General features: G+C 40.5%; 1 protein-coding gene across 1 annotated transcript; it reads left to right on the plus strand.

Annotated features, from left to right (window-relative positions):
• Positions 1-1,154: 1,154 nt before the first annotated feature.
• Positions 1,155-35,584, plus strand: LOC131939245 (T-box transcription factor TBX20-like). Its single transcript, XM_059297445.1, has 7 exons — positions 1,155-1,217; positions 24,597-24,713; positions 25,449-25,605; positions 25,812-25,973; positions 31,358-31,434; positions 34,531-34,637; positions 35,268-35,584. The coding sequence occupies exons 1-7, from the start codon at positions 1,195-1,197 to the stop codon at positions 35,582-35,584; spliced, it is 960 nt and encodes a 319-aa protein (XP_059153428.1). The 5' UTR covers positions 1,155-1,194.
• The last annotated feature ends 36,505 nt before the right edge of the window (positions 35,585-72,089 follow it).

A 72,089-nucleotide genomic window follows, 5' to 3' on the forward strand; every position in this document is an offset into this window, starting at 1 on the left:
TCATCACCAAGACTGGCCGGTAAGTGACCACAGAGCTCAACTCCCCCCCCTTCCACACACACACACACACACACACACACACACACACACACACACACACACACACTCGGAGACCAAAGACCTCTGGGATAAGTTCCATGAGCTGGGCACGGAGATGATCATCACCAAGACTGGCCGGTAAGTGACCACAGAGCTCAACTCCCCCCCCCCCCTTCCACACACACACACACACACACACACACACACACACACACACACACACTCGGAGACCAAAGACCTCTGGGATAAGTTCCATGAGCTGGGCACGGAGATGATCATCACCAAGACTGGCCGGTAAGTGACCACAGAGCTCAACTCCCCCCCCTTCCACACACACACACACACACACACACACACACACACACACACACACACTCGGAGACCAAAGACCTCTGGGATAAGTTTCATGAGCTGGGCACGGAGATGATCATCACCAAGACTGGCCGGTAAGTGACCACAGAGCTCAACTCCCCCCCCTTCCACACACACACACACACACACACACACACACACACACACACACACTCGGAGACCAAAGACCTCTGGGATAAGTTCCATGAGCTGGGCACCGAGATGATCATCACCAAGACTGGCCGGTAAGTGACCACAGAGCTCAACTCCCCCCCCTTCCACACACACACACACACACACACACACACTCGGAGACCAAAGACCTCTGGGATAAGTTCCATGAGCTGGGCACGGAGATGATCATCACCAAGACTGGCCGGTAAGTGATCACAGAGCTCAACTCCCCCCCCCCTTCCACACACACACACACACACACACACACACACACACTCGGAGACCAAAGACCTCTGGGATAAGTTCCATGAGCTGGGCACGGAGATGATCATCACCAAGACTGGCCGGTAAGTGATCACAGAGCTCAACTCCCCCCCCCCCCCTTCCACACACACACACACACACACACACACACACTCGGAGACCAAAGACCTCTGGGATAAGTTCCATGAGCTGGGCACGGAGATGATCATCACCAAGACTGGCCGGTAAGTGACCACAGAGCTCAACTCCCCCCCCCTTCCGCACACACACACACACACACACACACACACACACACACACACACACACACACACACACTCGGAGACCAAAGACCTCTGGGATAAGTTCCATGAGCTTGGCACGGAGATGATCATCACCAAGACTGGCCGGTAAGTGACCACACAACTCAACCCCCCCCCCCCCCCCCCCACACACACACACTTCCAACTCCCGGAGACAAATGACCCGAGGGTTTAGTTGAGTTGGGGAGTGGTGTGATTATCACCATAACTGGCCGTAAGTGACCACGGGTCAGACCCAGCACACACACAATCGCGTGGGTTAGTGATTGTAGAATAGTCACTGCTGTAAGAGCCCTATTTGTTTTTGTATTATTTTTTTTTACAAAAAAAACAAAAAACAAAACAACAAAACATGAACTGCAAAGAAAAAAAAAGTATACTGGAATGATAATTATCATTGTTAACAGTTGGAATATGCCCCCCCCCTCCTGAACGGTTTGCCATATCTCCCTATCCCCCTTCCACGGGGTCTGGCGGCGCAGTAGCTCCGCCCCTGACACATGCTTTTTAGCAGGTTGATAGAAATTGTTGCGTAAACTGGACAGTTAGTCGCACAGGTTAATAGAATTACATTAGTGGGCGTATAATTAAGGGGGCGGTGCTTCTGTCATCAAGACTCCACCCCCTATTTTCTTCTTAGTAAAAAAAAAAAGTTACAATACTCGTGTTAATTATATAAACGTCACTAACTGACGTCACGGAATGACGTCACCTGACTGAAAAGTGCCAAGACGCCCGTCTTTATTGATTTCCGCCAACGTCTTGTGTGTCATGTTGACCCAAGAATTCAAACGGTCGACTCGCCTGCTATACACTCCGACGTCATTAATCTTAAGTGCCACGGGCTGGCGCGATAGGTACGCAATTTCAGATGAACACGACAATTGGGCTCAAATTCAAGTGTTGGGGAGGCGAGACTAGTAGGGTTACACCAGGCAAGAACACCGTGCCATGTTTGGCCTGTAATGTAAAAAAATCTGGCTTTGTGAATATTGATTGAAAATCTTTCCGTATAAGGCAAAGTGTTAGCTATTGGCTAAGTTTGGTTAATTAGTTGTTACGGAAGTTAAGGAATTCACTTAATTAAATGGTATCATAACATGCAATAGGATCTAATTAAATCTTAGGTTTATTTACTACTGCGTTAATTTGTAATTATCAATTCTTAAATTTAATTAACGATTTAGTAATTCTAGTTAATGGGGGGGGGGGGGGAAAGATGGGTCTCATGAATCCCCCCCCCCCACCCCACCCCTCTTTTCCTCTCGCTCTCAACGTAGTGCCGGCTCCATTTCACGTTTAAAGTTAATGTTTAATTAGTGGAAGCCGATTTTTGAATTTACATTCTTATGCCAGATTTCATTGTAGTTACTTACGTCAAGAACAATATTAACGAAAACAGTAGAGTTTTATTCAATGACAACAATAATGAAAATAGTTACAGTAAGGTTAAGAAGTATAATTGAGATGATGTGGATGATAATGATAGAAATAATAATAATAATAATATGAATTAATAATAGTTAATGATCATAAAAGTAATAATGGAAATAATAATAATAATAATAATAATAATAATAATAATAATAATAATAATAATAATAATAATAATAATAATAATAATAATAATAATAATAATAATAATAATAATAATAGTAGTAGTAGTAGTAGTAGTAGTAAAAATGATAATGTTAAAAATAATAAAAGTAATAATAGTGATAATGTTAGTGATTATGATAACTATTATAGTTATGATGACAAGAATTCAAACATCCTGTCGCATTACTCGAACTATTGAAGCTTCCTATAATTAGTGATACAATAATTGCATTAATTATATAATTAACCAGTTCGCCCATGAAATCGAGTTTGGTCATCAACAAACAGGGATACCCCGCTTATAGCGGTTGTGTTGCGGTAGCTGGTTTCATCACTAAGCGTTGATCCTTGAATCACCCCCCCCCCCCCCCACGGGACGCCTAACGCTTTGTCCTCTCATGGGGTGTTGCTCTAATGGCCGCTCTCTATCCGGCGTCAGGAAATGCCACTTGACGACGGACGCCGCGTCAATGACTCTTCTTGGTTCAATCGATTGTAGGAGAAGCGTGTCGGTAACAGCTCCAGACTCTGGTGATGGCACAATTAACTTGTTCGTACACGGTACAGGTCAGCCGTCCAACCGTCTTGCCGTCCAACCTTCTTGCCGGCCAACCGTCTTGCCGGCCAACCATCTACCCCAGACTCTGGTGATGATACAATTAACTTGTCCGTACCCGCTACAGGTCAGCCGTCCAACCGTCTAGCCGGCCAACCGTCTTGCCGGCCAACCGGCCAACCGTTTTGACGACCAACCATCTTCCCCATCCTCTCGTGATGACACAATTAACTTGTTCGTACCCGCTACAGGTCAGCCGTCCAACCGTCCAACCGTCTTGCCGGCCAACCATCTTCCCCACACTCTCGTGATGGCACAATTAACTTGTCCGTACCCGGTACAGGTCAGCCGTCCAACCGTCTTGCTGGCCAACCGTCCAACCGTCTTGCCGGCCAACCGTCTTGCCAGCCAACCGTCTTGCCAGCCAACCGTCTTGCCAGCCAACCGTCTTGCCGGCCAACCGTCTTGCCGGCCAACCGTCTTGCCAGCCAACCGTCTTGCCGGCCAACCATCTTCCCCACCCTCTCGTAATCACACAATTAACTTGTCGGTACCCGCTACAGGTCAGCCGTCCAACCGTCTTGCCGTCCAACCGTCTAGCCGGCCTACCATCTTCCCCACCCTCTCGTGATGGCACAATCAACTTGTCTGTAGCCGCTACAGGTCAACCTTCTAACCGGCTAACCTTCTTGTCGCCAACCGTTTAACCAATGATAGGTCAAGATTTTAACTTCTTTTCTTAATTAATTAAAAATGTACATGTACATTGTTCATAAGTTTATGTTATAGAATTGAAAAATCCCAAAGAGACCCCAAATTTTCTCCTATGGCCAATATTTTATTGATTTCAATTGACCGTCCTGGTAATGGACAGGCATTGGCCAGATATTGGTCAGGTATTGACCGGATATGAACCATGCATTACTAGTTAACGACTAAGTGTTGTCCAGGCATTTGCCGAGTGTTGAATAGGCTGCTATTTACCGTAAAAGTATGGACTCAATTTTCAATACGGATGACCTAGGATTAACATACACCATTGAAAAAAAAACAGTACCAAACGTTCCAATTATCCACAGTGGTCAACATTACATCACCTCCTCAAATTACCCCCTCCCCTCCACTTTACAACCGAACAAGCAGTCACCACACGGCGCCTCAGCAAGTAGGGGGGGGGGGGGTGAATCATCTGTCAGTGTCACTCGACCCCCACACGGTCAGGTGACCTGAACACGACACACGTCACACAAGTCGACAAACAAAAACCCTCGCAAGACCATTGTCCACCTCGGTCAATCGGCCGACTGGCCGGCGAATTAGCCGGCAACACGTCCGGCATTGCCGGCTCGCGTTGATTTTGGTGAGCCGTGGCGAAGGGGAAGCCTGAACTCACGTGATGCCCGTAATGAAGTGTCAGAGGTCCGCTTGACGCCAAAGCTTGATCCGGCGCTTGCCGTCAAGCAGCCGTAATGGGATGTGTATCGGTTTCACGTCTTCATCAGCGAGCCTTAGATCAGCTAATGAACAGCTAATTACTTCCCTGTTATTATTTAAAAGAAGATCTGTCTTGATCGAGTCCAACCTAAAAATTTCGATCTTTAAAAACTTCAGTAAAAATTATTTCCGGCCAAACTTACCTCGACCATGCTATCATAAAAATAATAATTTTTTAACATTTCTAAAGAATGTTTTATACATGTCTTTATTTTTGTGTGGCTAATTTAGCCTAAAATTTTAATGTTACAATCGCCACAACATATCAGTATCTATTTTTTTTGGCTATAAAATCTGCACAATACAACCAAATAATTAGAAATTAACTTAAACGATCTCCTTATATTTTTGTTTCAATATAATCGTGACGAAATATATGGACCAAAAAGTTCTGCTTTATTCCGTTCAGTTTTTGTGCGTATTATTTTCCAAGTATATTGATTTTCTGCCGTTTATGCTGCGTATGTGTCTCATAATCTGGAGTTTATTCAAACGAAGACCATCACACCAAAATGTCATTTGGTGCATTTTTTTTTTAAATTTTATATTTTTTAAACAAATATTTAATCCCGAATTTTTGTGCAGACAGCTGTAAAAAACTAAATATCTGACTACTAAAAATCTGACTACTAAATGTCTGATTATAAATATCTGAGTACTAAATATCTGACTATTAAATATCTGAATACTAAATATCTGACGACTAAATATCTAACTACTAAATATCTGACTACTAAATATCTGACTACTAAATATCGGACTACTAAATATCTGACTACTAAATATCTGACTACTAAATATCTGACTACTAAATATCTGACTATCAAAATATCTGACTACTAAATATCTGACTACTAAATATCTGACTACTAAATATCTGACTACTACATATCTGACTACTAAATATCTGACTACTACATATCTGACTACTAAATATCTGACTACTAAATATCTGACTACTAAATATCTGACTTCTAAATATCTGACTACTACATATCTGACTACTAAATGTCTGACTACTAAATATTAGGCTGCTGATGTTAAACCAATACATCGACACAGTGCATGTTTCCGTGGGTTGTGGGGGGTCCATGCCTCTCCCCCCCCCCCCACCACCTTAACACACAAAGACAGGCCTGTCCCCCCCCCCCCCTGTCGTATTGACAAGATAACAAAGCCAGGTGAGGGCCCGTGGCTCTACAATTAGAGGAACATAAAGTTTTGACACTGTCAACCTGATACAGGGGGCTGCCGTTGTGTCCCCCCCCCCCCCACTCGCTACAGCCATAGCTGTGGCTGGGATGTGTGAACAGTAGCCATGGCTGCAGCTAATATTTAGATCGGTATAAGGGGTTTTATATATTTGGCCATCTATGACTAGTCTTGATTTTTTAGCTTTAGCGACAATATCCTGGATATATTTAGTCACCTTCATAGATATAAAAAAGGCTGGTTAATAAATAGTATACTTATATTAAAAAATTAAGAGTGCATTTTATCATTGGGTTACCTAACGAATGATAATAATATATATCTAAAACTACCCCTTGTACATAGTATACATATTTTTTAATTGATTAATTTAATCAACAAGACGTTTGATTAACAAATTAGTTGAAACAAAAAATATAATCTTTACTTGTGTTTTTTTAATGTATATATATATATATATATATATATATATATATATATATATATATATATATATATAGAGAGAGAGAGAGAGAGAGAGAGAGAGAGAGAGATTTACAATTTTTGAAGAAAAATGTTTAAAATTTTTATTTTACATCAATTTTTATTACCTGAATTTTAATGCAATTTTAGAGTAGTCAATAAATCAATAACTAATTTTTGAAGTTTAAATAAAGACAGCTATTGCAAATGTAAACATGTTACCTAAACTATTACAACTAACTAGGTTTCATTTCTCTCTAAGAAATCTGATTTAGTACGTTGTAACGTTTCACAAAATTACATCCAAAAATGTATTTCTTAAAAACAATGTTCAGATTAAATTTCTATATTATTTTCTACCTGCCTATTATTTCTTCTATTATATTTTTGGTAGCATATTCAACGTACATGTTAACAAACAAATGATCACATCTCGTATTTCAGTCGGTCCATCTACCGTTCCCCCCCCCCCCCCCCCCAGACCAATCATTACCACACATATTCCTGGCACCGTACTGATTTCTCCCTCACCTTTGAAGTTCCCCCCACTATCAGACAAGTCCCTGGTACCAGTTATCACCCCCATTAGTCCCGCACCTAATTAACCCCTCCCCTGCCCAGACACTCACCACTAACGGACAAACACTCCACAACAACACAGTAATTAGCGCCCTATCTGGCATCAAAGGGTTTTGGCTTCACACGTCAATAAATCTGGCCACTATCGGGTACAAACAAAAACATCAAGACGAGGCTTGTGTCCTCCATTGTTACTATCCGCACCTCTGAGAATGGAATGCGCCGGTCTAGTCCGAGTCGCCAGTCTTGTCTTATTTATCAAATGTTTATAATTAGATTACGGGAATTTATTAGCGACTGTCTACAATTATGGGGTTTTTCCGTTCACAAGAAAAAAAAACCCACTTAATTTTCTTTCTAAACTTGTTTGTATTATTATGAATTTATTGTTATCTGTTTGGTTTAAATTATGATTTGACTTGCTTTTCAAAATAAGGGTGAACAAAAAGACTAATTTCTTTGATGTTTTTTTTTCTTCTTTACATTGATAAAAACACAAACTTTACACTCGAATTTTTTTCACAAACGTGAAATTCTCGGTTAATTAGACGCAGATTTTTAAAATATATTTAATCAGAGATGAAAGTATTTGTTCCATCTTTGTAGTTTTTGAATGCCTGAATATTTGCTTCTCAAAGTAAAAATACTAAACTTAGAACTTTTATTTTGTTAGTGTACATCTTGTTGGTCAGTCAAAAACATGTTGGACGGCTTCATATGATTTAGAAATCGTGATGGCTATAAACGTAATGGTCAGTTTTTAATTAATTGGTCATGTAAACATCCACTAATTTTCGTTTTAGTTATTCTCATGGCGTGTTGGTCAGTGTCAAAATGAGCTTCAAATTAGTTGGTCGTTTTAAAACATGGTCATTATGTTTGCTTTTGTGGACATACACGTATTGATCAGTTTCAAATTAGTGCGTTTGTTAAAAACATGGTCTAAATATTCTCTTTAGTTAAACCATGGTTGATTGATCCGTAAGTCACGTTTTCGAATCCGGGTTCAAGTCAATAGACCGTAACTGAGTCCACCCAACTCTGATGGGTACCTAACTCACGTTAGGAAAGTGAAGGCGGCTGGGCATAGTGCTGACCACACTCTCCCTTCATAAGCCGAGTTCTCTGAAACAGATAAACTCTACTTCACCTGTCCCCGTGTGTCTTAGGCGAAAACCTGTAAAAGATGATGATGGTTGACTACAGAATCATCAGGCTAGCGGCTATAAGTTGTGACGTTATATTTGGTCAGGTTAGAACAAGAGGGGTCACTGACCTGGTCCATCTTGTAGGATCTTTGTCAAAGGGGTGGGGGAGGGGGGGGGGTGGTCAGTTCCAAATGTATTTGTCAATAACACCGCGTTTACACCTGCGACATGTAGACTATACAAGTCTAAAAAAACACAGATAAGTATACATGTTCAGTGGACATTTTTTTCCATATAACATTAACTTGTTGCGAGTTGTTTTTTTTCTAGACGTGTATAGTATGTTGCATGTTGCGAGTGTAAACGAAACATTTATCAATTTATAATCACATTGCTCTCGTTTTTCAATAGATTAGTCAGTTTAATTGACGCTCATTATCATTTGCTGATAAAAACAAAGCGAATTAAAACATCAGATTAAAACAAGCGCTGATTAAAATATGTTCCTTTTAAACCCGTGCGTGAGATTATCACGTGATAACCGCGAGACGATCAAGACGGGCAAGCGGGCCCGTGAGTTGTGAAAAGTTGAAGTGGTCACTTCTGGTGAGCTCATGTTTATTTGGCCATGTGCGCTCACGTTTGACCGTGCACGCGACGCGAGTTATTCCAGACAAATGACCCAGGCTCCTCATTACACGCTAATTACCCGTTACACCTGATACCCCCCCCCCCCCTCGGGTCGGCCTCCGCGTGATCAAGTCGCCAGGTGACCCACGCACTTCAAAAGAAGGTCAAACTGACCCCTACGGACAAGGGTCAAGTGGTGAGGCGAGTCGGCACGTGCGGGGTTAGAACTCACCAGCGTTGTTATGGTTCCAGGTGAGGTTTATGGGACATCTGTTGATAGGAGGAACCGTTCCGACTTGGGTGTTCCTTGTCACGTGGTCTGTGTATCGTGACCTGTGACCTGTGCCATGTGACCTGTAAAAGTTAACCTGTCGTTTGCTAGGTGATTGTTTCTTTTGTTTTAGCGGCCATTTATCTTTGAGCTAGCACGCTGGTTCACCTACTGAGTTCTTGACCTGAAAACTCGCCAACGCCAACTTCAAAGATCAGCAGGAAAAAAAAAACACCGGAAAGGAAATATTAAAATTTTGCGACGTATTAATTGACCAGAACATTTTATCTGAGAGAACTATTATCTGCTCCTGTTTTCTTCTTTTCGTTTTACTTTAATTTAAAGTTGGAAGGGATTCGTCCCAACACAATTAATTATGCGTGTGTGTCAACTTGTTATGAGCCACATATGCCGTTGACTCCGATTTCAGCCTGCTTTTCTTTTTGGATTTGTTTCAATAGCCTTTGTCCAAACAAGAACAAGCAGTTTGATTTTTTAGCCTCTCGGGTTTCGAACTCGGGACTTTTAGGTTCAGCAACCATGAGTTTAACTGATCCGACCACGCCGACCTCCACTACTTTTTCTGCTCGTCAGAGTTAAATACGTTTCATAATTAACCTCAGTGATTTGGTTTAAAACAATTTTTTTGCGGATAAAGATTTCTTTGATGCTACACACCGTTTAAATATGTTTTAAGTGTTTCAAAGAGAGAAAATAAATAGCACTTGAATAAACTACAGTTTACAGGTATGTTGTGTTCTTGCCATTAGCATGAGCGTCAAATGTAATTTGGTATTTAGAATTTGGTTAACGATGAAGCACGTATTTTGTCGATAGCAGTTTAGTTCAATAATCATCACGGCTAGAAACCCCGGCCACCTTATCTTGGCCACCTTGCACTGGCCACCTACACTGGCAATCTCACATTGGTCAGGTTGCCTTGACCGTCCTACCATGGTTGTCTCATCCATGCCTTCTCTTCCTGGCCATTTCACCTTGGCTATCTCACCTTGGCCATCTCACCTTGGCCATCAGACGTGGACAAACAGGAGACCAGGGCTTCAGATTTTAAAGAGACGTATGTCTCTGCATGAGCTGGACTTTCTTTTTCCATCAAGGCAGAGATGTTGGGGGGGGGGGGGGGGGGATTATGCCCTCCCCCCATCCCCCATCTCCAAGGACCATCGAAATAAAAATCGCTTTATCATGTCTACAATTTCAAAATCACATAAAAACACACTTTTTCGTATTTCGATTCTGGAGACACTATTTGAGTTTGGCCATAACAAAAGTATAAGCCCCGGGTCAAATGTTTGAAAAATTGTCAATGACGTATGTATACAAGAACATAACCATGTTGCCATCATCTAGGTATGTGGTCCTGTTTGACCTAGAAAGCCCGGGGCTTCACGCTTTGAAATGTGACGTCTACGTAACAACTGACCTTTCAACTTTCATCTCATCCTAGCATGCGGTCATTTTTTCGGACGGTGGTGATGCTAGCAAGGGAGCTCTGTTTGTCACTGAAACCCGTGTGCTAGTATTACAGGCAGCGGTCAAATAAAACACGCTCCCCGCTGAGCTACTGTCTCTACGGCAATTCAATTTTTTATGTATCGCCTATTGGTTCGATACACCCAAATTTTCATGAGAAATGACATGACCTCAGGCTCAACAGGTCACGTCATCACAGACTGTGTAAACTGACCGGCCCCAGGGGCGAGAGGGTGTCGTCATTGTCCAGCTGTCCCTAACAGCTGAGATCGTCGTTCGCATGTCTAGAATAATTGGCGCGAGGTGGCCAGGTAGTGGGGTGTAAGGGTGGCCAGATTGGCACCGCATGTGGAGATGATTTCTGTGACATCGGGTGGGGGAAATATTGTATATGGACACAATGAGAGGAGTCAGAACATAAGGTGGGGTGTGTGGGGGAAGTGGGGATGATTTCTGTGACATCAGGACGTGGGGAAATATTGGATATGGACACAAGAACAATAACTGGGGGTCAGAACATAAGGTGGGGTGGGGTTAGTGGGTGGGGGGGGGGGTGGTGATTTCTGTGACATTGAGACTGGGGAATATTTGAAATGGACACAAAGAATAATGTGTGGGGTCAGAACTTTACGTGGATGTATATGTGTGTGTGGAAGTGGGGTGGGGGGGGGGGGGGGGAGGGGGGTAATTTCTTTGAAATTGGGACTGTGAAGGAATCTCATATGGACACATGACTTGACATAAGAATAAGGACTGGGGACACACATTGAGGTTGTCGGGGTGGGGTGGGGGGTGGGGGGAGGAACTGGTTAGTAAAGAGGATAACTTCTATGAAATATAAACTGGGAAAAAATAGCCCACATGGACACTTGTTACAGGAACAATGTCAAGGACGGGAGTCCGAACTTTGTGGCTTGTTTGGTAAATGTATGGGTGGTAGCGTTAATATTGTGACACGAACACCCCCGCCCTTAACTTAAGACTTTTGATTTGAAATTTGAATTTAAAAAAACGGACGGGGGATGATATACACATCAGAAAAAAGCAAAAAGGGATTAATGTAACAATGACATTGCGCATGGACAACATACTTTTTTGAACATTAACTATGTTGAATTTGAGATTTAATAAAATCGGACCGTAAAAATAAATAGAAATTTACCTATAAAATTATTATAAAGAAAAATTAAAGAAACTCAGCTGAGCTTATTGATCCTTGTACTTTTATAGAAAACCTACACATTCATACAACTCTACAGCCCACTACAAAGATGACGTTAGCCTTCTCAAGCTCCCACTAGAGCTTACACTACAACATATTCCTGGGGGGGGGGGGGGTAAACGCTGTTTGCCACCCCTGCAGGGAGACAGGGGCGCCGCTTGAGGGCGCGAGAAGAAAACTGGCGTCACGGCGGGAGGTGCCGTTGTTGAACCGGGGGGCGCAGCAGGGTGGTCGAGGGATGAAAGACGCCCACGTTTTGATTATTGGCTCGAGTTAAACAAATGAGCAGAAAGGTCGGTTTGTTGTGGAGTCGGTGGGTGGCGTCACTGAGTCGTGGGTGGCGTCACTAAAATTAGCCGGTTGATACCTGCCGGTTTAAGACCGGCGGGTGGCGTCCCAAAAGACCGGAGGAGTTTATACCTGCCGGGTTAAAGATGTTTACACAATGGGGGGGGGGGGGGGCTGTCAATTGTTGGTGAAAATTAAACTCTTCAATCAAACATAAAGTCAAGCGGACACGCCCCCGGCGAGCCTGTCAAGTTTGACAATCCAATCAGAACTGATGTTACTGTTAGGGTTTGGAGTGTGGAACTTCTTTATGTGTGGGGCATAAAGCAGCGCCAAAGAGAAACATTAATTAGTAGACACGTAACAAATATTTTGAAAGTGTTCAAACAGGATTCAACCCTTAATTGCATCCTGTTGCAGAACTGCAACACTCATTACTGATTATTTATTCTTACATATATAGAACATAACAACATGCCGTTCTAGATATCATGATGCGTGCACATGCCTATCTCACCTACATGTTATTTTCTGACCAAAAGTAAACGATATGGTGCGTGTACAAACATAAAGACACACCCACTTACAAAATAAACCATGCACTTAAATGTAAAGTGATATACTTTTTAAATTTTTATTTTTTTAAAATCTGAGAATGCACTAACGCTAAATGTCGTTTACTACATTTAATTAAATTCATAAAATATTTTGTCGTCACTCATGTCCTAATATAGGCCTAAGCTATTGTCATAAAGGTTTGTTTTCTTCTATGCTACATAACCACACAATATTTTAGTGATACCTTATTATCATTTTTTTTATTGTTTACCAAATGTTTGTTTTATTAATATTCTTCCGGCAATATCGTTTTAGAGAAAAGTGAATTATTTAAATTCAAAACATGTTATATACCTTATGAATTCAATACACAAATAACAATGAAACATGGTTATCAAGATTTTTAAATATTAGTAATTTTATTATCGTCAAAACGGGTTTCGCATTTTACAATTGAATTAAATTGCCGTTGAAAAAATAATTTGAAATTACATTTTCATCAGGTTAATCTTGATCACGAATTTTTGTGTCTAATGTTCGAATGTTACTGTCGACTTAACGTTCAAAGGTTGACATCCCCATTAAAACTATGACATTGTTTCCAACTAATGCTGGGGGGGGGGGTGAATGTTATTAAAACAAGACCTGTAACGTACTAAGTGACCCTTCTCAGAAGCCCCCCCCCCCCCACCGGTAGATGGCATTTACCTTATGTTACACTGCCGCTTAGCCAAACAAGGTGACAGTGTCAACACACTGTCATGTTGTGATTGACATGGCCCCAGGTACCTCTTGTTGGTCGCTGTCACTCACCAGCCACCTCCTGCCCACGACAAGGCAACAGCCAACTAAAGCACCGTCTTCGACAAAAGTAAAGCAGTTTTTAACAAACTCACTAAATGACAACCCCCCCACCCACGTCTTGACAACAGCTTACGACTTGACCACCACCCACGACTTGACCACCACCCACGACTTGACCACCACCCACAACATGACCACCGCCCACGACATGACCACCACCCACGACTTGACCACCACCCACGACTTGACCACCACCCACAACATGACCACCGCCCACGACATGACCACCACCCACGACTTGACCACCGCCCACGACTTGACCACCACCCACAACATGACCACCGCCCACGACTTGACCACCACCCACAACATGACCACCACCCACAACATGACCACCGCCCACGACTTGACCACCACCCACGACTTGACCACCACCCACAACATGACCACCGCCCACGACATGACCACCACCCACGACTTGACCACCACCCACAACATGACCACCGCCCACAACATGACCACCACCCACGACTTGACCACCACCCACGACTTGACCACAACCCACAACATGACCCCCACCCACAACATGAATCCCACCCACACCATGAACCCCACACACAACATGAACCCCACACACAACATGAACCCCACACACAACATGAACCCCACCCACGACATAACCACCACCTACCACTTGATCACCTCCCAAGACTTGACCACCTCCCAGGATTTGACCCCCACCCACTTGACCCCCACATGACCATCGTGGACACCCCCACACCTTGGACACAGTAAACGACACACACACTTGTCTTGATAACGCCCTCCCTCCATCTCGTCTCTCTTACCCCTCCTATCTCACATTACGTCACACCTCAACATCTGACCCCAACCCCCATTCTAACATTGTCGTTCACCTTCCCCTAATTTAAAGTCAACACAAGTCTCTTTCACCTCCCCCCCCCCCTCATCCCCACCCACCGTCCAGCTAATGCTATTAACCTTCTTGGTGCAGAGAGTGAAGTGTAACGATTCAATTAGTCTTGTCTTCAGTCTGTCTTTGCTCTGTCTGATTCCTGTCTACAATCTGTCTGACGGATGTCAATCCTTCATCTGTTCCGGAACTGACAAGTCTATAATGGACTTGTCAATATCTGTGTGCGACTTGTCGTCTCTACAAACAGATCAGACGAAGAACTTGTCAGTTTGATGACTTGTTGTGTTTATTTGTTTGTTTTACATATAATGAATATATACCACTCTTCTCTCTCTCTATGTAGCCTATGTAAACATTTTCCTTTCAATACATAATAGACCTGTGTCTACATTTTAGTTTAATATATATTTTAGGGCCATGTAAAAACTGTCTTTTAAATAAATAGTCGGCCGATTTAAATATTTTATTTTTAAATATATTTCATAGCCATGTAAAGTTGTCTTTTAAATTAATATTAGACCTACGTAGACATTTTAGTTTTAGGTACCAATTTAATGATATGCTTATTGAAATGATCACTAAAGGAAATCATATTATTTACATATTAACTAAGATAGATACACGAAGTCAAAAAGTTCAATTCCGAGTTGAGTAAACAGGACTTCCCTTAGCCCACCCAGCTCTAATAGGTACCTGACTCGTTATTGAAACTAAAGACGACACCACACACATCAGAACACACCATCTCATTGTTTACAGAGGTGGCGTAAATGAATTAACTCTACTTCCTCTGCCCTATTGACGGTCGGGTCCTTAAAAGGGTAAATTTTACAGGAAACTTTACATTTTGTTTTCTTTTAATGTTCAAACTCTGTTGTGCCAGTAGTAGGAAGCGAATCCGATTGTCGGAATTTGTCCGGAAGCCATAAACCAACACGACTCGCGGACAATCTGCATAATCTGTGGCTATTGTTCCCTCTCGACTGGACACTATTTGGTTATCAGACCCCGCCCCCTGTGGACACTCCCCCTCCCCGACCCCCCATCCCTATTTTCTATCGTGACCGCTGGCCGTTTTTTTATGTACATTTAATAGTGTCACCGAGCCGGTCCATAAATCCACCCAAGTGCCAAAATGATCCATCTCTTTATTGTGTTTAAGTATACTTATTTCTCTCTGGTGTTTACATCTCTGAGAAAAAAAAAAATTCTAGCCAAGTGTCTAAGTGATCCATGTCTTTATAGTTTTTGTGTATACAAGGTTCCTTTTGGTGTTTGCGCCGCCAAGAAAAAAAAACCCGACACCTTGTCCGGCCTATCGACCAAACAGTGGACACCCGAACCTAAATATAAATCGTCCCCGGTTTATCTGTAAATTTAGTTCACAACCCCGCAGCTTAAATGCCCGGGTCTCAATAGACGGGTTCGTTTTTAAAAACCCAACCCCGACCGCCGGGTACAACAAACGATAAAAACAAGAGCGACAACTTCTGCTGAAAGGGGCGGCAACTCGAGGGCATTAATTATGTCCTCTTAATTAGAAAGTGTTGGAGCTAATCGAAGTGGATATCGCTCCGTGGCGAGCCGAGTCAGGGGGAGGGGGTGGGACAATGGACAATGGTGCAAACAAACGGGATTGGGGATAAGTCCCATATTTTATGACCCGGGGTCGGGGTAAGTCCCATTTTTTATGGTCCCGATCTCGAAGATGGGCAGACAGGGAATTAGCAGTAAAGATGGCGGGTCGGGAGAGATGGGTGGAGGGTTTGACCGGAAATGGTCATGGAAACAATGGCGACCGCCGCTGGTGTGGTCAATAAAGTATGTGAACGCCCGTGGCGAGAGTTGTATGCGGGTGTAAAATACGGGAGGTGCGAGTATTTTATAATACACACAAATGTAGATGGTATCAATATTTTAAGACAATTAAAGGAACGTTTCGGACAAATACTTGAAAACCTTGACGGAAACAGATAAAACGTCTACTCAAATTTCGGGGAATAACAAAATTAAAAACGTAGAAAAATAATGATTTTTTTTCCCTTTATTGTTTAAAAATGCTTGATGTATTTAAAATTTAGTGCGATTAGGTTGGACTATACGTTTTGAAAATTTCTTCAGATAATGAATCTGTATTGCACGGAATGTAGACCCTATAATATAATACAGCGCATAGTGTAGACAGATGTACTCATGTAATAACACCTCACTGCTTTATACTAATGTGGCACTGAATCAAGATCAATAATTATGTTACGAAAACGCTGACGTCGAATGTAGACAAATATGGTCGTAAGACTAGACTAGAAGTATCGCTAGACCTAGGTTAAGCTGACTTCATATAAAGAGCTGACATCAAATCTACAGCTGACATCAAATCTAGGGCAAACTGACATCAAATCTAGAACAAACTGACAACAAATCTAGACCAAACTGATATCAAATCTTCAGCTGACTTTAATCTAGGCCAAACACATCAAATCTAGACCAAGCTGCCTTAGGACAGTCCCCACTAGGAGACAACGATGCTGACACCTGCTTGAGCACGTACTCAGGAGTTTAAACTTGACCCAGCACCGCTGTTTACCGAGGTGTGTAGCCGAGTGTCTCACCACCGCACGGGTGATCACCACGAGGTGAATAGATCACCACTTGCATGTAAGATACCACCCCCCTCCCCTCACTCTAAGTAACACAACACTCAACTTTTTTGTAAAAGCTAAAAAAAAAAAATTTCCACCCCCTCCCTTTTTTCCATCTAACTACTGTTGAAGTGTTGAGCATACAAATAAAGGCGGGCGCAGGGGGTGTAGGGTGTCCACGATCCCGGGGAGCTCAGTGACACAAACCCCGCACCCGAGACGGGACTTAGGGACGGTCGTAAACCTGTCAGCCCGGGTAGGACAGGGGTGTAGTGTCGACCCGTCGGGCGGTGCCGTGTTGCTGGCACAAAAAGGTACGGGGGCGACAACGTTTAAGTACATTGTAATGGATGCATTTAGGAGATCTCCGACACCCCCCCCCCCCCCCCAAAGGCTAACAACACCCCTTGGCTGCGGCCCCCAGAATTCATCCCGACCTGTTCTTTATTAAGACGCCGCGGCCGAGGAAATTGCTGAGATGGTTATCAGGCACTAAATTAAAAGCTATTTATAGCAACATCTGTTAAGGCGGATTAAGATAGTCGTCTGGTTAATATATCTGTCTCAGACACACATCACATGGATTTACACACTCACACACACACACACACATATATATATATATATATATATATATATATATATATATATATATATATATATATATATATATATATATATATATATATATATATATATATATATATATATATATATATATATATATATATATATATATATATATATATATATATATATATATATATATATATATATATGATATATATATATATTATGTATCGTCAGTGTTTCTTTCAGGCATATCTCCGGGCGGCACTGCTTCATCCCTTCAGTTTTCAGAGCAAACCCTTCCCTCTGCCGTGAAACAAATAGTGTATACTTTATATAGAAAATGTATGAAAATATACACTTCTACTATGTAGTGTTTGCAACCTTCTTGGAAGTTTCAAGTGCTCCGACGCGGAGGAATGTCTGAAATAATCCCTTTATATCCTCTATATCAATATATACCAAACATACACCATAATTGTATATATCAGCATCCTGCAATTTTCGGCCACGAAATCAAGTCAACCACCATCTTTTAAAACTGGTATGACAATTTGTGGACGGGTGGAGCGGAGTCCCTCGGGATTGGCCCCGCCATTAAAAGTAATGACGGGAACAAAGGCTTGCACCGTCACGTCCAGCGCGCATGCACAGACGACACAACCAATCATCAGCGTCATGCTGTGGACATGCGCGTGACGTTTTCAAAGGTCGGCGTCTTGTTCTACCCTAATGGTATACGTTTACGTTTCGCCTTAATCACCACCGGGCTGTTAAGTGGAACCCATCACAACGAGGCTATTAGCTGGAACCCAACCTTTTTGTTTCATCCTGTGCGAAATAATTATCAGTTGTTTTTTTTTAAGTTTAATTAAAAATATGATATCCAAAAATGTAAAAAATAAATAAAATTGTCTCCGCAGATATATAATGCTTATATCACTCAAGTAAAATATCCAACAATATACATATATGTATATATATATATATATATATATATATATATATATATATATATATATATATACATATGTGTGTATATATATATATATATATATATATATATATATATATACATACATAATATATACTTATGTCACCCAATTTAGGGACGCCAATAATCGTCTATCAACTTTAACGATAAAAATAAATCACAAAAGCTAATTAAAATAAGCAAAAGAAGTTAGAAAAAAATCTATTTAATATCATTACCGCAGATTTACATCTAGAAATACCAGCAGAGTTCGCCCTTCGTCCCCCTCCCCCCCCCCCCCCCTCCTTTCTAAACTGAGGAGGCTCTAATTACTTCCGGTTTTCTCCCGGAGACAGCAGACTTGGGCAGGGTTTAACGACTGCGCCCAATGTAATCAGGGGGTGTAGTGACGTCTAGACGTCGTCTGCTCCTTGATTGGATTTTTGCTGGTTTTTTTTGGACAGAGGTGTTGTCAACATCTAGTCTATGTCCGTGTCTACTCCAGTGATTCTTCCAGGCATCTTTTCGTGGTAGGGGGGTAGTGCCCCCCCCCCCCCTCCCCCCGGAGAAAAAAGTCTCGAAGAAGCACTCGTCTAATCTATGTCAACATCTAATCTATGTCCACGTCTAGTTTAGGTCATAAGCTTTACCAAAATCAATTGTCAACATATAGGTTTTAAGCATTATCGTAAGAAAAGAAAATAAACATACTCTATACACAAAGCATTTAACGCATTTCATAGGTTAGATTTTTTTTAAGAAGGGTTGGAATTTATGAGATTTTATGAGCTCAAATTTTTTAGATAAAATTTTTAATTAATTTATCTATCTTTCGAAATTAAATTATCGTTTTTTTTAAAAACGATCATTAACTGTTATATGAAGAAGAAAAAAATGAACTATAAGCAAAACATTTTAAATTTCCATTTCATGACGTTATTTTCTCATAATCAGCAAATTAGACAATTACGCTTATTTTAATAGATACATAGGGTGTACTTACTAGTAAAAATATAAAAGATATACAAATAAATATATTTTAAAAATATTCAATAAATATATTTTTAAAATATTCAAACAAATATCTTTATAAGTATTCAAACAAATATATTGAAAATTTTCAAATAAATATATTTTTAAAATGCTCAAATAGATATATTTTTAAAAATATTCAAACAAGTTATTGTTTAAAATATTCAAATAAATATATTTATGAACTATGTTTTAACTGTATTAAATATAAATTTAGAATTTTTAATTAAAGTTTAATTAAAACTGCTAAAGTAAGAACTTCTAGTAATCACATTAGCTTTTGTAATACATTAGAAATTGTATCACATTAGAAATTGTATCACGTGATGAGGCACTGGTTGATTTATTCATGCGGTAGCGTGGTAAAAAAAATACAGTCGTTCGTTATTTTGTTTTTTCTCGGTTTAATCTGTAATCCGATTCCAATGTATCGCCCTGATGTCGTGCTGACACGACCTTGACATTGATCACGTGACGTTCGAGTTCCTGTGGAGAAAGTCAAAGAGGGGGTTTAAAAAAATAATTAATTGAACACACTTTTTAATTGATTAAAGATCAATTGACGTTTGCGCTGAGTTGTCATGAAATGAGGATGGGCGAAGGGAGGGGGGTGGGGCTAGGGACAGTTGGTGATTTTATACTTTAACTATACGTTGATGTATTTCTGAACACAAAGTTCAGTATTTGGTTTTAGATAGTGAAAGTAGGAGGAGGTGGTGGGGCGTGGAGATGGGGGAGGGGGGGGGGGGGTAGGCATGTCACCCTCTCGGTCACGTGAAGAACGGTTTCATTAGGGACCGAAACCTCTGACAGCGTTAAATCAACGACTGGAAACTTAGCTCATCCCAGGCCTGACCTCGTTAACTCGTCAGGGATTAGGTTCCAAATTAGCGCCATTTTACATCCGTCATGAGCAGGGGTGAGGGGGTGGGGGTGGGGGAGGGTGACATGAAAACTGGAGGAGTCAAGTTTAGGGGGACATGGATGGGGGGTAGGCTCTACAATGCTAGACTTTGTGTGCCTCCATTGCTGTTAACATCCTTTTTCCTGTTGGGTTTAAGTTATTCATTGATAGGTTGGCACAAGCAATGTATACACAGACTGTGTTGTAAACTTTTACTAAGACGTGAGCTACTGTTTTATTGGAGATGTAGTAAGCAGTTAAAATTATGTGATTTATATAATTTAATTTTTTCTTTTTCAAAACAATTTAAGCTACATTGTCCTTAAGCTCAGTGATTCTTTAGCTTAATAACTGTTTCTAAAATCAATTGTTGTTAAACCCAGATTTTGTTATTCATTATTACTGATCAGTTACATTGAAATTAAGCTGAGTTGCTGCTGCGATCATTTACTGTTAAGCTCAGTCATTTTTAAAGCTCGGTTATAGTTAAGATCAATTGGTTCAAAATTACTGCATTGCCGCGCATAAGGCAAGTTAGAGAGAAGATTGCTTACAAGTATCAACTTCCCACTTGAAAATCTCGATAGTTCGAATGGGTACCTTGTGGTGTCATCGAAGCTACAGAAATCAATCGATATTTTGTGCTGAGAAATGTGGGGTGGGGGACAATGTTGGGTGTTTAGGATTTGAGTGGGGGATGTTGGAGGACATAGACAGGACACCAGTGCTAGAGGACATAAACAGGACACGAGTAATGGACATAAACAAGACACGAGTGATAGAGGACATACATAGACAGGACACGAATAATGGAGGACATAGATAGGACACGAATAATCGAGAACATAGACAGAACATGAGTGGGCCTACTAGGGGACATAGATAGGACACGGTACTGTAAACAGACAGGACACAAGTACTGGAGGACATAGACAGTATACGAGTGCTTGAGGACACAGAAAGGAAATGGACAGGACAAGAGTAATGTAGAAATAGCCGGGTCACTGGTACTGTAGGACATAGACAGGACACGAAACACGGATACGGACAGGACAGCCACTAGCCTGTAACCTGGAACATCAACCGCCTACGTTACAGTTGTCTGCGATAATCCCAGCGATTAACCAGCGATTAACCAGCGATAAACCAGCTCAGACAAATGTAACCGCTTCAAAATTTAAAACCTCTGAACGGATTAAGTCCACTGTTTAATTAAAGAGTACATCCTCCCTACCCTCCATTTCCCACTATCCACATCCGAGCCGAAACGACTGAAAAAAATTATTCGCCTTATCCGCTTTCCTGATGCCACGCCCACAACGCCACCCCCACACCGCAAACACCACCTCTGTTACACTCAGATCAGACGATCACCCAGGCAATAAATTCAACCAAACGACCAAAACTGTAGCCAACTTCAGCCATTAAAACTGACCAAAAAGGAAAAAAAATGAAGGGCCGAATCAGTCATCAAAAAAAAAAATCTGCGGTAGAGGGCGTAACGATCGTATCCAGGTGGTTGTCGCTGATGATAAGAATGGATGCTGTGGTTTGGTGTGTGGGTGACTCTAATGTGGCTATACATGAAAAGTACCGCTGGCTTAACAAGTCTTTCGTTTCACATGTTGCATGGCTTTTTGCTGGGTGTTGGGATTAAGTTGGGAATGGTGGTTTATCGGAGGGGTAAGGGTATGGTTTGGTTGGGGATCTGGGCTTGTTGACAAACAATAGTGTTGATAGTTTGTGTTTTACGAGACAATTTTTATAAAATAGTATGCGTAGTGTATATCTGTGTTTGTGTAAGCGTCTAAGTGCGTTTGTGTATTTATCAATGTGCAGCTAAGAAAATTAATACATACAGCTCTTGGAGTTTTAAAAAGGCGTCTTTTAAAATGGAGCTATTGGGTCAATTCATAATGCAGTAAGAAAAAAAAAAAAGAAAATGTGTATTCGACATAGTTTTTTAAGGTAAAAAAAAACTTAATGACGTAAATGTAGTTTCTATACTATTACTGTAAGTATCAGAACATTTAGTTTTGGCATAATGTGACTTTCACAAACAGCTGTAAAAATTACAAGTATTTGTTAACATCTGGTATGGTTTAACTTGACGATTTGGGTTTGATTTAGAGTTTGGGTGACGCCCCAAAGGAGGTGTGAGGACAGATTAAAATATCATTTTGTCGGGGGTTGGCTAGCGGGAAGTGTTATGTCAAGTTTGAAAAAAAAAATGGCAGATGTGTTTCCTCCATTTTTTTTAGCCGTCTGTAATGTTGGGTTTTTGTGATGTTGTATTTTGGTCATTTGTTGGATGTTTGAGATTAAATATTAGCCGTCTATAGCAGTTTGGACGCTTTTTTGTGTTGTCTATTTAATGTGTGATGTTGTTTTTTGTTTGGTCGGCGGTTGGGCGGATGAGGTGTGATGTTGGTTAAAGCGCCGTTACATCTGAGGTTACAAACTAATCGATTCTTTCCACGAGGATTAGAATTAATGCGATAATCTGCTCGCTGAACTCGAGGCAACTCTAGCATATAATTATAACGTTCGCTCTCGTCTCTTCTCGCGCGATCTAGAACCTGCGAGGTTTCCTTGTGTGTTGTCGGACGCGGATGGGGAAGAGGGTGGACAAAGAACAAGATAGATAACCCGTGCTTGGAAAGTCGAGTACAGCCCCGATTACCTCCCTTGTCAATGGTGCCGTGTTTTATACCCGAGGGTCGGGACATCAATCTACATCCCACCCCACACGTCGGCTACCCTTCCCCTCTCACAAACACACACCCTTGTATTATCCACCCCGTGTAATCGGATTACCCGATTTAATCCACCTAGCGGTCATCTTGTGGTCATGTCTTTTTAATGTTAACCCTATCACCCCGGCGTATCTCGTCCTACATCCAGATCATCCAACACCATTTACATTCTAGATCACCAAATACAATGTCCTACATCCAGTGGCGTAGCCAGGATCGTCTCAAGGGGGGGGGGTGTCCAATTTTTACCCGGGGACAAACTTTCAATTTGCACCCCCCCCCCACCCCTCAAACTTTCGATTTGCACCCCCCCTCAAACTTTCGATTTGCACCCCCCCCCCCCCTCAAACTTTCGATTTGCACCCCCCCCTTCAAACTTTCGATTTGCACCCCCCCTTCAAACTTTCGATTTGCACCCCCCCCCCCTCAAACTTTCGAATTGCACCCCCCTCATACTTTTTATATATATACCGAGGGGTCTATGGGGGTTTATGACCCCCCCCCCCAAACCCCCCCCTGCCTACGCCACTGCCTTCATCGAGATCATCCAACTACACCACCAAATACAAGAAGCTTTAAAAAAAAAAGTTTCCCGCCTCATCTGACCGATCAGTCTATGTCAGACAACTCAGACTGACAAATGCGCCGACACAAGGGGGAGCTCCGGTAGACACGGGGGTAGATACAATGTCTGCAGCACAATGTGCGATAACGTGCACAAAACATCCCTTTCTGTGGCCCGGCTGGGCGCAGGTGTGGAGTGTTGCCTCCCCTTTACACGGGCAGATAATTCAACAATCCGTCAGTAACAGGGGCAGGTAAACCAACAATCCGTCCGAAAAAAGGGCAGATAAATCAACAATGCTTCAGTAACACGGGCAGATAAACCAACAATCTGTCGGTAACAGGGGCAGATAAACCAACAGTATATTAATAACGAGGGTAGATAAACTAACAATCCGTCCGCAACAGGGGCAGATAAATCAACAATCCGTCCATAACAGGGGCAGATAAACCAACAATCCGTCCGCAACAGGGGTAGATAAATCAACAAACCATCGTTTCATTTTATCACAATGGACTTACATTTTGTACACAATGACATACATAGGTTACCTTAGGACAACATTTCAAAAATCTTTTCCAGATATCTTTAACACAACGTTTCCGACAGACATTTTTTTTCACAATTTTTAATTCAGATTTCTTTTACAACAGCTATTTTTTACCACATACATGTTTTTACCGCAGATTTATAACTAAAGATTAATTTCTTACACAGACTCTCTTACCACAGACTTTCTAACGACAGACTTTTGTTTTTGTCTTCCACAGACGGATGTTCCCTACGGTACGAGTGTCTTTCACCGACCTTGACCCCACTGCCCGCTACTGTGTCCTGATGGACATCGTGGCCGTGGACAGCAAGCGTTACAGATACGCCTACCACAGGTAAGTCTGTTAGGCTACGTCACAAGGCCCTCTCCTGTATCAGCATCAGCATTACTTCTAGAATAGTCTGTGTTGAACACTAGTGGAGACTAACGCGAGTAAAGAGTCGGGGGCGATTATTATTATTGATATAGATGTTGACATGTTTTTTTAGATCTTTCCACCAAAGTGGCATTACATTTTTTTTTAAACCAAAGCCTGAAAATAGTTCAGAAATAATTTTAAAAAAAAAATAGAATCAATGTTACAAAAGATGCAAATTCAGAATATATTTTTTTTTAATTTGAAGGCTACATTTCTGTTTATTTTAAGTTTAAGTTATGACCTGCAGTTTCGCTTTCGTAAGACAAACATTAATTGATTCTACACTTCATAAAAAAAAAATAGTGATTTTAACTCAAAACTTTGCCGATACGGTTTTAAAATAAAATAAAATTTAAACCACATGACCTAGTTTAGCCATGATTTTTATAATTTTGTGTGATAAAATGTAAACAACCAAATTGTTTATGCTGTTTTAAAAAAAAATGTGTTTAGTTACCAAAAAATGCTAAAGCATCAAATATATTCCATCTTAAATAAATTTAATAAAAATCAAACAATTAGGGTTTTATAACCATATTTATTTTAATAAAATCGCACCAGATTTAAACAAAAATATTGTAGGCCCTATATATAATTTCGAGCCTATTCACAGCCGCCTATTTATTTTAAAATTATTTCCCCCCTATCTAGATCTTCATGGCTAGTAGCTGGTAAGGCCGACCCACCTCTCCCCGCCCGTCTGCACCTCCACCCAGATAGCCCCTTCACGGGTGAGCACCTCATGAAGCAGACGGTCAGCTTCGAGAAGGTCAAGCTGACCAACAACATGCTGGACAAGAACGGACACGTAAGTCACAAAAAAACCTGTTCGCCTATTCATCCACATCTAATGCACATTTCAACGTAACCCTACATATTTATCTTTACACGCACGTTATATTAAAACCCCATATGTCCATATGCTATCCACACACATCACAGTATACCACAACTTATCCTTGTCTATCCACAGATTATCCTAAACTCCATGCACTTATCCACATCTATCCACAGATTATCCTAAACTCCATGCACAAGTACCAGCCTCGGGTGCACCTCGTGCTGAAAACGGAAACCACGAAATTGCCGATCACCTCCCTTGACGGACATGACGTCACGACCTTCGTGTTCCCGGAAACCGTGTTCATAGCCGTGACGGCGTACCAGAACCAACTGGTGAGTATCAGTCAGAGTGAGCACACAACAATATGGCGTCTAGCGAGGTACTCACGCCGACAATATGGGTTCCAAATAGCATACCTGGAATACACGTGATCAGATTTATCGAACTACCATGATATGTCTAGAAGCAAATAGTCTATTAAAGAAAAAAATATTTCGGCATTAGGGACACGCCAAAAAAAAAAAAAAGAAATGCATGTATTATTTTCCAATCACGAGTCATTTACCAATCTTAGCTGAGTAGACTCACGACCCGAACTCAGGCTAAACGGATGAGGTCAGATTTTGACTCGATATAATTTACTAAGTCAAGTAAATCAGCAATCTTCAAGTCTCCGGATATTGCCGTACATTCTCCATGTGGACACAGTTCTACTGCAGTCGCTTGGTCAAGTGTGTCCATGATTTAAGGCAACTAAAATAGTACCTTAAGAAAATAGTACCTTAAGAAAATAGTACCTTAAGAAAAAAGTACCTTAAGAAAATAGTACTTTAATAAAATAGTACCTTAAGAAAATAGTACCTTAAGAAAATAGTACTTTAATAAAATAGTACCTTCAGAAAATAGTACCTTCAGAAAGTAGTACTTTAATAAAATAGTACTTTAAGATAAAAAATAAATTTAAAAACTCTAAGGAAACTAAAATAATGTTTATATTCATTAATATGATCGCAATAACTACTTTTGGCCCTAGTACAGAAATATAGAAGAAAATGAAAAAAAAAAACAACAATAAACTTATTTGAGCTACTAATTTTCAAAAGTTGCACTAAAAGGGTTTAGATATTGCAGTTTGAACATGGCATTTCTCATGAAAAGACCATACTGATACATCCGTCTAAATACTTGTCATTGCCAACATTCTTTGTATTGTTTCTATTTGACCAGTTCTGAGACTATCAAGAAGTTAAAAAAAAAAAAATCACCACCACCACCAATCTCCTTGACCGCTGATTAAAAATGGTTGACCAGTTCTGAAACATTTCGCGGAAGTTTAAAAAAAAAAAAAAATCCCACTACCACTATCACCACCACCAATCTCTACCACCACCACCAACAACCTCAACCACCAACCACAATCACCAACAACCTTCACCACCACCAACACCAATACCAACATACTCCACGACCACCAACTCTGCCACCAACCTCCTCCACCACCACCAATACCAACAACCTCCACCACCACCACCAATACCAACAACCTCCACCACCAACCACAAACACCAACAACCTTCACCACCACCAACACCAATACCAACATCCTCCACGACCACCACCTCCGCCACCAACCTCCTCCTCCACCACCACCAATACCAACAACCTCCACCACCACCACCAATACCAACAACCTCCACCACCAATACCAACAACCTCCACCACCACCACCTTCACCACATCCTCCACCACCAACCTCCACCACCACCAACCTCTACCACAAACCTCCATGACCGCTGATGAATATGTTTCCTCCAGTACCCCCATTTCCCACGATGCTTCTGTCACCTGCCCATCTCCCATATCGCGATCACCTTTACCAGACAATTTCTCCCGGCTTTCTCCCCTCCCCGGGAGTGAGCGGCCTATCGGGCTAACACGTCTTCGCGTCCCCCGGGCTGTACGCGGCAATCAGGATATGACATTTTCCACAAACACCGGTTATCGGACTTGGACATTTTCAACACAGATTTGTCTGTCCCTGGCATTTACTAACCGTTGTGGATTGTTCAAGATGTGAGTTGGGGGAGGGGGGGGGGGGGTAACTAGCGAAAACAGACTAGTGTTATATATAGAGAGCAGACACAACGAATACCAATTTTTTTTTCACATTTCGAAAAGTTCTATATACAAACTATATTCTTCTATTGCTAAAAAAATAACTGTTATCTTAACAGCTTAAATCGACCATGGGATACATAAAAATAATTTGAATTAAGCACATGATTCGAATGGGATATCGTTGTTTTTTTATTTTGCTGACCTTTGAACGTTTACGATTCTCAGTATCATTTAAGTATTCTGTGAAAATTAAAATATCGATACAAGTTTTTAACTTAATTTTATAAATATTATTACATAATTATTATTCTAAAAGAAAAAAAATATCAAACTGAACAAATGATTGTACATTTTGTAATGATATAACTATCATTTAATAATTTTCATAATTTTACCCGTTTGTACCTAAGACATGTGCGGCAGATGAAGTAGAGTTCATCTGTTTCAATGACCTAGGCATTTAAGGGGATAGTGTAGACAGCTTAATGCCCAGCCGACTTTAGACTATGCTGCTCCACCAATGATAAATATATTTGACGAAAACAAAAACTGGAAAATATTGTTTGTGGAACAACAAAAAAAAAACAACAACATATTTAACGAACAAAATCCTTCATGTGGTTTTAATATCCCTACCACACGTGTGGTGACGTGAGGTTTCAGGGTGAACGACCACACGTTTTACGAATCTGATCGACTTTCTCAACACCCCAGAGATACGTTGACTTGACCCCGTGGGCCGGGCGTGTACCCCCTCGCGCTTCCTTCGTCACCACACATCCTCACTTTACTAATGCCCATCTCAGATTAACGCACCTCAAAGGATTATCACACTCCACTGTTCGCTCTAGGCTGCCTGGTCGTACGACATCGCAATAGTAGAAAATATGTCGCGTAGTTATTTTTAGTAAAATACAAATAGGCCTATATATATATATATATATATATATATATATATATATATATATATATATATATGTATATGTATATGTATATGTATATATATATATATATATGTATATATATATATATATGTATATATATATATATATGTATATATATATATATATGTATATATATGTATATATATATATATATATATATATATATATATATATATATATATATATATATATATATATATATATATATATATATATATATATATGTATGTGTGTTGAGACACACCTGCTCTCCATTACCCCCCCCCCCCCCCCCCCCAAAAAAAAAACATACATGCATGGCCACCTCAGACAAAACTACCTTAAACACGACAGTACCAACGACAACACCCTCTCCCTATCCTCACCCACCGCCTCGCGACCAACACACCATGCTCCCCCCTCCACCCCACACCAGACACCCGTCAACTATACTCCCACCTACACACAATAACCCCCCCCCCCCCCCCCCCCACGTCATTAGCACGACAGAACCTGCTAACCATATGCCCGGTGTCGCGTTCCCCACCCCCCGATCACCTTACCCACTAAACCGGTCCCTCATAACCCGAGCAAAACGGCGCTCATAACCTTACGGCCCCTTCTCAACTAATCCGACCGCCATTCTTCTCCGCCAGGGGTCGCTGGGCGACTCCTGGAACCTCTGTCAGTCAGAGTCAACCGGCCGTGAATAATACCCGGATGTTGAACCTTCCTCGGGTATACGATCTCCGCCACCTTGCTGTACCTGGTCATGTGTCACGGCTGGATTGTTTCCCCTTTAATGTTGAGGTTTAAGCTATAATTTTAGTGAAGTTAGAAAAACATAGAGGAGAATGGAATAAAGCAGATGATTTATAAATATATGACTGAGAGAAATGTGAAGACCTAATAGCCACATATTAACCTCCATACTACATCTAAACCCAGCCGTGTATACGATCACAATCTAACACTGTTGTAGCATTTATCTCGTAGTTATCTCGTATAACATCAGATTCGCTGTTCTACTTCACCTCTTGTCATTATCACTTTCTCAACCACCATTACAATGGCTATTTACTATCTCCATTTAAAATTCATATTTACAACAACACCAATCTACCACAACACAACCCGTTTATCCTACCACACCACCCTTTTAAAACCCTTCATCTACAGCACACCACCCGTCTACCACCAACACCACCCATCTAACACCCACACCACCTCTCACACTCCTCGCCCTCCCACCAACCACACAACAACCCAAACACCAAGTCACAGGTTCAAATCCCAAAAAGAAAACCACCAACTCCTAGCTACCTCCCTCGCCCACCCACACCACCACCCATCTTCCAACCATACCACCTCTCACACTACTTACCATACATCCATCTAAACACCAAGTCACAGGTTCAAATCCCCCCCCCCCCCCAAAAAAAAAACTCCTAGCTCCCTCACTCCCCTACCCACCCCACCACCCATCTTCCACCTCCGACTTCCCACGCCCCTCCCCGACCATAACTCCCCAGCAAGTTGAAGTCAGCTTTAGTATCATCCCCACAGATAGCCCGGCACCATTTTCTTGCCGCCCCACCTTTTATTCGCCCGCCTGGCGCTATAAAACTCAGGACATCACAAGCAGGGGCGATAACCCCACGCAGCATCATTCAACATCCCGTTAGGATCCAGCGAACACGGTGTGACGGTGCTCGCCCTTTAATTACAAGGTTGCTCGGAGTAAATACACAGTTAAGGGCCCTGTTTTTAAGGGACCGTTACCGCCACAAACATCCCCCCCCCCCACTCCTTTAAACCTCACAACCATTTTTCCCATTCTGTTTGAGAGTATAATTGCCCGGTACTTAACATAGTACAAGCTCGTGACAATGTAGGCGGTGTCACGTGATCTGAATGAGTTAAAACAAACACCTTGAGCACTTCAGTGGAGCATGGGTGACGTCATGCTCAGACAGTGTGAGAATCTTGGAGAATAGGCTAGATGAATAGGCATGACAATTACTTTATCAATGGCCTTTAAAAAATACGCTAAACAGTCCTTTCGTAGTATAGCATCAGTGTTTCTTCCAGACTTTTTTCTCCGGGGGGGGGGGGGGGGGCGGTCTACATTTTCCAGGGGATCGGACACTAGTAAAAGTATATGTTTAATATATAAATTCCATCTCGTTCATAATTTTACCCGTTTGTACCTAAAACATGTGAGGCAGATGAAGTTTCTTCAGGGGTAGAGCCCCCCCCCCCCCTCCGAAAAGATGCCTGGACGAAACTCTGTACAGCACTAATTACTCTAAATTACAACATAAATAACAACAAAAGATCTTCATGATAAAGCTTCTTAAATAATCCACAACTTTTTATATTGATAAAATATTTCACACCCTCTCTTCTCTCCCTCCCCCCCCCCCCCCCCCACACACACATTTTTATTTTAATAATAATCACTGTAATTGCAGATATTTTCGACTTAGAACAAAACAAAACCTAGACTAAAAAAATGTAAAAGAAGTATTCTATAACTATTCAAAACATAACGATTCAGTCTCAGATAGTCATAAAAAAAAGCTAATTTAAATCTATCAAATGTGTTGTGATTTATGTAAGTGTCACGTAATGTCTCACCTATCACCACTAATGTCACCTCATCTCCTCACCAGATCACCAAACTGAAGATCGACAGCAACCCGTTCGCTAAAGGGTTCCGTGACTCCAGTCGACTCACGGAGTTTGACAGGTAAGAATCTGCTTCTCAGGTATTTACTATTTCTTAGAATGAACACCCCCCCCCCCTCCCTGTTACTCATACAGCGTGTTTTAAAATACAAGTTGTGTTAGCTAAGATCTCTCCGCGCAGGTCTGTCTGTCTATACAACGCTCCAAACACACTACCCATCTACAAACCTGCAACCAAAACCCCCGTCTACCACCCACGTGATCAATCAAAGACATACACCACCAACCCCAACATCCACCCTACACATCTCCATCAAAACTACCACTCCACATCTTCCGCAACACAATCCAACATCGACCCACACCACCCATCTACCTCCCACACCACCCATCTACCTCCCACACCACCCATCTACCTCCCACACCACCCATCTACCTCCCACACCACCCATCTACCTCCCACACCACCCATCTACCTCCCACACCACCCATCTACCTCCCACACCACCCATCTATCTCCCACACCACCCATCTACCTCCCACACTAGAAATTTTAAAATTAAAATCTCCGATATTAAGAATGCTAATAGATTGCTCTAGAAATGTATTAAGTGCATATCACATCAACTTCGGACTAATCCCATCCGGTTAAGAAACGTGATTTCAAAATTTCAGTCTACTTTCTATTTTATTGTATAATAACCAATCTATTTTGACGTAATCGCGAGGTTGGAGATTCTTTGTAAAGTATTTTGTTTGGTTCGTGAGTATTTACCATGTAACTTATTTTACAATTTTAAAAAAGTAATTTATAATCAAATCTTTAAAAAAATACGCCTTATTACATTGCAGTGTTGTCGATATGTAAAATCGTTAACTAAAAAAACGTAAATGAAACTACAATTTTTTTAAGTATCACCATATAGAGTATTCAGACCCCCCTCCCCCCTCCCCTAACACACACACAGCCTCTAGCTCGTTGCTGCTTTAAAAAAAAAAGCGTTGACGCCTTAAGGAGGTTTAAAATCCAATGAATACACTTAGACGATCCTGGCAGTTTGTTTGCAGATCACGTGATGTGAGACGTAGACATGCGCAGACGTGCTTGCATAGTGTGACATGCCACTGTGGCATCAGACAGAGCCCGTGGCGCCCTCCTAAATACAAACTTTGTCTCAGCAACAATTTCAATTATCGTGGCAAACGGTTGTAGATTGACATATTAAAAAAAAAGATTTGAAAAAATGTGATGAAGAATTTAGATTCTAGAAGTTCAACTAGATTTTCCCAACCTTTATGTGTCTCTCGTTTTTTTAGACCTGCCGAACTGTGTTGTTCGACTTTTGAGATCCAATGTGTGTGTCTTTGGTGTTTTAAGACCCGCTGACCTGTGTCTTTGGTGTTTTAAGACCCGCTGACCTGTGTCTTTAGCCTATTGAGACCTGTTGACCTGTGTCTTCAGGCTTTCAAGATCAACTGCCCTGTCTTCAGTGAGACCCTTTGTCTTTATCCCTTTGAGACCCACTGACCTGTGTCTCTAGCTTTTTGAGACCCACTGCCCTGTGTTTTAAGTGTTTTGAGACCCACCGGCCCCAACCCATGACCCTTTTGAGAGCAAACAGCGCATGTCTAAAACCGACACCTGAGCTAGCCCGCCTTGCGCTACGTAATCTACTTATCTCGCATTCTTCCTATATCTCCAGCTCCCTGAGACGCCCGTCGCTTACGGCTAATTCCGGCCATTCCTGCCGGTTATCCAGAAGACATGCAACTCTGCAGAACTCTTAAAGCTTGAACTCATTCACAAAAAGCATCTTTCGTCTCTTGAACACACACACACACACACACACTAACACACATACACACACACATACACACACACACACACACACACACGCACACAATAAAATAAAAATAGAAATAAACGTCTTCGTCTTGTAAGTCTCCCACCTTGGAGATTTCCGCCTCGGAAGTATTTCCGCCTCGGAACTTTTTCGCCTGGACAGTTTCGCATGGGCATTTTCCGCCATTTAAGTGTCAGACTCTGAAATTTCCGCTTTTGAAGGTGCTGCCTCATAAAGTCTCCGGTTTGTTGAGTTTCCGATTATTCCTAACTCTCCGCATCGTAACTCTTCGCCTCGGAAATCTCCGCCTTCAACCGTTTCCTCAATCGAACTCCCCACCAGTATCTCCGTCTAACGACACCCCCCTCGCTTTTCCGCGTAGCAGGATTGTATTCCGGCGATCTGATCGTCTGCAAGTTTTGATAACAGCCGCGATGCGCGCCGCCATGTTTGTTGGTGAGTAAACGGCCCCTGGGATGTGTGTTTACGGTGTCAGCTCACACCGGCTTTCACGCGCCCCGTCTCTTGCGCACCCGGCCATGTCATCGCACCCTCCCCGCACAACCCTACCCGCATTCCGCCGCGCCGCCGTAGAAATATAAATAAATCGGAGACAGGCGCCATGTTATACCCCCCCCCCTTACATTACGTATACAGATATTACATCAGATGAAAATGTCCACCAGACAGAGGCGGATCTCAAAGTTTACAACCAAACAAAATTTGTCTCTAAAGGGAGGAAAGTTAGTGACTGACGTGTATTTTGTGTGCGCGGTGTTCTAAAAGTCTTATACAAGAATTAGAGGGAACTATGCTATAAAAAAACCTTTAGAAATGTGAATAGTTTATAAAAAAATATTTATTTATTACCGGTGTAATAGTAAAAACATTCAAAACAATGTTTCAACAAAAGGAACTGTTCACATTAAGTAAGAATACTTCTAAGTTGTCTCTATTAAAAACAAGTGACCCAACCTTATTTCTAAGTTGAGAAAGGTATGCAACGTGTAGGCCTACTTTGTCTGCGCGGTGTTCTCAAAGTCTTACATGATAAAACGGAATGACTGCTAAGAGAGATCATTGCATAAGACCGATTTTACATGAAATTTCGACCACGGAAGTCTGTTAGTACTCGCACACAAAAAAAACAATCATATTTTCTACACATATTTATTTTATCAACTTATCCCTTGGTCCTTGTTTTATTTCTACTTATTTTTTTTATAATAATTTATTATACGTCTTTGTTTTCTTTTTTCTACTTTAATTGTTTAACAACTTCTTTTACGTCCGCGTTGTTTCTGTCTCCACAGGGAAACCATGGAGTCCCTGCTCCACAACCACTCGTACGCCAGGTCTCCGCTGAGGGCGTTCTCAGAGGCGGAGTTTGAGGAGGCCATCAAGAATAGGGACAGTAAAGGTAATTAGTTAGTAATTAATTATTTTACTAATTCTTCGAGGTTTTACTTATTTTGGGAGCAGGTTGAGTTTCAAAATGCACCCCCTCCCCCCACCAGCAAACCTCAGGATACTGGTGAAAAGAAGAACATTATAATTGTTAAGTGGTTTATGTATGGTTGCAAATAGTGCGATATCAACTTAATATTTGCTGATGACTAACAGTCAGCCTTAGAGTGAACCAGATATTAAGATCTCTCATTGCCATGGGATGCTTCTAGGGAGTGGTAAAGAGGGCTAGGGTACACACCTACCCCCGCAGCCATTTAGATGGTATTATATAAGTTTTTCTATTTTAATATGGTATGTTTGTTTATCTAAATGTAGTATTGGGAAGTACATGAAGGCCTAGCGATCCCCCCTCCCCAACCTAAAAATATTTTTATATTTCGAGCCCCCAGTAATATCCAAGCTCATATCCGCCTCTACCCTTCAAGTTACTGTAGTGCCATGCCGGCAATTATTCAGTATTTTTTTTTAAAGTTAATTTTAACAAATATCTATATTTCATGAGTAGGCCTAGTCTCTAGAATCAACAAATCCACAATAGAAAATGTTTCTAAGTGCGCATGTTTTTGTTTTTTTTCCACAGACCACGCAGCCGCCCTGAGCCTACTCTACAGCTGGCGCATGCAATCCGCGGCCCTCTTGCCCGGCCAGCCGCCAGTGCTGACCCCGGCGCCGTACGCCATGTACGGCAACTTCCTGTCCCACGCCTACCGAGGGATGGACTCGGCGTCCAGCGCGGCGGACATGCGCAGTGGCGCGTCCATGATGAACGACGTCTTGCTGCGCAGCTCCTTCTACAAGCAGTCCGTGACGTCATCCCTGGCGGCCGCCTATCAGCGTGGGCTGTATCGATACCACCCGTACATCGCGCCGGATCGAGTAAGGTCGCCCGATACTTAAAATTTGAAAACAAAAGGAAGTCATGGAATGAACAATGTTAAAAACCAAAAAGATCTACACTCAGACGGTGTTCGTATGACCCCCCAGCCCAAGCAGACTTACAGCCAAAAACAAAATGGCGGGCACAAACACGGGTTATCTTTTCCTCTGTGATCGCACTTCCGCTTTCGTTTTTATTTTTGTTTGAAAATTTTTCTCTCTATAACCTGCACAAATTTATCTTTTACGTCACAGTGACACACTGTCAGTCTAGTCCAGAGACCTGTGTCCATCTTGACCATTTTCTAAGCTCATCTTGTCAACAATCACACACGATTTTCCACACTATATTTTGCTATTGACTAATGCACTGTTTTCATTGTACCTTTGATAAATATGAAAAAAAAAAAAACACCAATAACTCGTCACCTAAAATTGTGTGTAGTGATTGTCCACTAACTCTACCTGATGATCACTACTAAAACTTTGTCCTAAAAATTCGGTAATAATCCAAAAGAAAATATCCACAAAGTCGATGACGTAAAAGTGACAATTTATCAACTGACTCACCAATGGGGTCAAGTATTTGAAAATAAAATAGACTCGTGTTTTAGTCAGAAGACTTACAAACTGTATATTTACTTCCGGTCAACATGACATTAGTGAGGATCATTTCCTAGTTGAAGAGGGGTACATTGTATTTACATGTATAATGATGGACGAGGGCATGTATAGAACAGTGTCGTGCTACGTGCAGACGACTGTGCTGCCATCTACGTTTTTGTCGAACATCTTATACCAGAAAGATTAGGACGATTTTCTTTGTAGAATGGAAACGCTGTGGTGTGTGGTTAAAGGAGAGCACTTGTGGTTGTGAGTGAAAATAAAGGTCAAGATGAAGTAAAAACCAATGTTTGGCTATTGCAGTACTCACCAGTGTGGGTGTTTAGTTCAGACTGTCAAATGCTGTCAGATCATGTCAGATGCTGTCAGGTCATGTCAGATGCTGTCATGTACTAATCCCAAGTGTGGTGGTCACACAGGTATCTTCTATAAAGCCAGGTAACCGGACTTTGGCTACTCCGAGTGTCTGTCTGGCTCTTACTAGTGGGGTGCTGCCATCCTTGAGCCGGCATTACCCGTATTTCGAAAGTGTCATGTACTACTAGGTACTGTGAGAAAGTGGCATGTGCTATTAGACACTGTCATACCGACAGATACTACCTGACACCGACAGATACTGCCAGAGACTGTCAACTACTGTTCATCTGACCAGGCTGTGACTCTAGTCCACTGACCCAGTGAATTGATGAGTGACAAGACTAGTCCACTATAGTAACTATCACTGAAATTATTTTGGTTATGTACATTACGATTTGCTTGACGTAATTATTTTGTTTGTACATTTACCATGTGTTTGACATTCTTTATCATGTATACTTTACCTTGTGTTTCACATGTTTTATGTGCACTAACGTTTATATGACATAAGTTTTATATACACTAAAGTGTATATGAAATGTTTTATGTGCACTAGCGTGCATTTGACATATGTTTTATGTACACTAAAGTGTATAGGACATGATGTATGTACACGAACGTGTATATGACATGTTTGATGTACACTAACGTGTACATGACATATCTTTTATGTGCACTGAAGTATTTTTGACTCAAATCTCTATTGTACATTCAGGTATCTGATCTATAACGCTGAGTTTAAAAAAAAAAATTATTTGTACAGCTGTATACACTAGTTCATGTTCACGTTTAAGTTAATTGCAACACTTCACTACACGATAGTTAAAGTTTTCTCATGATTTACGTATGTTTATGAGCGTGAGTGTGTAGATAGTGAATGTCATTTTAAAATGATGTCATGTTAGGTGGATATCTAGTTTAGCACATCGAGCAAGTTTGCTAGTGTTTAAAGAAAATAACACTACTATATCGAAACAATCTCAGTGGCTCTTGTCCAAAGGGTCAGTTAATCGTCGAAACAGAAAAGGCAGAATTGGCAATTTTTTTTTTAAATTAATATTGACGGTTATTTAAAAATCTCTAAAATTAAAAAAAATATTTTAATTTAAAATTTAAAAATAAAATGAAAAATATATCCATTAATTTTTGTGACTCAACAGCTAATGAGAGTTTTCAACTAATGCTTCAGCTTCCTCAACTCTGCTGTCGTCTTCTTCTATATCTCCAAGCTGCCGTAGGTCCGTAATAAAAAGAAGTTCTGTAATAAACAATATACTGTTTACCTATACAGACGTATGTATTGAAACTGATGATCTATTCGCCAATCTGTAATATTAAAAAAATGGCCCCGTTGAGTTTTGGGATATTGTCTTTCAGTTTGGGGTATATCGACATATGTGCATGCTTTGAAAAGAGGGGGGGGGGGGCTGTATTTGTGAAGTGTTTTATTCTAGTCTGGTTGCCACGCACCATCCAATCCAACTTTTGTAAAAGTTGGATTGGAAATTTTCAGCACTGTTGTGTTCGATTGTTGCACATTGATGTATGATTATGGGTTATGTGAACATAGCACATGAACGCTTATATTTGCGGTCTAAAGAAATTTCTTGAATCAGCACGACTGTAAGCTGGTAAAGGAAATAAATTTATAAGGCTGTTCAACATTATGTAAATATATGAGTCTTTGCGTGCATGACGAGTTGCGAAGTACAGTTGTGAAATATTTTTTTTTATCTTTTTCATTATTTATTTTAGTGGATGTGTACACAATCATGTACATAATTTTGTGCACAATCCTGTACATGAGTATGAGAGACGGTATACCACAAACGACCATAGGTGATGGTCAGTATGCGTGCAGATATGTGATCTAACTCTACTCACCTGTAGTTGATTTTTAGATCAAAATGGTTTTAGAATGTAAATAAAATGTGTGAGCCAATTTAATCTAACTTCATTCATGTGTGGTAGACATTTGGATCAGTATGGTGTTAGAATGTGATGCAACACTATCATCCAATAATAATTCGAATACGTAAATTGTAAATTATGTTTTTTTTTAGTCTAGTATTAGTTAATTGATCAGTGCCAATCAATGAGATGCTGAATGTTTAGTAGAAATCGATAGTTGAACATTGATTGAATAAAATGAGCTAATGTCTTAAACACACTGAACTTGTCTGTTTTAATTTTTACTATATGTATGTATGTTTTAGTATGTGTATGTTTTGGGTCTGGCCCCTGTGATGGCCAAAGTTCATGTTATGGCCAAATATTTTTGAGTTCCACGGTATTGGAAAAAATATTTAAAAATTTTTTCGGCCAAGGTAGTTGGTATGGGAATGGACAATGAAATGGCCATATTTCTGGAGATGGCCAGGGCCAACGCTGAAGAAACCCTAAATTGATTGGCCACCTCGGACAGATGAGGCTCGTTAGCTGAAGATATCCACTCTTCTAGGAGAGACAACTCCAAAATCAAACAACTACTGCCTTGTAGTTTGTTCTTGGTTGGACAAAGGCTATGGAAGCAAATCCAAAAAAGAAAAGCAGGCTGAAATCAGAGTCAATGGCCTTAATGGCGCATAACCAGTTGACACGTATACTTAATTGTGATGGAGGCGTGGTCGAGTCGGCAAAAAGCTCATGGCTGATAAATTCGAAAAAGTCTCGAGTTCAAACCCTCTGGCAGATAAGGCTCGATCCCTTCCAACACTAAACATTAAGAACGAAGAAGAAGAAGAAAGAAGATTGGCCACGGTCCATGCGGTGGCCACTGTTCATGGTGTGGTCACGTCGTTGGCCATCTTCCAAGAAGCGGTCACGGTTCAGCAGGTTCACCAATCAAATGAGCACGTGACACAATACAATAGAAGTGGGGGGGGGGGAGGTAGACAGGAGGGTCTCTCGAGTTCGATTCCGGGTTAAAGTCCGTAAAACGTCTTTGAGTCCACCCAGCTCTGATGAGTACCCTACTCACGTTAAGGAAAAAAAAGGCGACTGGGCATAGTGCTGACCAGTGACTACACTATCCCTTCACATGCCGAGGCTGCAGAAACAGACCGACTCTACTTCAGTTGCACCATGGGCAGTCAGGTTCTAAAAGGGAAACTTTTTTTTTTATACAAAACTACATAAAAAAAAAGAAACAAAAAAAAATTAATTAAAATAAGATATTTAATACTTTAAAATATTTTGTAACAAAAAAGGACAATATCTCATAGTTGCATTAAAAAATCAGATTATGCACGTTGTACATTAGTTTTTTTCCCATTAGAGGAAACGATGACTACCATACACTTGAACAGATCTAAAACACATCTTCTCAGAGTACATTATCCTCCCAAACCCTTTCCCCAAAATTTATAGGTGATCTTGTAGCCAGAGTAGAGGACGTGGGAATTTTCATTTTTAAAAAAATTAAGTCGTTTCAATTTCACAATTTGTAGTCTACCTCATGGATTCATTGAAATACTAGCTTCAATAAAAAAAAATGGTGGTTGTTTTTAAAAATGTTTGAGACACCTTAATCTGGAATTTCTGAGTGAAGACAAGAACTGAAAATATACGAGAATTGTGCATGCAAGGACGAACTAGGGAATTTTTAAAAAAATTCACTTCTTTTAAAATCTTTTCACCGGAATGGAGAGAAAATATTTCGTTTTATTGTATAAGAGTTTATGGATCAATATTAAACCTTCAAAATTAAATACAACAGCGACGACAGCAAAATAATTTTTTATGAAAAAAAAAAACGCAATACATTTTTATGAAACCACGAAGAAAGCCACTATTATCGGCCGAGTTGTCCACTCTTCTGGTCATTCGCTACGGTCAAGATGGATGTCAAGGAAGTAAATTGTGGTTTTAGCGTGTGGCTCGAAGGTGGGGAGGAGGGGGGGGGGGTTGGTGTCTTAAGTCCGTAATAATTTTGAAAAGAAAATGGAAAAATGTAGGTAGGTCCAACCATTCTGAGGCAAGAGTCGTCTTTGGCTCATATGGGTCCCACATTCAGGTTATTGATCTAGAGTTGCATACATTGGCATTTCGAATATTGGGTTTTCACACAACTTACCCCGCAAATGGTGTTTTTCTATACCAATAAAAGTGAAATCATAATAAGGATGGTCTGATTTTGAATTGCTTTAAAGACTACATGTGAGAAAGTCGTTTTAAATTAATGTGAAAGGCTTCATGATTTGAAAATTCCGTTCAGTAATGTAACCCTAAAACACGATGAAAACGCGATTCATGTTTTCATTAAAAAAAAGATCGTCTAAACAATCTTAAATCTATTTTTAGCAACCGGATAGATAAATCTTGATGGGGTGGTGGCGCTTTTTATTTCGATATTTCCGTAAATAAACACAAAAGATTTCTTTGTTTGCGCTAAACTTTTTAGGTTTTAATTTTAGAAATGCAGACCTGATTTAGAATTAATGCTGAGATAGAGAAGAGAGGGGGGGGGGTGTAAGGATGGGGGCGGTAACTGCTGATGGACGTGAGCATGTTTGTGCGATCAGTGTGGGTCGGGTGAGTGATCAAAACTAATTGAAATGGTGAAAGGTGTTTGTGAGTGGAGTTTTAAATACATGGGGCTACAGAGGTTGTGTACGTTACGTAACGACGAAAATATAACGGGGGGGGGGGTGGATTCCGAACTATTTTTATAGAAGGGACTTATTCAAGTGTTTACAAAAGCCAGATTACCTTCACAAAAGCCAGATTTCTTTCACTGCCGCTGTAAAAAAGTTATGGGCTTTTGCGACCAGTGTGGTCTTAAGCCGTGCATGATCTCAACACTAGAGGTGGGTCATAACGTTAGTAGGGTGGTTCTCATAACGTTAATATGGTGGTACTCATAACGTTAATACGGTGATTCTCATAGCGTTAATATGGTGGTTATAATGTTAATTTGGTGGTTCTCATAACGTTAATATGGTGGTTATAATGTTAATATGGTGGTTCTCATAACGTTAATATGGTGGTCCTCATAACGTTAATATGGTGGTCCTCAGTACGTTAATATGGTGGTTCTCATGACGTTAATATGGTGGTTCTCATGACGTTAGTATGGTGGGTTCTCATAACGTTAATATGGTGGTTCTCATATCGTTAATATGGTGGGTCTCGTAACGTTAATGTTTATGCATATATGTATGAAATGTATACATTAAACATTAATACGAAAACATATGTATACTCACAGACATACATACACACAATACAACACACACACGCATATATATATATATATATATATATATATATATATATATATATATATATATATATATATATATATGCAGGTAGAATAGAATGCAACTAAAGCAAGTTTAAAACCTGACATACCTGTATTAAACAAATCATTGGACTCGCTAACGTCACACAGGGGGTGTGTGACGCCACAACTGTCAGCATTATCCCCCCTGGTCTTGTTATATTATGTCTCCATCTTTGACGTTTTATCTCCCCTTATGATAAACACAACCTCCCTCCTCTTTCCCCCCCCCCCCCCCCCCCCCCCCCCTCGTCTCCCCCATCCACGCACATTGAAAACGGTGGTAAAACGTCAAGTGGTGTTTTGGTGGGCTTCACCGTTACGTCACCGCGAGACAGGATCAAGATGCGCGGGGGTGTAGTTAACGCCGAGGGACCCCACTCCACGCCGGGGTAGTAAAGACGTCTTCTCACCCGTCTGTCTCCTCCTTCGGCATGGTTTCAGCGGTTCTCAAACCAAGTTCTTAACAGCTTTCATTTTTTTTTTTTACTTCATCTTATCTATGTGACACAGTTCGATTTTCTTCTATTTCCAAATTACTAATACAATTTTCTAGATATTAATTCACGTAGAAGTGCCCGTTTCATTATTAAAACGAGCACTGAATTATTAGTGAATTTAAAAAAAAAACAACTATTTAGTTATAATATCGCTTGTTTGTTTATTAAGACTAGTTCCACCTAACTAAGGAATATAACATTCGTCGTTGATATTTTAACACATCTTTTTTTAAGTCTCGTATACACGCCTATTATATTTGTATCACTCAGTTTGTATTTATGACTTGGACAATGTAAAAACATAAGTAGTAAAGTGGTGTAAATACAGTAGAGTTGTTTCAATAATGAGTACAGCCACACAGTGAGTTCTAACCAAATACACACGGGGTAGCAGTGGTCTAGCTACAGATCATAAGGTGAGTTGTGTTGGTATAGACACGACTCATTTATTTTAGTGCTGTATGTAATCGAACTGCTAATATAGGCAGTCAGTATAAATATGACTATGGTTAGAAGTAGTGTCAAAAATGTTTAATTATGTACACATAGAACTGTACAGACGCCGACATAGATAACCACATATACAGCACGCACACAAAGACAGACGTAAACAGACAGAAACCACAGTCTGAGACATACGCATTGACATAATAACTCATATATTAATAGACGCACGCAGGCATAAATACTATAAACGAATAGGAACATACACAAAAATACAGATACAGACACACAGTCAAACAGATCCACACACATACAAACATACCACCGACATATATACAAAACTGTAATCGAATAAAGTCAGACATAATCTACATACTGACAGACATACTTGAACCAAATAGAGCCAGACATATTTAAATACACACACATACACAGACACACAGACAAACAGATCCATGCACATACAAGCATACCACTGACATATATACAAAACTGAAACCGAATAAAGTCAGACATAATCTACATACCGAAAGACATACTTGAACCAAATACCAAATAGAGCCAGACATGTTTAAATACAGACACACAGACAGACACAGAGACTCTAGATGAATAGAGTCTTCTTGTTAACGCTGGGTCGTTGCCTTATGCCGAACAACATCCGCCCATTCATGTCTCGTTGAAAGCTGCTGTCGTCGTCTGCCTCCGGCTATCGTCTGCTGACATAAAACGCGGGTTTGATGTGGTCGGTTAAAAATATTATTTGATAAGCACTGTCTTAACACTCATCTTTTGACGGGAAACAAACGGAGACTAGTAGAAAAAGTAGGAGGATTACGGTAATATACTTATGTGTATGGGTGCATGTGTGTGTGCGTGTGTGTGTGTGTGTGTGTGTGCGTGCGTTCGCGCCTGTGAGCTTGCGTGTGTGTTTGTGTGTGAGTGTATGTGTGTTTGCATGGGTAGGGAGGGGGAGAGGATTTTTTTTTTTACATTAACAGGCATCTCAACAATAGTGCCGTCATTCCCCCCCCCCCCTCACACACACCATCCCACTTATCCATAACAAAATAAAATAAAAAATGCCAACGAATTAGGTACAAGCAAATTAAAAATACAAGTTAGTAATTATGTACACAAATTATAAAACTGGTTTGTTTTTGTTCACAATTTTAAAATGCTGAGATGCTGATAATTGTCCATTAGTTTTGCGTCGGTCGAAACATTTGGAAATTTTGAGAAGAGTTATATCTTTTAAAAAGATTGTTATAGAAATTTTAAGCATGTAGCTAAACCCATTTGGTAAATGGTAAATAATTATCGCTGTGGTAAGAAGATCGCTGTTCTAGTAAAGAAATTTGTTGCCTTGGTAGGAGACAATGACAGAATGGCCACTTTGGTAAGGAGATTGTTGTTCTTGTAAGGAAATTGTTGCTTGGCTAAGGAAACAGCCTCTTTAATACAGGAAGATTTGCTTTAATAAGGTCACATTCTCACCGTTTGATTGAAACACGTCCATTGGTTATTTCCCCCCTGAAGTTTTCACTTCCCCACGTGTTGTAAATACAACCTCAGCGAATTACCTCAGTACATTTAACCTCACCACAAACTGCCTCCGTGTCACCCCCCCCCCCCTCACCCCATCCTCACCTGTACGCAGGTATCCTATCTCACCCAGCCCCTGTGTATCTCATTACCTCAGCCTAATCCAGTCCCCGGTACCCCGGGCGTGTCGGGTCACCCTCACTCAGCCGCCCCTGTGGCTCAACAACCCACTCATGGTTAACCACTGCATAAATTACAGCCCGCGTAATTAATCTTAGTCTCATTACATCCTGCCGTGTGCTTGGTCACATGATCGCCGCAATATGCCGGCAGGTTTGGGTTAAAGAGGTGGATCACCGGTTACGTTGTATTATGGGATAGCAAGTATTTTAACTTCCATGATACACTTCCTAATTCCGGTTTTCTCGAGATAACTTTACTTGCTCGTCTCGAAAAAAAAATAATTTCGGACGTTTCACCCGACTATGTCTACCTTTCACGAGACAAACCCCCCTCCCCCACTCGCACGTGATGACAGTCACGTGATAAGCACAACAACTCCCGGCATTCACCCCCACGCGCCCGCCGACTAAAAAAAAAACCCGAGACTTGTCTCCGTATCCACCCGGTCTTCCGGCGCCCGGCCAGCTCTGCGCATGTCACGAAGCTTTTACCCCGAGTAAACAATGCCGGTGAAGCTAATTTGCCGGCAAAACAATCGCCATATTCTTTTCCGTATCCGGCACAGAGCAGCCCGCGACAGGGGCGTAGATTGGGCTGCTCAGATACCGAGGCGGTAGTGAGTCGAGAACGAGGGGTTATAAGGAGATAGGATCTCTCCCCCGAGCGGCTGTTGGATGGTTGTAAACGGAGGATGATGCGGCAATGTTTAGACGCCATGCCCAGCGCGTGTCATTGAAGGGGAAATATTAATATAAGAAACCGGCAGCCGGTCCGGGAACGTAAATAGACCGGCGACGACACTGCTAAGTGCTAAATTACCCCTATCGCTCGCTGCATCTTTGTACATATCGTAGGAAATATTGCGCATCTTCTCTCGCCGACTGCGCATGCTTGTTGTTTCTTCCCCCCCCCCCCCCCCCACTCCCCATCTTCAATTGTTCCCTTCATCAAAAAACCCCATTCACTCTGGTCTTCTGGGAACTAGGTTGCCCATTTCATGATAAATGGAATACGGTAAAACGGATATTTTATTTTCCTTCGTTTATCCCATCAGCTACTCTACTTCATCTACGATATTGACACGAAAATGTACATTGACGTCTGCTATTTTTTTTTATTTTTTTGGAAAACAATAGGTGGTGTATTTACCTAGAGACAATGGAAATGTACTAGAAACAATGACGTAGTGTGTGGAAATGATAAAACAAACAGGACATATGACGTTTCGACTTGAGGGGCTACGTCTGATTATACAATAAAAAGATCATCAATTTTTTTACTTAAAATATCGAAAATGCATATCTAAGCTTTCATTTTTTCGACATGACCCCGTTTACCTCCCCCCCCCAACCCCCGGTAGCATGTACTCCATTTTGAGTGGTAAAAATGTAAAGTAATATTTTAAAAAAAACGTGATACTAAGAGTTTAGTGACGATGTACTGGAATACACATATTTCAATATATATTCGTAATTTTATTAGGCATAAAATTTGGTCAAATGTCGTGTGTACAAAAATGTACACTATGTCGGAAGGGGATAGAAATGGTTTTTTCTTTCTTTTTTTTTCACAATGTACACCTAAATTCAAAGAAATATTATGGGTTTTTTGTTTGTTTTTTTGTTTTTTTTTCGACGGTTTGCAAAAACAAAATCCACTCAAACGGCATCGTTACTCTAGGGGCTCTGGGCGGACTATTACTGTCCTGCATCTAATGGTACACAATAAGTCCTGTATCGGAGGGTAACCCACCCTCCGCATCCCCTTGTTCCGCCACTGATTGAGTGTGTGTGTGACTGACTGAAATTATTGTACTTTTATTTAAACTGTGTAGCTGTCTCTCCACATCACATTACACCTCTAGTAAGTGGGCTGGTTCACACGTGTATAGTGGTTCACTCGGTTGTAAAGATTTACTGCGTGTAGGAGGGATGGAATTGAAGAAATGTGACTTCATATTTTATATTTCCGAAAACAACATATATTTAAAATAAATGTATCGATTTTCTTTAAAATTATGTTTTTGAGAGTGGAAGCTGGAATTTTTTCTGAGACTATATGAGAACGCCTTAGGTGAGGCTAAAATAGAAAAAAAATGGCGTGATTCTTGATGGACTGAGGCCCCTAAGGAACAAAGGGCTGTAGCTCCACCTCTCCACCGGACTCTGTTTGGGGCAGCTTTCTTCAGTTTTCTTTAGTTCTAAAATGTTTTAGCACAAGTAATATAAGAAAGAGCGGGACATCGTGGCCTAGCGAGCTAGACTGCTAACGTCCCTGGGTCCATCCAGCTCTGATGGGTACCTAACTCACGTTACGGAAAGTAAATGCGGCTGGGCATAGTGCTGACCACACTGTCGCTTCATATGTCGAGGTCTTTGAAACAGATAAACTCTACTTTATCTAACCCATGTGTCTTGGGACGAACATGAAAAAAAGATGATGATGATATAAGAAAGAAATATTTTAAATTATAGTTTTTTTTTACCCCTGTACTAATTTAGTCAAAATATTACTTCTCCGTATGTATCATCAAACCCTTAAATCTATAACTCCCCACCCCTTCTCCCCACCCCCCACCCCCACCCCACACACACCATCCGTGTCTCACCTATGTGTACATCACCCAGCCGCCCCCGACCCAACGTTTAAAATAAATCACCCCCAGATTCCCAAATTTAAACACTCAAAACCACAACAGCCATAACCCCCCAATCTTAGTTTGAGATCGTCCTAACAATAGCACGCCACTGCGCATGTCCACCCAAAACCCGCGCATGTCCGGTCTAATGAGGAGAATCAGCTCCCTAAACCAGACCGCCACTTAACCGTGTATTTATTTAATAACCCCAAACAGCTGATGTGGTTTAAACTTGGCTAGTTTTTACATATCCCCATCAGCAGGCTAGGACAAGGGGAATCGTTTGTTTATTTTAAGATTCCATGATAAGTAGACAGAACGGGGGGACTACTTAGTGCGGAGGATGGATAATGGGCAGGAGTTGTCGTCCATGTAAATCAACACTTATTGGTGTGATTTAATAATGGAATTGTTTTTATAATGCTCATTAATGTCATCATCATCATCATGATCGCTGTCATTTTCATCGTCATTAACATCAACAACAGCATCAAAACGTAAACGAAAAAAAATAATTCATACACAAGTGTTTAGTTCTATAAATATTTTTACTTTCAAAGAAGGATGGCAATGTGTATTATAGGTCTGCGTTCAATACTTAAATGAAAGTGTCAGTGTCGTTTAATACTTTGTCAAGTGACACTTAACAGTTGTGTCAGTGACACCTGGTGGTTTGTTAAAAACTGTCAATTAAAAAAAAAACGCGTTAAAAACTGTCAAATTAAATACACTGACGTATTACAGTAAAAATTTTCATAATTTCCGATATCTAAATACTATATTACATTCAACTTTTCCCGTTCGTGCCCAAGACACATGGGGTAGATGAAGTAGAGTTCATCTGTTTCAGAGAGCTCGGTATACGGAGGAATGCACTATGCCCAGCTGCCTTTGCTTTCCATAACATTAGTTAGGTACCAATTAAATTACATTACGAGATGTTTAGTAAGCTCAACAGTAAATTAAAACGGCGTAGTTAATAACAACTAATATTTAACAAATGCAAACAACTGTAGACATAATATAATCTTAAATAGAGGGGGAGTAAGCGCGAGATATTTCTCTAAAGGGAGACAACCGCAGATTTATTTTCCCCCACCTACTCACACACAATCAAAGCCAATGTTGCGGGGCGAGAATTGTGGCGCCCCCTGGCCGACACCAAATTAGCGGACAGTCCGCGATAGTAGAGCTGATTATCTCCCCTGTGATGGCATTTATGCGTGCGGACCGCGGTCCACGGCCGGCCCGCCGGTGGTTATTGCACGGGGTCCCCTGTTTATGGTTTTTATTAATGCAGGCTGCTGGACATTCTAAGGCTCAGACTGACCAGTGATCGAGATGGCGTCTGATGTATTCCTTACTGGTCAGATACTCGTCACTCATAGCCTGCTCATGTGATGGTCACACAGTGGTAAATCAGTGGTCACTTACTGGTCAGATACTCACACTCACAGCCTGCTCATGTGATGGTCACTCAGTGGTCACTTACTGGTCAGATACTCACACTCACAGCCTGCTCATGTGATGGTCACACAGTGGTAAATCAGTGGTCACTTACTGGTCAGATACTCACACTCACAGCCTGCTCATGTGATGGTCACAGAGTGGTAAATCAGTGGTCACTATTTGGTCAGATATTCGTCACTCACAGCCTGCTCATGTGATGGTCACTCAGTGGTAAAGCAGTGGTCACTTACTGGTCAGATACTCACACTCACAGCCTGCTCATGTGATGGTCACTAGGTGGTAAATCTGTGGTCACTTACTGGTCACTAACAGCTGTATTACGGGTCACGTGATGGTCATTGTTTATTCATTCACGGTTCTCTTGTTGCTGTTCTCACTCACTGCTCACTCACGACACCCTCACTACATCCGACGACACACTCAAGACATACTCTAAACATACTCAATACACACTCAAGACACTCACGACACACTCAAGACACACTCACTACATCCCACGATATCCCCACGACATCACACGACACCCACACGACACACTCAAGACACACTCAAGACACTCTCAAGACATACTCAAGATATACTGACGACACACTCAAGAGATATTCAAGACATACTCAAGACATACTCACGACACACTCATGGCTCACTCACGACAGACTCATTCACACACTCACAACACACTCATTACACTCTAACAATAGGCCTACTATCACGACACTCATCACACAGTCACATCTCAGTCAATAGAACTACGCCAGGAATGTACAGTTGAAATGTTACAATATTGAACTGTGTATCTCTTCGTGCTTGTGGTGGTCTGTGGTTTAAGGTTCTGTCTTTCAGTGGTCGGTGGTTGTCTGTCAGTGAACGGTGCACAATAGTGACCTTTGAACTCTGTGCCAAGTTTCTTCTACAGCATCCCTTCATCGGTATGTGGTACCCTCCCCCGCACCATTCAGCTAAATGTGGCACTTGCCCCACAATATGCCTTCATCTGTGTGTGGTATTCTACCTCCACAAGATCCCTTTCTCAATGTGTGGCACTTTCCCCACATTAGCCTTTAAGCTTTATGTCATGTTATATCATAAAATAAAAACGTCTTCATTCTTCCTTTAGTTTATAGGGGGGGGGGGAGCATTCCGTAGAAAGATCAGTTCAACAATCTTTGAAAAGCCAAATTTAACTTCAGCTTTAAATTTCAAATATATTTTTACATCAATTTTTTTTTTAACTTAATCCACCATTGCCAAGTTTAAAAGCGTAAACCAAACTACTCACCTTGGTTTAGAGTTATTTAAAAATGTAAAAAAAATGTTTACGCCAAACTTTGGGAATGCCCATGTTTCAAAACGAGATTTACGGCCCCAGTCCCCCACGGGGGGCCGCGTCTGCAGACTTGTCATTGTAAACAGTTTACGCATGCGCGCTGAACTAAAACACCGCGGTGTGGCCATGCGTCCTCATTGCGTGCAGTTATGACCGGGCGTGCGCAAAATCAAACTTCCGTTTATGAACCTCGAACGGGCTCGCTTGCACGTGACAGAAAGGGGGGGCGGGGGTGTTGAGGAGGGGGGGGGGGTTAGTTTTTTTTAAATTTAGATTTGTGAAAATAACTTGTTAAAGATTTTCTGTTTCTGAGGAAAGCCTGTTTAGTGACGTGTTACTTCCTCAGTCGGGAATACAGGAATTCTGACGTCATTATGTTCCCTGGGGAAAGTGAAGTAGAGTTCACCTGTTTCTGCGACATCGGCATATGAAGGGATAGTGTGGTCCGCATTATTCACAACCGCCTTTACTTTCACTAACGTGAATCAGGTACCCATTTGAGCTGGATGGACTCGGGGACGTTCTACTAACTTGAACCCGGATTCGAACTCGGGTTATCAGTCAGATGCTCTTCCATTCGACCACGCCTTCCCAATCTGACATCACGGATGAGGTTATAAGGTTCTACTGTCCCTCGTTTTTCGTCATGCACCCCGGATAAGTTGGGCAGTGACACGATTTAGCCCTAAGAGTAAGGCTGTGATAATAGCGCAACAAAAATTCGCCCTACACTACCAGTGTGAAAATTTGATATCGGAGTATTAAACCCGGTATCGACAAAAAGAATATGTTTATTTTAAGACTCACTTTTTTTTGTAGTCTTGTTGACAACATAAAATTATATAATAGTAAAGATAATTGTATCGGAAGTATTTAGTTATCAATTCACACCAAATCGAACTGAGTTGGCACTTTTTTTTTTAAATTTATTTCTTCATGTAGGTCAAGTCTAGGATTGTGTCTTGTTAAAAAAAAATATTTCTTAAACCTTGAGACACGAGGTCTTGTAGGTCAAGTCTAGGATTGTGTCTTGTTAAAAAAAAATATTTCTTAAACCTTGAGACACGAGGTCTTGTAGGTCAAGTCTAGGATTGTGTCTTGTTAAAAAAAAATATTTCTTAAACCTTGAGACACGAGGTCTTGTAGGTCAAATCTAGGATTGTGTTTTGTTAAAAAAAAATATTTTTAAAACCTTGAGCCACGAGGTCCTGCAGGGCTAACAAAAAGCCACCCAGTCACGTGGTGCAGGCCTAATAAACCCAGCGAATGTCGTAGACACGTGATGCAGCCCTGATGTATGGGATGACGTGGATTTACGAGAACTTGCGGTTATGATTCTCGGCTCTAAACGGCGACCGGTTGAAAATAGTGGCAGTTTCATTTCACACGTGGTTAGATTAATAACACCAGGCCCCGGTTTTTTCTCGAGCCGGGCGGAGCCGGAATTGTAAACGTTGCCGGTCGATGGTTTACCCGTGATGCTCTGGCGCTCTGGGTCCGGTCCTCTCTAAACATTCGGTGTGAGTTTTTTTTTTTTTTTTTTTTTTTTTTTTTTTTTTTGGGGGGGGGGGGGGCGTCATGCGAGAGGGGGGGGGGACCATAAAGTAGAGGAGAGACAACCGAGGATGGCACTAAAAGACAAGGTTGCTCCCCCTGTGCTTGGGCCACTGGTACCTGCCCCCCTTGTGTTTAGAACCCGGGTCGTCGATGTAGCGATCTGGCGGTGATCAGGCCAGCTACTGGGTTTCTTTAACGTCATATGTTGTAAATATACAACATCGTGGAAATAAATATACAACACTTTTACGCTTTTGGCGTAAGTGCGCAATAGTTGCACAAGGTACTTTTCGAGGGTCAACTGTCTTTCCCCCAACTTATGCCGGGTATCCGTTAAACCTGGACTGACTCAACAGTGTAAATGTTTATCGGGAAAACAGACTCGGACTTCCTGCGTTCAGGCACGCGTCTGTCGAGCGCATGTTCGTTATGATTTAGACAGCGATATCTGTAAAAACAAATATCTCCTCTTCGTTTCTATCGTCCATTTACTACTCAATGACCAACTTCATTGGTCGTCCAGTGACCTTGAACTTAAAGACCAAGGTCACGAATTAAACTAAAAGCGTCAAATACTACCGCAATCATTACCCTGGCGTTATTTGCAAAGACCCGCAAGCGTGGGTCAGTGGGGGTCACCCGTCTGAGTACCGTGGGTCAGGTGTTGGTCTGGACGCTTTTATTGACCCCGGAGATCGACATTCTCCTTAATACCTTTATCATCCTCCTCGCCATTATCGTCATCGCGGTGAGGAGATTATCGGGTGTCACTTCCGCCTCGCTACACGTTCTGCCGGCCATGGCTGGGTCTCCAGGGGGGCGTGGTCAGGGGATGTCACGCGGCGAGAAATGATTGGTTTATTGGATTTTTTTTTTGTTGGGACTGTTCCTATCTTGTATTTATTTTACGAGAAAAAAAAGTTGGGAATTTCGTGTTAAAAATTTTCGCTAATTTGTACTGACGTCATCTAATTAATGGAATACCTCTCTTTAACGATGTCTGATTATCGCAAATTGGACATAAAAAATAGATTTCTAGTTTTCGCAGTTCGGAAGCATGTCACTTCACATACAGATAACAAAAAAAAATACTAAAGAGACAAATGGCATTCGTTATTTTTAACATGTACTGCTAAATAGCAATAACCTTAATATGAAACTGAAAATCAGCCATGCTTTTTTTTAAATTTTAGTAAAAAAAAAATTAAATCAGCAAAAGTAGGTACAATTACGTCATTGATTTCCAAGCTGGATTGCGCAGTTTCCTGGTCACACTGGAATTAGTGATATGTGAGGCTCAAAAGTAATGTAAAAAGGTTGCCTTTTCGGACCCACGGTACATGGGACAAGTGAAGTGGAGTTTGCCTGTTTCTGAGACCTCGACATATGAAGGGATAGTGTGGTCAGCACTATGACCAGCCAACTGTACTTTCACTTAAGTAAGATAGGTACTCGTCAAAGCTGGATGGATTCATGGACGTTCTACAGACTTTGACCCGAATTCTAACTCGAGAAATTCGGGTTGGTGGTTTAGCGCTCTACAGCTAGGTTACGTAATGTGGTATATATTACATTGTAGTCCAATTTAGTGTATGAAAATTGGGCGTAGGACAATTGATTTTAGGGCAATCGGCTTTAGGACAACCGGGTGTAGGACAATTGGCTGTAGGACAATTAAATGTAGGACAATTTGGAGTACGCAATTGGCTGTGGGACAATTGGCTCTAGGATAATTGGGTGTATGACCGTTGGGAGTAAGACAACTGGATGTAGGACAATATAGATTTCGGCAGTTTGTGATATAGAAAACTTGGCTCCGTAACATTTCTCCCATACTCCATGTACTTGTTCACGTGATATCGCCTGTGTGTTGAACAAGATCTCTTGTGTTTTACTTAAAGACTACTTCTCCCCATAATACAAACATTCCCGCCGCTCCGAATACAACCACAAAGCCGTCTCTAAAACAAAAGCCCCACCTCATCTGCAAGACAACAATTTACCGACGCCCCGACATACAGCCCCCCACCCCCCCCCCCCCCCGGCTACTCCCCACACCCTGCCATATTCTCCCTTCAATTACCGCAGCTAAGTGAGTTCCTCACCATAAAACCAGGCACAATATCGTCCATCAAACCCGAAATTTCCATTACAGCGTGTTGGCCAACGGACGCGGATGACAGGCGATTCTCTGCGCATGGGCCCGGTCAAGTTTAGGGGCCCTCGCGGGGATATCCGGTCTATCTTCTGCAGGACGCCACACCACCAATAAATATACTCCTCGTAAAAACTTGATTATTTTGACTTATTTTATTCGCGTACCCTGTTAGAATACCTGTCTGCTATAAAGGGTCGGCATGGCTAGATAATGTTCGATAAATAATACTGCTAATTATATCGTCAACGAGTTTTGTTGTCATTTTCTTAACCTACAAGCCTACTGTCTAGGAATCATCAAGTTGTTTACGTGGAAATACAATAATCTTTTAAGAACTTATTAATAAAAAAAATTGGGTAAGTTAGAATATGTATGAAAGTTGATATTAGATTCTATTTTATTTTCTCCAGTTTTATCTACAGTTAGGATAATGATATCCAAAAAAATTTTTGTCTTCGCGACTTCAGTGGTCATAGAACGGGCAGATAACTGTGTTTTAAAGACTCACTTACTAAAATGTGGAGAGAGAAACGAAATATTACATATATAGGCCTATATATATATATATATATATATATATATAAATATATATATATATATATATATATATATATATATATATATATATATATATATATATATATATATATATATATATATATATATATATATATATATATATATATATATATATATATATAAACCGTTACAATAACAAGATTTAAAAGCACTAAAAATATGAAAACAAAACAAACTTTCTTTTTACAAGCTTTTATTTAACTCGCTTCCTCTGTCGTCAGTCGTCAGTCTGTCTAGATCGAAATGCTGGAGTGAAAATTCGGAAACTTCTACTTGACCGATACGATTCACATTTGGCACGTTGGTCAAGACATGAAGACAATGCAATCTGAAACTAAATTTGACTTAATTGGATGCCTAATTAATTTTTTATGAATTAATTAAAATTTCGACCGAATTAGTAGGCATGTCTATCCAACCACACCACACGCGTCATCACGTTCAATAGCTGCGCCATCACGTTCAGTAGGTGCGACATCACGTTCAGTAGGCGCGCAATGGTTTTTAGTCATATAACGCTATTGTAAATAATGCATGTAAAGTACTGAAAAAAAATTTATAAAAAAACGTTTTAATAACAAGCTTTTATGTAATAGTGCACTAAAAAGTAGAAAATAAATTATACACTACTATTTAAATAACTAGAAAGAAAAGTGTGGGTCTCTTCCTTAACATTAGTAAAAGTATCAAATAGATACTAAAGTGGCCCACGCTTTTCTTTATAGTTATTTAAATAGTAGTGTATAATTTATTTTCTACTTTTTAGTGCACTATTACATAAAAGCTTGTTATTAAAACGTTTTTTTATGAATTTTTTTATATAAATGAAATATTCTACATATTTTAACGACCAAAGCTTTTATTAAAGAGACGCACATTTTTTTTATTACTTTCAGTGTATCTAAGAACTTGTTTTATAAAGGTTTTTATATTTGTTTTATTAAACGACGTTACTGTGACACTCTTGATAGTCCCCTCGACGCGCATCCCTACCCCTCCCCTTTTTTTACTCGGTGCAAAATCAGAAAACAAACTCAGATGCAATTGTTCGCCCGGTGCGTTCGTCGATTTGATATCTCGGCGGATGAACCGGCGGAAGGACGCGGGGCAATTTGGCAAGCCTCAACTTGACAGTAATATGGCGGACATGCCGAACTTCCGGGAGATGTGTAAGGGTGATAACTCCGACGCCGAAACTTTGCGAAAGTCTTTTGGGAAAAAGAAATTTCATCGTACCAGGCAAACTTGCTTAACTCCCGGAGCTCAAAGGAGTTAAGTAGCGGGTCGGTAAATAGACATAGATGACTGCAGCTGTTGGGCCGATTTGGGTACTCACAAGTACTCACAAGGACAATCGAAATAAAAAAAAAATTGAAAAAAAAAATGAAATTTTAAAAAGCTTTAAATTTGAAAGGTTAACGTTGTGTCTATTTCAGAATAATTTGTTTTTTTTCAATGTTTTTTTTTGGGGGGGGGGGGGGGGTCTTCCATAAATGACATCACTTTATTTTAATTTTATCTCCGTTACCTCCCCCCCCCCCCTTCCTCCCCCCCCCCCCACCCCTTTTTCGTCCAGATAACATCGCAGATCGTCACCAAAAAATGGGAACACCACAGCACTAAAAATGACGTCGCACTTTAGCTTTAACATTGCTGCCATTGTAAACAAATTTTTCCCCCCTCATATACCGATGGAATTAGGGCAAGATTTTAAATGTTGATAATTTCTTTGTTTCTTTTTTTTTAAAACCAAAATGCTCAAAAAACTATGTTGATAAAAAGGTATTCTTAAAATGCAAACGTATAACGCCACATATTCTTAACATCGCCAAAGCCGGCGCTACCTATAAGGCGAACTAGGCGGTCGCCTAGGGCGCCATCCATAGGTGGAATCGTTTAGATTTGGGAGTAACGGCGGAAGGCTGTTGCTAATATGGTTTCGTATGTATAAAGTATCGAAGTGTTAAAGTATCGTATTTTTTATTTGGCTGTTGTGTAGTTGAAGGTCTAGTGAAATCTGATTGGTAGTAGTGAAATGAGAATGTAGGTGAGGAGGTATTGAAGTTCTGGAGTGCGGGACTATCGAGTCTTGTGGTATTAAGGTATCGACTTGTGCTGACTGTGAACGTGTAGTTGTATTTCCAGTGAAATCGTTGTTGATTGGGAGTATCGTTTGTAGTGCTTGGTAATGTTAAGCGTGTTGGTGTCGTAGTTCTGGAGCATCGAGTCTAGTTATGTTTATGTATCGTAGTTTAATGTGTTGTGAATGTAGAAGAGTATATCGAGTAGTCGAGTTTATTGTAAGTTAGATGATTTCAATTCAGTACACACTGCAAAGAAAGGTAGGCGTTCTCTAGCTGAAAAATCTTTAGTTTTTTAGGAATTTAAATTACCTCTCTTAAAGTATTAATATATAATATTATATAGGATAGAATTTATAACTCACCGTAAACTTTGTTTTTTCAAAATATTTTTTTTCTATTTAATCGATAGTTATGCAATGACTTTGACAGTTAACCGTGTTTGAAATTTTTAAAAGGCGTCCCTTCATATAGGGGATCCAAAATTTTTAAATTCAATCTAGATCAGCATGTATACAAATGATTGTATGTCATCAAAATTGACTAGAAGTATGTTATAGTAAAGCTACCATGTTTAGACTTTCAAACAAAATCTGCAGTTAAGTAGTCACTTTGTAAAATATATTATTTTGGCACGTTTACATAACTAATATAAAAGATTTGTTATAATTATTACGTAGTGGAATTTAGAGCATTTTATTGTGTTTTTCAAGAATGTCTTAGTTACACTTGGTTAATTTAGCTACTCTTGTGAAAGTTATTTCCCTTGAATAAAATTTTGGTACTTGTATTTCCAAATTATGGAAGATAATTCGTTGCTTAACTTTAAATTCATTCACCTTCCTGCACCTTCGGTTGACCGCTTACTTATAAGTTCTTGAACTCACCTTGGGAGGTCTGCAGAGAGCCCAATACTACAAGAACTATGCTTTTTTCAGTGTTTTTTTCCAGACTAATTTTCACCCGAGAAAGCGGGTTGGGGGAGGGGGGGGGGGGGGGGGGTTCTAAGGAAGGGAGGGGGGGGGGGCATTTTCGTAAAGTACAAAGTTATAGACTCGTGGACTTAGCAACAATTTCAATAGAATGTGATTACGCTTGCAAATTGAAGGAATGAGTGCAATCTTTATCGAAGAAGGAGGCAAGTAAAATTTAATTTTCATGTCTACTTATAAAGTGTATGCAATTGATAGTAAATTAACATGTCACTTGTAATTAATCGTTTTCATATACATATGTTTTAATAATTAATTTTGTTAAAGGGGTGTTTTTTAAATTTTGGCCTATGGCGCTAAATAACCTGGCGACGGCACTGTCTATAGTTAAACAAGTGCTTGGGTTCTTAAAGTTAATTTTTTTTAAATTGAAAAAATGTTTTTATTTTGAAACCATTTTTGGCATTTTGCCATTTAGATTCACTTATCCACCTCCCCCACCTCCCCTTTTTTTCTTAACAGTACTCGTGTATGATTCTCTCCGGGACTTAGGTGCGGGGATAAAATTTAAAAATAAAAATAAACCCTGCTCTAAAAATGAAAGGGAAAAAAAGCCAGGTTTCCCTTCACTAGATAGTAGCAGTGACAGTTCAATGAATCGAGTGCGAGGAGTGGGTATGTCGCCCGCACTAGGCGGGTCCGGAAAACATTTTCATGAAAGTATGTCTTTACAGATACGAATGTAGATCTATTTATCCGGAGACGTGTAGCTGGCCAGACAAGAAGGGCGATGCCAAATAGAGAAAATTTGACAGGCGAATAGATTTAAAATAGATGTCTATCCGAATGGAATTGACGAACATGACAAGTTTGGGTTGCCATAAATCAATCAGCAACCTCACGGGGTTTCTTAAAAAACTTGGATCGGAACTGTTAAATGTTGGATGGGTTTTTTTTTCTAGCTTGATCTTAATCTTCATTAATGTACGAGAAGTGTATATCGAGTTTAGAATAATGAAAACGTTTGATAATGTTTTTAGATAATAGTCAATGTGTCTTAATTTTTTTAAAATATCGATTGATTATTGATTTTTCGTATTGACAAAAAAGAATTCGTTCTTTTTATTCAACATTTAAATGGGGTTTTATTGAATAGCTTATAAGGTACGTTTATTTACAATAATTTTTTTCTTTAAAGTTATTGAAGTCACTACAACATCTCCCTCCCCACCCCATTTATAAATATCGTATAGTATAAAGCACTATGATGAATATCATAATACAGCCATATGGTAACCCAGGCCTCCTGGGTCAGAGGCGTAGCGATCCTTCCCGGCGCCCGGGAACAAACTTTCAATTTGGCACACACACCCTCCGGGGACAAACTTTCAATCTGCCCCCCCCCCCCCATATATTTTTTATATTTATAATGCAAAACTACAGCTAAAATAAGCTTTTAATTTTTTTTTCCCAAACCACTTTGGCGCCCCCTACGGTCGGCGCCCGGGGACATATGTACCCCCCCGCCCCCCCCCCCCCTTTGCTACGCCTTTTTCCTGGGTACTATCGCGCGTGAATCGAACAACTCCAACCAGGTGTAACGTACCTGAACAGCTCAAGCGTGACTTTATCACCTTCCAATCTTAAGTCACGGAAAGAACGTCTCTATATAACGTCAAGACGTTTGAATAAAGTTATTGCCTTATCTGCCCTTGTTGGCAATCACACTGTGTGTAATTTGTCATAAATTTCGGAATATTGATCCCCCCCCCCCCCCGTGCTCCCCCATCTTCTTGCCAGAAACAAGTCCTTGGTGAAGTGACACGTATTTTATATTTTGTAAAGCTTATGTCGGTTATTTCCAGTATTTCATTCAACAAAATGTCATTCCGCTTTGTCAATCCAAAAAGAAACAGAGTTGCATCCCCTAATGATTATTTTAATCCAGTTTCTCATGCCTTACCTCATTTATTACTATATATATTTATTTTATTATAATATTATAATGTCTTGAAATCTGTATAAAACTACAAAAAAAATTTTTTGGTTAAAAAAAAGGGAGACTGCTATGATTAAAGCTCTACCAATCACCCATACATGCTTAAAATATAGGTCTATTATAATAGGTCTACTATTGGTTAACTTTAACCATACATTTATTTCAGCTTTACGTCTGAAAGAAACCTCAAATCAGTCCCTTCACATCAACCTTACCCCTAAACCAAGCTTTTCAATACTAGCCGTTTAGAAAAATAAAACTCGATACGGCACTCCGTCTACATAGCCTTGCTACATCACCAGTATAAAATATTTCCTGAAGAGTCGATACAGACGATATGATTGGGGAAAAAAAAGAAGTGCCAATTCACCGTACGAGCATTGATACATTTAACACAGTGAACAATGTTCTATGTAAGCTACAATTATTGTACCCTATTGTAAAGAGACGTGGAAGGGGGTGAGAAGTGGAGACAAAGAAGGGTGGGGGGATATTCTCGTGTCTAGAGTACGATAGCTTTGCTGAACGTCTGAGTATTGATGTTACGAAATTGGTGAATAAATAAATAAAACAAACAAATAAACAAAATAAACAAAATAAAAATACCGCCGACTCTTTGATACGAACATTGCAAAGGGCGATAAAAAAAAGTACTCTTTTTTTTTTTACTGGGACTAATCTGTTAGCGTCCATTATCACCGGCCATAATGTCGTCACATTACACACGCCAGTCGCGTTTAGCTCCCCTTGCCGGACTAACCAGGCGACGGACACATACAGCTGCTAATCCGGTTAGGATCGGCGCATGCGTGCGTCGCGGGATCTAATTTAAACAATTGTTTTGGACAAGTTGCATTGTGGGAGCGGTGGGTGAGTCTAAGCAGGGCTCGTCCCCTGGACCTCTCACCGCGAGCTTAATGGATGTGTTGGGAGAATATTCAAGTTGGATCGCTGGTCCAGCATTTGTTGATTAGTGTTTGGGAGAGTTGTTAGAGGTTTGTTTTTTAGGCTGTGTTTGTTGAATAGTGTTAACGTTGTTGGGGGGGGGGGGGGGGTGGTGGTGGTGGTGGTGGTAAGGAAAACACGTGAGAGAGGATGGTGATGTGCCTGTGAATGGGTGGGGGGTATGGCTGGATAATGAGTTTTACGGTGAATTATGTAAAGGTGGTTGTGTGTAGTACGAGTTGTGTACGATAGTGTGTAGTGGGGGTGGGGGATGAGAAGAATGGCGTAGGCCAGGGGTTCCCAACCTTTTTTTACTCTAGAGCACATTCTAAAATATCGGTAGGGTGGCGGGCACCACCTATTTTAAATCAACAAACTCCTTCCAGAGGCGTAGCGACCCTTCCCGTCACCCGGGACAAAACTTTCGATTTTTACCCCCCCCCCCCTCCCCTCAAACTTTCGATTTTGCACCCCCCTCCCTCAAACTTTCAATACTGTTTATGAAAAAAATTCTGTCTCTGTCGAATAGTGAGAGGGGCGGGCACATACGAATCGTTCGGCGGGCGCCCCCGCGGGCACGGGGTTGGGAACCCCTGGAGTAGGCTGATAAGTGATGAAGACGATGAAGAGAATGACGTAGTGAGAAGAATGTCGTATTAAGGAACCTACGCTGGTGGGAGGAGGGGGGGGGGGTAAGTGAGGAATACGACATATTGAGGTGAATGACATAGTAAGGAAAATTACGTAATTACGTAGGCTGGTGGGGGGGGGGGGTAAGTGAGGGAAAAAAACAATGTAATGGAGAGAATGACGCAGTGATGAGAACGGCTGAGGTTGAAATGCATGTTATTTCATTAATGAAGTAATGGAAAAATGACGTTGCGATAACAATGGCCCAGGCTGGTGTGTGAGGCGAAGTGAGTAGAGTGACGTAGTAAAGAAAATGACGTAGTGAGTAGAATAAACTATGTTGATATGTGACTGGGGGGGTGAATTAATGACGTATTGGGAAGAATGACGTAGCGATGAGAATGGCGTAGGCTGATGTGTGGGGCGAGGTGAGGAAAATGACGTAGCATGATGGGCGGAGATAACCAGTTGTTGTGATAACCCCCCTCCCCACACTGGATTTATAGCCTCGATGTAGAAAGAAGAGAAAAAAAAAGATGAAAATCATATCTGTCGATCGAATCGTAGAGGAGAGAAAAGCGTGAAAATGGCCCTATAACCTGGGCCAACATTGGCCAAGCTGTGGAATATTGAGCTCGTAAATAAGGGGCCCTCTGGGATACGCAGGCTAGTTCATTGGATCCAAAAGTCATCGCTGCTCGTAAACTACGTCATAATGGCGTGTCAATGGGTCGAGTAGCTTCCCTTGGAGGAAGTGTTGTCTGTAGTATAAATGTGATCAAACGAGACGATAGCGAGAGTTGGATAGAGAGGCGGGAGGCAGATTTTACATTAAGATGGACCCAAAAAAAAAGGCGAAGTCTGGGGGTTGTAGAATAAATCGTTATAGGAGGCGGTGCCAGAAATATTTATTTTTATTTACGGTTTGTTTGTTGTTGTTCCATGATGCGTTTATAAGCTAGGCAATTTTGTTAAAACGCGAACAGATCAATCGCGGAAAACTTGCGTTTCGCGATGACGGAGCAGAGAGTTCAAACCTCGATAATTGTTGTAGCTTAGTTAACTCTAGATCTATATAAAGAACAAAATATTAGTGGGTTTTTGTGTGTTTATGTGTGTGTGTATGTAGATTTTGTTCAGCCAGAGGTCGTTAGGTTTAGGAGACGATGCTGGTTAACATTTGTTTGTCTGGAGGATTCGTTGGTAGTCAGTAGACCAGCAAGGCATAGCGTTAGAGGGGGCGATCGTACCATTGGACGAGATGTTCGTATGGAGAGACGTTGTTCGTAATGTGAGACAAGCTGATACAGACATATGTGCACATCTTTTTGGTCGTACAATAGGAAAATTTGGTTAAAAAGTGGTGATATCAGGTCGTACAGTGGTGATATATGGTCGAACAATGGTGACATCTGCCCGTACTGTGGTGATATCAGGTAGTCCAGTGTTGATATATGGTCGTACAGTGGTGATATCTGTCGTTCAATTGTGATACAAGCAGGGGGACATATGGGTTGTAAAAACAAATTAAAATGTCAATTTAGCTGCATTTTTGCAGTTTGAGGGCGTGGGGGTGCAAATCAAACAGTTGAGGAGGGTGGGTGCAAATCGAAAAGTTGAGGGGGGTGCAAATTGAAAATTTGCTTCCGAGGGGGGCGCCAAATTGAAAGTTTGTCCCTGGGCGCCGGGAAGGGTCGCTACGCCACTGGATACTTGGTCGTACAATGGTGATATCTAGTGGTAGAGTTGTGATATCTGGTCGTAATTTGGTAATATATGATCGTACAGTGAGACGTACACTACTAATGGATCGTATCAAGGAACTCGCCTGGTCAAATGTAACTAGCCAATAATTCGTAGTGTGAAACAACTTGGTCGTATCGTGAAACATCACTTAAACAATACCCAGCTAAACACCACCTTGAACAAATCCTTCGTGCTGATTGTGATGGATTCGAACCACGGGGAAAGATTTTCTTACTAGAGGTCTAAACCAGGTCTAGACAAATCATTGCCGTCTGTAAACGTCAGCACCGGAGACCAGACGTGACGTCAGATACGTCTGTGAGGCGGCGAAATTTTATCATCAGCATCAGTCTTGGAGTGAGCCTAGTCAAAGAGATGTGAAAATAAAAAAAAAATAAAAAGTAGGATCGGGAAATCGAAACGAATTAAATGGTGCATTAAAAGAAAATAAATAAAGATAGGGAAAAAAGCGAGAGAAAATAATACGTCGAGTGAAGTATAGGTTAATTAAAAATTTAAAAAAAAAACGAGATCTATGTTTTCTCATCGTGTCTTATCTGGGCGAAAGCTGCGCCTCAACACCTTCACATCACAGCTCCCACCCCCCACCCCCGGGACCCTCGTGCACGTGCACGGCTCACCAGCCTCGTTTAGACGAGTCTAGCGCTGAGCCTATCCGCCCAAGTGAAATTTATTTTCTATTCTAATCAGACTTAATTTGTCTAGAAGCGGAAATAAAAGGAAGTGGGACGTTTTTTTTTTTTAAATTTATTTTAACGCCTTTTTGGTATTTTATTTACCGGGTCCTGGGTTTCTTGTACAGGTTCTTTAAAAAAACGAGAGCTGTTTTAGCTGCATTGTGTGGTATAGTGGCGTGGTTAGGGTTTCTACTGTTAGGGTTAGAGGGTGGGGGTGGGGGTGGGGGGGGGGGGCGGAATGAGGTTAGGATTACATCCTGGCCGCTCAATTAAAAAAAAATAATTTAATTTATAATTTATAATTATAAATTTAATAGGAATAGCTTTCGATAAATACAAATTAATTAATTAGTGTATGTTTTAAATAAAAATAAATTACATGAAATAAAAATTAATTAATTAATTAAATAGAAATCAAACAAAGAACTAATTAATTATTTAGTACAGTAATAAAATAAATAAATGTATGAATACATACATATATATATATATATATATATATATATATATATATATATATATATAAATAATTATATATATATATATATATATATATATAATTATTTATACACATGCCAGTATGACTAGTTAAGATATATCTGTCGAATAAGAAAACTAATTATCTGCGTAAATTCTTGTATTGCACAACTTCGCAGATGCAGCGCGGCAATCCATTAGCTGACTTTCCCTCCTGAAGTAATCTCTGAGCTCCAAGCCTAAATGAGGCCATAAAGCAGAGCTGTCGAGCTTAAGCTTGACCCCTCACTCATGTTTCCAGGCACCCTCCCCCGGCTGGGGTGAGGCCTACACGAGCCTCGAGACGGGGGGTGCTCTGCCTTTCTTCACACGTCTCTTCACCTTGATGCGAGGTGGTACTCACTCACAGTTTAAACTCCGGGCGCCCCCCTCTGCTTGGATGTATCTAAATGCGTCGTTAATGTCTCTTCCAATATCCTGCGTTTTGTTATAAACGTTACTTTATGTTGTTGTTGTTTCTTGTGTTTTTTCCTTTGATATTTTTTAAGGTTTTTAACAATCTAACAGATTTTAACCGCATTGCTGTAAGGATCTAGAAAAGAATTCCTGACATTTAAATAAATGTAAAAAAAAAATGTAAGTTTTATATAAAGCAGAATTAGATGTTTTGTAAGAAGAAATCTACAGGTAAATAAATTATTTTAGTGTTTTCGGGGATCGTCGAAAGATGTGTACTTTGATGCTAAAATATATCTGGGTAATTCTAGTGTGTTGCTTGTTTTGTTTTATAGCATCCTTTGGTAGATGGAATATCAAGTGCGTTAGACCATAGTTATGTTGATACACTATGATATATGTGGTTAAAAATATCTCAAAGTATGGTTGGAAAGTTAATTCAGTGAATATAATTGTCTAAATATTTTACTTTAGTCATCGAACATCCTGTCCACGTTCACGTTCAGGTTTTACCGTTTCTTTTAAGAGTTCTGTATAGTGCGAGACTAGCAAATCCAAAAAGAAAAGCAGGCTGAAATCGGAGTCAACGGCCTTTATGGCGCATAGTAAGCTGACACGGAATACTTACTGACAATATTACAATTAAGAACGAAGAAGAAAAAGAAGAGTTGGGTGTAGTTTGTTGTTCAAATATCTCCTGGGTCTAGTCTATTGTCCAAATGTCTCCCAGTGTTTCTTCCAGACTTTTTTCTCCGGGGGGGGGGGGAGGGGGGTTGAAATCTTCGGGTGGGGGAGGGCGGTCAACATTTTTCGGGGGGGGGGGGGGCGGGGCGGACACTAGTAAAAGTGTGTGTTTACTATATAAAATCCATCTCGTTCGGGGGGTGGGGGGGGGGTGGTAGACTTTCTTCGGGGGGGCGGGGGGGGGGGGGGGGGGGCTGAGCCCCGCCCCCCCCCCCCCCCCCCCCGAAGAGATGCCTGGAAGAAACTCTGATGTCTCCTGGATTGTTGGGTCTAGTCTATTGTCCAAATGTCTCATGTATTTTTAGTCTAGTTTAATGTCAAAATCATGTATTTTTAGTCCAGTTTAATGTCCAAATGTCCTCTGGATTGTTGGGTCTATTTCATCGTACAGATATCTTCTAGACTGTTTTCTTTTCTTTTTGGAATATCCATAGCGCTCGTGCATCAAAATAATACATTTATTATCAACTTTTAAAGTTAGGTGTATATTCGCCATTTTAGTTTTCAATTCATTGACCACGTTGGCTATTAAAAAACGGAAGTTGATTTTACACAAAAAAAAAAAAACAACTGGCTAACTCTTGTCAAGATTGAGCCAATTTGTGAACAATTTACAATCTTGAGTCAACGTGGTAAATCTGAAAACCGGAAGTTGGCTTGCTACCTCCTGGCAAGCGGAAGTTGACTGCTGTGCTGCTGGCCAAGTACGCAGTTAACTGGCGAGTGGCGACCTCTTCACATCGTTGAATTAAACACGTGACCACGATTGTGCTCACGTCATGAAAAAAAAACAACGCAAATCGTCGGATTCGCGCAGTGACTAATTTAATAACAGTATGGGTGTAAAACTTGATTTTTAAGACGTTTTTGACGCGAGTTCTTAGATCAGGAAAGGGGAGAGCAAACACATGCAACAAATGAGGTGGGGATTTTTAATTCTTCAAGAGTTATCGTTCCTGATACATTTTTTTTTTAAATTTTAATTTTTTTTTTCAAGAACTTCAGCATGTGCCGAATTTTAAGGACAAAAGTGAGGTTTAACAAAGCGTAGACTCTCAACATTATTGCACTTCCCCACTCATACCCCCATCCCCCATCTTCCCCATCCAATTTTGTCCCCATTCATCCGTCGTCGATGTTTCTCGTTTATCGGCATGTTGTTTTCGTTAAGTCGAGTCACGGTTGATGAATGCTGAAGTGTGGTGCCAGAGACAGAGCATGTTTTGTTGTGTTTCTAAATCTACACATCTAATTGATTAGCCGTCATGTAGTGAAATAAGATGCTGAATTCAATTTTTTAATAAGACTGGTCATCATTGGCGAAAGAAGGGTTATTGGTAGGGGGTGGGGGGGGGGGGGGGCTTGTAGCTTTTAAACTTCGTCTAAACAATAACAAAAAACACCGTGTAGTTCTTTATTTAAAGAAATTTTTCTTTTCAAATTGGTCATACAAAGGTGTAGGGTTTTTTTAATTTATTTATTTTTTGCGTCGTTTTATAAATAAAATTAAGTTTTTAAAATCTAAATGTGTTAGCAAAATCTAGAATCAGTCGTGCCTTGAGTTGATTATGTCCTTCTGACCTAAGTTGGCCATGTCCCATTGACCTTATTAATGTTCTTCTGACCTAAGTCGATTAGGTCCACTTTTGCAATTTAAAAAGTAATGTTAAAAACATCATTTTCTTCAATATTTCATATGTATGAGATTTTTTTTTATTGCAATCAATGGCCCGTTATTATTTCAGCAGTAATCGCTATTCTTTGTTTTTAAATTTCATTTTTTATAGGAAGTGGTAGACTAATATGTCGTATAAGGGGAGTGTAGCTTTTTGTGAAGATAAGGATAAATTTTCGGAGGGGGGCGGGGGGGGGGGGGGGTCGGACACAACGAGTAACAATATACATTTTCTATATAAATTATATTTCCTTCGAAAGAGAATGGGCCTTGGACGTGCTTCGGGAGGGGGAGGGGCGGTGCCCCTCCGAAGAGATGCCCGAAAGAAACACTATGTTCAAAATGTTTGTCTTGTAAACAGTTTATACTAGAACATCTTTAAATAATATAAGAGATATTCTAGAAATGATGTGTCAGTTTGCTTGAGATTATGAAAATCACAATTTACACAGTTACATTTGGTGCCTCTACACGACAATTCTGCTAGCCGGAGCTCAGCCCTTGTTTGATGTATGAGTAGCTGCCTGCTAGGCTAATCGTAGACTTGAGAACCACCATTTTGACGTCACGGGGATCCCATACATCAATCTTTTTTTTACTTTCGTTTTCATTTTTATTTTATTATTTTGACAGCGGAAGTGACGTCGAGCATGACCGAAGAAGCCTCTCTAATGCGCAAGTCTGGCGCGCATGTGCCGTAGCACCCCCTCTTCGGGGTGTCAGTGTTATCGAGTTACGTCAAATTCGAGCCATGCGAGGTAATAATTTGATTACGCCCCCTTCACCGGTTACACGCTATTTAAACCGCGAAGAAACTCGTAGGTTTTGAAACTTCAATAATACAAACCACGGCGAAGGCGTTTAGTTTAGCGGAGAGTTACCTCGCCTGGATTCAAGTATAGGCGTGTGGAGATAGATCAAGACCACGTTCCTCTTAGCATGTGGTTTTCCCTCTTTCTCCGCGCGCTGTTTACGTTGTGCGCGAGGTCTAAGCCGGCCATCGCAGCGACCACAGGTAATCAAAGACCCCTCGCACGGCCGCGATCAGGTGCATTGGCATAAATTCTAATTTCGTAAGCGTTGTTGTTCCCCGCGGTGGCACTCGAGAAACCGGGCACTTAGCGAGGGGCTGTTAGCGAGGTAATAACTGCACCACTCACGCCGTTCGGGTCAAACGGTTGAAAGTCATCAGTTTTCGGGAGAAGATTTTTTTTTCCGAACATTGAACGGCTAATGGGTGCCGCGTCAAAGTGTGAAAATATGTTTTCCAATAGGTTCATATTTTTTTTTTAAACCGCTCGTAAAGTAGAAGATGCGAACCATAAATTATTAATGTGTTTGGTCGTAAGGATACGTTCGCGTGAAGGGAATTTATTCAGCATTGCTGGTTCATAAATTTTAATATATAAAATAGATACGTTTTTTTAAAAAAGTTGAGTACATTTTATTTATATTCAGGTTTTATGGTTAATGGTAAAATGGTATTCACGAAGACGCTTTAACACATATGTTGGTATATTTTGTGAAAACAACTGTACTAAATTAATGAATCAAAGTATTCAATACGATACTGTAAAAAAATTCATTTATTAAATTTGAAAACTTAAAAAATTTGTTGAGGTATGATTTTTGTAATATCACTGAAAAGGAAGACAAAAAAATGACGGTAACATTTTAGCCTTTTTTTTTCTTTTCTTTTTTTATTATTCTTATTTTAATAAAGTAATGGTTATATTAAAGTGTTCCTGTGTGTTATAAATCAACGTAATTGAAACATTTCAGGCGGAGTGTCGTCCCTTGTATCCCATTTGTGTCATCTCTTGAGGACGACGGGAGGCGGCCAGAAAAATTTTCGCCGAGAAAAGCCGAAAACGTTCCCAGCCTGACATCTGCAGGCCTTTCGTTTTTTTAACGCGTTCAAGTGTTGTCTCGTTACACTTTGGTTTACTTTTTAATTCGTCGCTTCCGGCACGTGACTTTCTGTTTACTTTTAACACTGCAAATGTTACGTACATTATTTTCTTTTTAGTTCCTTTAACAATATAATGTTGCGATATTTTTTTTTTTAAATTTGAAACTGCTTATATTTTAAAATTATCTTGAACTATTTTAATATTTCGTGTTTTTATTGCTTCTAGGCGAATAAATGTTCTGTATATTTTTTAATTCACTACATTGTTTTTACTTTTAACATATGTTTTACTTTTTAATTTTTAAATTAAAAATGGAACAAATTATAGTAAAAACTATTAGGGTATATAATTTGATTATTTACACAATGATTGTATATTTCCTTTTATTAACACAATTGACTGTACAATTTTTGTTGATAGAATCATTTTTATATATCTTATATTATATTTTCGTGAAACATTAAACAATGTGTTAAATTTCAATTTTTAAAATTTTAAGCAGTTATTGTGGAATATTTATTTTACTTTGAAAATGTTGCATAATTATTTTTAAAATTTTTAACTGTATCAATATTATGCAAAATGTTTTACAATGCAAAAACTGTACTTGTTTTGCAAGCAAAAGAATTATTCTTTTTTTAGTAGATTATTATTCCAATTGTATGTTTGCTGAGATATGTTATAAAATATTTTCTTTAATTAATTGAGCTTCATGTTATCCTTTGTTTATTTGTTTTTGGACAATTATTTTTGTTTTGTTGTTTTGTTAAGATTACCCTCGGCTGCCCCGCCCCCGCCCCCTACCCCCCCCCCCCCCTTCATATATTTTGTTTGAAACCGCTGGCGATTCCAAGATCGAAAACGCTTCCTTTGACCGCCTGTCAAACTCAATATCAATCCCAGAATTCAACACGGGTCACGTGGTGTGGTCAGTTGGATAAGGGGAGGGGGTGAGGGAGGGAGTGAAAAACCTGCTTCTCCAACTTTTGGATCACGGTGATTACCGCGTCCAGTCGTCTCCCTTGAGATGTTTTTCTCTCCCCTTGGCCGGATACAAAAGCAGTCGAAAAACAAAAAACCGCAAAATAATATCGGAGTAAACGGGAAGTAATCCAGTTAGCGCATTGACTGTTGTCATGGGAGACCACTCGTTTGATGATCTGACCACGCCCACCATATGGCTAATCGTTTTTGTATTCTTTTGTCCGCCCACCCCCCATTTAACATTCATCACTAATTTAAGCTACCAGCTAAAACAGACTTGGGGGGTAATTTATTTAACTCTGCTTCGTCTTGGCTGAATTACCGTCCCCCAAAACGAGGCTAGGGGATCCTGTTTTGCATATTTTCGAATTTGCCCCCACCATCAGCTGATGGGCACCGCCGATAAAAACTCGGCAATCCGAAGATTTGTATCGCTGCCAAATTATGATTTCTGTCAGCGAAATCCTGTTAACAAACTGGGGTCTGATTCCCCGTGAGCACGCTGGCCGTGGTGCCATATATTAACCATTTGTGGTTGTCTTCATTTTCCACTCCCATTACGCTCGGTCCCAGCTGTTGGCTCGTTTCTGACTCGCGAAACCAACTTGATTTTTGTTGGTTTTGTTTCGTTAAAAGAAAAAAAAACGGAAGTTGTTTTTAGATGTAAAAAACAGTACATATAGTCTTCAAATTTGCATAACTATAAAGATTTTAAGTATTTTTAAGTATTGTAAGTATTTTTATAGCAATGTTTTTTGCATTTTAATTTTTCCCACATTGCATCTGATGGGAAATTATATCATGATTGGGTCATATCTTTCAGGAAATTTCTGTTAAATTTAATTGTTAGATGATATGAATTTTTTTTAAAATAACGTTTGAGTCAATATAACCTCTTTTTAATTCTAGGGAGAACTTGTAAAATGCTAATATCAAAAGGGAATCTAGTTTTTTTAATTACAAAATTTAAATCTTTACAAAACATAAACTGGTATAACTGTCTTCAATTTCTCCACACATAATGTTAATCGCAGCGTTTGGTTATTTTCACCTGCAAAACGCAATTTGAAATTTTTAGTCTGCAAAACCGGAAATAATTTTCAATTGTTAATCTAAGAGTTACTTTTATACCTGACGTCATTTTATTTATATCAGAGTTGGAATTTGTTACAAGTATGTAGAAGTTAGACTAAAGTTTTAATGGTCAAGTGACAGAGCCCTCGACTACTAACTCACAAACTCCGAGTTCGGTTCCTCAGTTTATGTCCGTGGCACAACCTTGTGTCCACCCAGCCGTGATGGGTAAGTGGCCTTAGTAGACTGCAGGGTACAGCGTTTAGTGTTGACCACAGTATCACTTCCAACTGTCGAGGTCAAGCAGAGGCATTGATTTTTTTTTTGTCCTGATGTGGCTTATGACAATTAGTTCCCAGTAAGCACTTAAACTTATAATCTGCATAATCATTATAACTAATAATAACACAAAGCGACTTTCAAGCAAATACTAGGATCTAAAAACAAGTAGCTGATAGGATTGGATTTAATTTGAAAAGGAAATAGCGAAGAATTTTTTTTATCCTGATCAAAGTAGGCGGAGACAATTTGCATTGTTGATAGTGAATTACTTCTTAACTGTAAAGAGCGGCTCAACCAATGACGTCTTATTACAGTTATCTCCCAGCAGTCCGTGTGGATCAATCTATTTTCAATGCGCAGTAGTATAGTTTAGCCTCAATCTGTTGGGTTTTTGTTGAAGGTGATTTGACACTGAAGGGTTAGGTTTGAAAAATTATTGATTTAGAATTCTGGAAATGTTAAGATTTAGGATTAGGGCTAAGATTTTGTTAGGATTAGGGCTAAAAGTTTGTTTGGATTAGGGCTAAGGTTTTGTTAGGATTAGGGCTAAGATTTTGTTTTGCGCCTGCCTTGAAACCCGGTTAGGACTAGTTACTATAGTTACACTCTTGTATTTCATAATAAGGATAACAACAATGTATGTATAACTAGACAGTATAAAAAAAAAACTTTTTAGATGCAGTGGCGTAGCAAGGTCGGGTGTCACCCGGTGCGGCACTTAATGGTGTCACCCCCCCCCCCCGGAGGCGTAGCTGCCCTTTCAATATTCAATTTGCACCCCCCCCCCCCCTCAAACTTTCGATTTGCACCCCCCCCCCCAGTAGCGTAGCGAGGGGGGGGGACATATGTCCCCGGGCGCCGACCTTAGGGGGCGCCTAAATGGGTTGGAAAAGTAAATTGAAAGGTTGAGGGGGGTGCAAATCGAAAGTTTGAGGGGGGGGTGCAAATCGAAAAGTTTGTCCCCGGGCGCCGGGAAGGGTCGCTACGCCTCTGCACCCCCCCCCCCCCCTCAAACTTTCGATTTGCACCTCTTAAAAGACTATTTAACACTCGAATTAATCACATAATTAAGTGGAATTATCGTTTTTTTCTATATATTTTGCTATTTTTTGCCTTGGTGTTACCCCCCTAAATGGTGTCACCCGGTGCGGTCCGCACCCCCCGCCCCCCCCCCCCCCCCCCCCCTCGCTACGCCTCTGTTTAGATGCAATGTGCCATAGATTAATC

Source organism: Physella acuta, unplaced genomic scaffold (genome assembly GCF_028476545.2).
Source record: "Physella acuta isolate Inbredline_101_S28 unplaced genomic scaffold, ASM2847654v3 ptg000270l, whole genome shotgun sequence".
Taxonomy (NCBI): Eukaryota; Metazoa; Mollusca; class Gastropoda; family Physidae; genus Physella; species Physella acuta.

Excerpts from the sequence above, each read along its gene's own strand:
- LOC131939245 (XM_059297445.1), top strand. The coding sequence starts at position 1,195 with ATGATCATCACCAAGACTGGCCG. Across the intron at positions 31,435-34,530 it reads CGACTCACGGAGTTTGACAG|GGAAACCATGGAGTCCCTGC; the intron begins GTAAGAATCTGC and ends CTGTCTCCACAG. Across the intron at positions 34,638-35,267 it reads CAAGAATAGGGACAGTAAAG|ACCACGCAGCCGCCCTGAGC; the intron begins GTAATTAGTTAG and ends TTTTTTCCACAG.